The 50,918-nt window shown below is 31.9% G+C and overlaps 6 protein-coding genes and 1 non-coding gene across 15 annotated transcripts; 2 read left to right on the top strand and 5 right to left on the bottom strand.

The window, feature by feature from the left end:
• Positions 1-889: 889 nt before the first annotated feature.
• On the bottom strand, positions 890-961 carry TRNAD-GUC (transfer RNA aspartic acid (anticodon GUC)). The gene has a single exon. It is a non-coding gene; the product is annotated as a tRNA-Asp (tRNA).
• A 3,066-nt stretch (positions 962-4,027) lies between these two features.
• Positions 4,028-7,668, top strand: LOC109801336 (uncharacterized). Its single transcript, XM_020362382.3, has 2 exons — positions 4,028-4,444; positions 5,559-7,668. The coding sequence occupies exons 1-2, from the start codon at positions 4,361-4,363 to the stop codon at positions 6,753-6,755; spliced, it is 1,281 nt and encodes a 426-aa protein (XP_020217971.1). The 5' UTR covers positions 4,028-4,360; the 3' UTR covers positions 6,756-7,668.
• Positions 7,669-14,191: 6,523 nt separating this feature from the next.
• On the top strand, positions 14,192-22,276 carry LOC109799773 (mitogen-activated protein kinase kinase kinase YODA). Of its 2 annotated transcripts, none has more exons than XM_083067569.1 (12): positions 14,192-14,382; positions 16,206-16,959; positions 17,068-17,781; positions 18,871-18,958; positions 19,259-19,321; positions 19,590-19,750; positions 19,844-19,919; positions 20,090-20,149; positions 20,241-20,411; positions 20,493-20,729; positions 20,977-21,068; positions 21,472-22,276. In XM_083067569.1, exons 2-12 carry the CDS (start codon positions 16,412-16,414, stop codon positions 21,914-21,916), a joined length of 2,655 nt encoding a protein of 884 aa, XP_082923695.1. In that variant the 5' UTR covers positions 14,192-14,382; positions 16,206-16,411; the 3' UTR covers positions 21,917-22,276. The 2 variants fall into 2 exon arrangements, with proteins under 2 accessions (XP_082923695.1, XP_020215984.1); XM_020360395.3 differs by having other exon boundaries at positions 14,193-14,382; positions 20,225-20,332.
• Positions 22,277-23,902: 1,626 nt separating this feature from the next.
• On the bottom strand, positions 23,903-25,449 carry LOC109800096 (aquaporin PIP1-3). Its single transcript, XM_020360787.3, has 4 exons — positions 24,896-25,449; positions 24,527-24,825; positions 24,282-24,422; positions 23,903-24,191 (listed from the first exon to the last, which is right to left on the bottom strand). The coding sequence occupies exons 1-4, from the start codon at positions 25,218-25,220 to the stop codon at positions 24,096-24,098; spliced, it is 861 nt and encodes a 286-aa protein (XP_020216376.1). The 5' UTR covers positions 25,221-25,449; the 3' UTR covers positions 23,903-24,095.
• A 3,286-nt stretch (positions 25,450-28,735) lies between these two features.
• Positions 28,736-36,693, bottom strand: LOC109801654 (signal peptide peptidase-like 2). The gene is made up of 14 exons (XM_020362773.3): positions 36,404-36,693; positions 36,041-36,199; positions 35,820-35,931; positions 35,505-35,624; positions 35,175-35,326; positions 34,889-35,071; positions 34,605-34,639; positions 31,633-31,789; positions 31,180-31,233; positions 29,960-30,052; positions 29,728-29,870; positions 29,391-29,461; positions 29,153-29,236; positions 28,736-29,029 (listed from the first exon to the last, which is right to left on the bottom strand). Exons 1-14 carry the CDS (start codon positions 36,548-36,550, stop codon positions 28,908-28,910), a joined length of 1,632 nt encoding a protein of 543 aa, XP_020218362.1. The 5' UTR covers positions 36,551-36,693; the 3' UTR covers positions 28,736-28,907.
• A 74-nt stretch (positions 36,694-36,767) lies between these two features.
• On the bottom strand, positions 36,768-41,392 carry LOC109801652 (uncharacterized). Of its 6 annotated transcripts, XM_083066088.1 has the most exons (5): positions 41,178-41,392; positions 40,968-41,079; positions 38,372-40,243; positions 37,852-38,043; positions 36,768-36,902 (listed from the first exon to the last, which is right to left on the bottom strand). In XM_083066088.1, exons 1-5 carry the CDS (start codon positions 41,261-41,263, stop codon positions 36,897-36,899), a joined length of 2,268 nt encoding a protein of 755 aa, XP_082922214.1. In that variant the 5' UTR covers positions 41,264-41,392; the 3' UTR covers positions 36,768-36,896. The 6 variants fall into 6 exon arrangements, with proteins under 6 accessions (XP_082922214.1, XP_020218358.2, XP_082922215.1 ...); XM_020362769.3 differs by lacking the exon at positions 36,768-36,902 and having other exon boundaries at positions 37,541-38,043; positions 41,178-41,386; XM_083066089.1 differs by lacking the exon at positions 36,768-36,902 and having other exon boundaries at positions 37,541-38,043; positions 38,372-40,251; positions 41,178-41,195.
• Positions 41,393-44,596: 3,204 nt separating this feature from the next.
• Positions 44,597-50,532, bottom strand: LOC109800228 (ASI1-immunoprecipitated protein 3). Of its 3 annotated transcripts, XM_029271845.2 has the most exons (8): positions 50,213-50,531; positions 50,065-50,127; positions 49,134-49,895; positions 48,887-49,021; positions 46,922-47,005; positions 45,353-45,409; positions 45,174-45,260; positions 44,597-45,069 (listed from the first exon to the last, which is right to left on the bottom strand). In XM_029271845.2, the coding sequence occupies exons 1-8, from the start codon at positions 50,468-50,470 to the stop codon at positions 44,962-44,964; spliced, it is 1,554 nt and encodes a 517-aa protein (XP_029127678.2). In that variant the 5' UTR covers positions 50,471-50,531; the 3' UTR covers positions 44,597-44,961. The 3 variants fall into 3 exon arrangements, 2 of the variants coding, with proteins under 2 accessions (XP_029127678.2, XP_082922978.1); XM_083066852.1 differs by lacking the exon at positions 46,922-47,005; XR_014430699.1 differs by lacking the exons at positions 44,597-45,069; positions 45,174-45,260 and adding an exon at positions 45,499-45,603 and having other exon boundaries at positions 45,368-45,409; positions 50,213-50,532.
• Between the last annotated feature and the right edge of the window lie 386 nt (positions 50,533-50,918).

The following is a 50,918-nucleotide window of genomic DNA, read 5'->3' as shown; positions in this document are numbered from 1 at the left end:
GAATATCATAATAAATAAGTATCTTAAAATTTTATGATTAAAATTTAAAATATCATAAAGATATTTAAAATGAAAATAAAATTATTTAAAGTATGAACAACTAATAACGATAATAATAAGACATTTCTCTCTTAAAAAATACTCTTGATTTCCAATAAAAAAATTATAATTTTTTTTCTATCTTATATTAGAACTAATACTATTAAAATAACGTTTTCCAAAATATTAATGAAAATAAACTCAATAAAAGTACACATAAGAATAATCTTAAACTTCAAATTTTATAGAATAGAAAAAATATCTTAATGATTAATGTAAATTAATATTATAATAAATATTGAAAATATATAATTATATTATGAAATGTTAATTAATATTTATAATATAAAATTTATATTTAGATGTTCAAAATCATAATGTTAAAAAATATAAAATAAATTAAAACAACTCTAATAATAAATATAAAAAGCACTAATGTAATATAAAACGAATAAGAGCAAATTAATATTATAATTTAAAGAAAAAAAATAATACTATGATAATAGTATAATAGTCTAAATTTTAAAATAATAAAATAATATTATAAAAATTTATATAATAATCGTATATAGTAATAGATATAAATAATCATTTTAATAATGACATTATAAAATAAATATATAAAATAAAAAAAAGTTAAAATATCATAAAAATAAGAGATATTTTTTTTATCTTCAAAAAAACAAGATCTGTTACCAGAAAAAACTTCAAAAAATTAAGAGATGTTTATGCACCCGTATAAAATAATTTTAATAAATAAAAAGTGCAACGCGTTCAACACATGAATTTAATTTAAACTGTCTATAGCTAAAATCTTAAATACAAGAAACTAAAAATTGATACACAACATCGCCGTTGCCGGGGATCGAACCCGGGTCACCCGCGTGACAGGCGGGAATACTTACCACTATACTACAACGACTGCATATGAAGGTGGTGAAATTTATCTTATATAAAGTCAGAAAACCTGACGTTGGCTTTTGAAATCCAGTAAATGGAAGCCATCCTTCTCTTGAATAACAGATATTGAAATAAGGCACGTTCTTAATTCAAAGTAGGTGATTGGTTTAGGCTTTGTATCACTGGTTGTGTTCAGATCCTAACTTTAAAGAAGTTAAAAAATAAAGAATGGAATGACTGAACTTAATGCAGAACAATTTTTGGCAAATGAAATCATCTGACACTAGTTTAATGGTGCTCTTTATGTGATGAACCGGGTTGTTGAAGGCATGGAGGTGCTCCAACCTAGTATTCTATTTTGAGCTGTTCATAAAACTATTTTGAAAATTAAATTAAATTATTAAAAAAATTGAATTATTTTCTATAAAAATTAAATTAAACTATATTTTAAGTTCGGTTCAAAAAATTAAACTACTATAAAATATAGTTTAGTGTAATATATATATATATATATATATATATATATAATTTGCTATAATGATTTTTATATAATTGTTGTATTTAAAATGTACAAGTAATGATTTTTATTATAAACACAATTATATATTTTAAAGATTTTTTGAAATATTTTTATTCATTTACACATTAACATGAATAATTAAAATATTATCTTTTTAATAGTTATTTGATAGATTATATTTACGATAATTTTTAATTAATTTGACTATATAAACAATTTATTACAAATGAACTTTTGTTTTAAAATACACAAACTATAAATCAAATCATCTAACATTTAAAAACATTCTTACGATGATTTTAAATCATGTTTTTTGGTTTTAATTTATTTTATCTATGTATGATTTTTCTTTGTTGACATTTTTAGTGTTTTTAATTAAATGTAAAGGGAAAAATTATGTTTTTCATGAATATTTAATACAACTACAAATCTATATATAACTCAAATTCAAGATGATTGATATATTGAAACAAATTTTTAATTGATAAGGTTGTTCAAAAATTATTTCAAACAAAATAATTAGAAAATTAAATTTAACTAGACTATAAAAATACTAAACTATTTTTTATAAGATTTAAATTGAACTTAAGTTTAATTTTAAAAACTAAATTACTATTAAAAAAAATTAATTTCATTTAGTTCAAATCAAGAAAAGGTTTGATTAAAAGTACAAAAATAATTTAATTTAGTACAATGTATAGTTAAAATAGATAGAATATCGACTAGTTATAAATTCATAGTTATTTCTTTTATAAACTTGAACTATTTTACCTTAATTTTTTGCAAGTAATTTTTGATAAACGATTTTGATTGACTTACCACTTAGAAGATTTTAGTTTTTCCAAATTAAACCATGTTGGACACAATTTAGTTTATTAATATAAGTTTGAGAATAAGAGTTAATTTTTAAAAAATTATAATATACCTTAGTTAAATTTATAATAAAAAGTTAATTTAGTTTAAATTTTAAAATATTCCAAACTATTAGAACTATAGTTCATTAAACTAGAAAATAATTTAATTTTTTAAAAAACTATTTTATAGTAATTACTTTGATTCAAGTAAACTACTTTTATAATTCAGTGTAACTAACATATAGTTTAATTTAATTTAACCTTTTTGAATTTCCCAACTATATAACCAATAAATAAAAATGGGAAAATGAAGAGGGCAATAAGTCACTAGTGAAATATTCCGATAGGAGGAAATTAAATCATCTTTTACAAATGAACTGCATTAAAAAAAAAAAAAAGACGATTGCCTCCCAGGGGCCAAAACAACAAGAAAAAAAATATAAAAAAAATTCACGCATACCTAAAGCACTACGTTAATTGAACTCAGATAGATAAAGAAAAAAAAGTGTAAATACAATAAGTCACATTATGTGATAGGAAGAAAAAATAATTAACCATAGATGCTAATAAAGTGTAGAGTCTGGTAATACATTATCTAATACACCATGACATGAAATAATAAGAATAAAAAAACAACAAATAATACATGTTAGTGTATGAAAGATAATAATATGTGAGGGAAGAGAAATGAAGCGAAATCAGAGATGTCAATTTATTATCTAATACACTATTTTTTTTTATCACATGATATTAACTTTCATGCGTATATATTTTCCTTTTTATGTCCATTTCTTTTAAGTATTGGATAGCATTTCCGTTTTAAATTTAAAAAAAAATGATTTCTCTAACCGCATTGGGTCAGTTTATTTTAATTTTTTTTTCTTATAAAAGTATTTAACTACTTTTTTTTAATCTTTTTGAAGTATTTGTTTAAACTTATTTTTTTTTTCAAAAAAGAAATTTTTTAAGGAAAAGTTCCTATCTAATTCTTAAATAATTATTTTTAAAAAAATATTTATTTAGAATCATTTTTTTAAGTTTAAATATATATATATATTATCTTTTTGGCGAAAAAAAAACTACAATTAAGAAAATAACAAATTAATATTCTAAAAAGAGTTAAAGAATCAAAGTTAAGGGGAAAAAACTTTTTCTTTTCAGATACAGACATAAATAAGAGTTAATCACCTTGTCAGTGTAAAGTTTTTTTATACTGACAATTAATTAGATCTTTTAATTGTGTCATGTTATTATAAACACATTTATTTTTAACAGTAACATGACACAATTAAAAGATCTAATTGGTTGTTGGTGTAAAAAACTTTACACTGACAAGGTGATTAATTCCATAAATAATATGTGTATGGGAAACAAAGCAGAAGAAGAAAGAAGTCTGTTTATGAAGATAATATCCCACGAGAAAATCTGCTAAATGACACACATTGCAACACTAAGGTGGCCTTAATTATAAAGGTCCAGAAAAGCTGCTTAGTTGATTTTCCAATTTGGCATGCTTGGTTGGTTTCCAAAATTCCAAAAGCTATTTTGATGCGTTGTTTTTTCCAAAATGAAGTTGAACAAGGGAAAAAGGGAAGAAAGTTTTGGCATAAATAATAGTATTATTTTATACAGTAGTTAGATAATTGTAAAAGGAAAAAGCAAGTGTGGGTGCGGAGGTAGTGCATGAATTAAGGTTGGGAGAAATGGGTATGCGCACGTGCAGATATGTTTTGTTTTGTGTGGCGGCCAATAACATTAGTTTACTAGGATGATGCAAACGTAAGGTAACATAAATACGAAGGTAGCCTCGAAGTCGAAGGGGACGCAATAGGATAGGAGAGTGAAAGGGGCAGTTGAGTAAGTTTAATCATCTCACGACTCACAAGCAGTGAGCAGCAAGTCTTTGCCGTGTTTTGACCTCTTCATCACACTGTCTCTCTTCTCACTTCTCACCCCCAAACCACACCACAGTGTATACAAACCTTTTATTTCATGCCTCTATCATTTCAACCCTTCCGTCCTCTGCTTCATAAACAAAGAGCTAGACATGAGAGGTGATGCTTTCGACACTATCAACGCTGCTGCCACTGCGATTGCTTCCGTCCAAAATCGCCTCCATCCTCACGTCCAGGTATACTGATTAATACCTTAATCACTTTTTATCAATTTTCCATACTTTCTTTCACCTATTATCAACATGTGGATTTCATCTATTTAATGCTTCACACCTCTCGCTTCTCTGTTTTTCCCCTCTAATTCTGTTTTTCTTGCTCAGATTTTTATTATGCATGCTCTTTATTTCTTGTTCAATGTTGCTCTGTTAGCTTCGGTTGTTATAATCAATATCTTGTCCAAAACAGATTGCTTTTTTCATTATTTTTTTTCCTTTTTGGTTGAACTGATGAATTTAACAAACATTACTTTTTCAAAAGTTTTAATTAATGATATATTAAGTTCGTGAAAAGTTTTTTTTTATCCATGTAAATTATAATGATGGCATGAGAGTTTAAACTTATCATCTTCTACATACTACTCCATTTCCACCTATTGACCGACATTAGTGTTTCAGGTGAAAAGTTAACATAAGTAAAACTTCACTTTATATTATTTGATAAAGTCGATAATATTAACAGCGATGAGATGTAATGGAGAGATATTACATTTATGTATCGTCATTTTCTTCTTCTTCTTCTTCTAAATTTCGATATTTATCGATAATCTGATCTCTGAAGACGTATGAAGTTGAACTCTACATTTTGTATCACTGCAAAACTTGTTAAAGCCAACTTCTCCGTAAGTATAAGTATCCATATAATAAGGAAAAATCAGTTTTTTGAGAGGTAAATGGTTTTTTGTAGAAGCCAATGTCAAATGATTTGGAGTCTAACCTTTTTCAGTGAATACAAATTATTCACCTGAATGAGACTCCACATTCTTTCCCTGGATCTTTTGCGCACAGGATTAATTTTCTAGTTACACGCTAATAGCACATTCATTGAATTCTTACTATATTCATCCTGCAAGCAATCATAAACTTTTGCAAGGAACACATGATAATTTTCAGCCTACGCGTGTATGTTTCTCACACATTTCATCATGCTCAAATTACAGTCTTAGTTAGCTATATTCCATGATCTTTAGTTTATAACTATTACCATCTGTAATTGGTACTTTCTGAACTGATCAAGAGAACTCTTGTGATGTCTTGTATGACCGAAACATGACTCAGTTTTTACTGCTTGCAGAAGAAAAGCTGGGGAAGCTGGTTGAGCACATATTGGTGTTTTGGACACCACAAAAACCGAAAGCGCATTGGACATGCAGTCCATGTTCCCGATAGTTCAACAACACAAGCACCTAGTATTCCACTCCCCTTCGCTGCACCTCCCTCTTCTCCCGCATCTTTCCTTCACCCAGAACCTTCTTCAGTTGCACAATCACCAGGTGGCATACTACCTCTCACTTCCGTTTCTGCCAGCATGTACTCTCCTAGTCCTAGTGGTCCTTTCTCTATCTTTGCCATTGGACCATACACACATGAAACACAACTAGTGTCACCGCCAGTTTTCTCAACATTCACCACTGAGCCATCAACCGCTCCATTCACTCCACCTCCTGAATCTGTCCACTTGACTACACCTTCTTCACCTGAAGTGCCATTTGCTCAGCTTCTTGACCCCAAAAACAGGAATGGTGAGACATATCACTATCACTATGACTTCCACTCTTATCAGCTTCATCCTGGAAGCCCCATTGGTCAACTCATATCACCAAGATCAGCTTTCTCAGCTTCTGGCACCTCATCTCCTTTCCCTGACACCGAGTTCACTTCTCGTGCTTCCTTCCTCCTTGACCCTCCCAAGCTTCTAAACTTGGATAAACTCTCAACTTATGAAAACCAAAAGTCACGTCAAGGTTCTTCTGGCTCTCTAACCCCAGATTCTGTAAGATCCACAACTCAACCTGGTTTTCTCCAAAGCCACTGGGTTTCTGAGATCACAATGTCCCCACATCCAAGAAAGAATCGCCCCAATGAGATTAGTGTAAATCATAGGGTCTCAATTGAAGTATCTGCACAAGAAGCATTGAGATGTGTGGAAAACAAGCCAGTGGCATGTACTATAGCACCTTCAAAGTTCAAAACTGATGCACCCGGAGCAGATAAAGAAGATAATTCAGGAGAAGCCCTTGTAACTGAAACTCCCAATGATGCACCACAGCAGATCACGGACGGTGGAGATGGGGAAATAGTTCACCAAAAGGAAGATTGTATAACATTTTCATCTGCTAAAGAATTCAACTTTGATAACGCTGAAGGAGGGGATTCTCCTGCTCCCAATATAGTTGCTGAGTGGTGGGCTAATGAGAAAGTTGCAAGTAAGGAAGGAGGATCCTCCAACAATTGGTCTTTCTTCCCAATGATTCAACCTGGTGCTGGATAATCGACAATAAGGACTCACTTAGTTTGGTTTTACTTAGCCTTGCTGGAATTTGGCATGGGTTTTTATTTGTGTGCCATTCTAAGGCATCAGCCAACACTACCTCTGCTAAATTGAATCATAGGCAACTAGGAATTTTACATCGGTAGATCTAACTAATAATTTTTTTTTTTTTTGTTTTTTTTTTTTTTAACTTGGCCCAAAATATGAAGTTAAGTTTTGCAGAATAGTGATAATTAATTTTGCAGTAAGCTTACTTTGGACTAGGAATGGCTTTACATTTATAGTTGACATCGAGAAAGTGGTTTCCTATCACCATTGATGATATAGATTTTTGACTATGACGTGTTTTGGGAGCAAAGGCCACTCCACGACAAGTATGAGAGCTTTCGCCTGCAGCAAAGAACGAGTTATTACACTTGAGTTCATGAATTGTTAAGAAAATAATCTATAACTATTGTTTACACGTACATATTTTAGTTTTAATTTTATTTTTAAATTATAAATCACTCATATCTTTTAAATAATTATCTCATTTTATATTATTTTTTGTTTTAATTTTTTTAAATGAGAGACACAATTTCAAATAACTATCATTTTTTATTTTGTATTTTTTAACAAGAGAAGCACATAATGCCTTTTTCTGCATGCCCGGAAAAGTTCCTTAACTATCCCTTTTTTGAATGATGTATTAATTTGAGTTTATGCTTAATCAAAGGCAATTAGTATGTATAGCATACTTATACTTCATCTACATCCGTAACACTTTTAGGTTGCAGTAACAATTTGGTTACTTAGCTATATATTTAATTGTCTTTTCTTTTGACTTGGATATAATTGGGGAGTTTTCTTAGACTATAGGGGATAGGATATAATATTGTCATATTCTTTCACAGATTTATATGGATTGGATATCTCTTGTAACTTGTATCCTCTTTCTTGATATGATATACTTCGTTGTTTAAAACAAAAATTCTTAAAGTAAATTGATCTCTTATCTTTATATATATTAATTATGTTTTTGAATTTTTATTATAAATTGTGGAGTTGGAAAGTGTGACTATAACAACTTATTTATCTAATTTTATAATTTTTTTTACAATTAAGATTTTTTATATGAAAAGTAAGTCTGCATTTTGTTCATCAAGGTACAAACGCAAGCCTTTTTATTAAGACTAAGTAAGTGTTGCTTCTTTGTAACTTCATATCTCTTTAGGGGGTGTATTGGATTAGGATTTTAAAGGATTTTTTTAGTTAAAAAAAATCCTGCGGATTTTAAAAGACTTTGCAACATTTTCATGACTTTTAAGATTTTGCAGGATTCTACAAGACTTTTAAATCAGGATTTTAATGGATTCTGTGGGATTTTGTAGAATTTTTGTGGATTTTCATTTGATAAGATTTCAAAAACAAAATTTCATACATTTAAATTTAAAAAGAGTCAAAGGCAAAAATAATAAAAAAAAACAATAATGTCTAGATAAATAATAATAATAATAATAATTCTCCATAATATTCTATCCTCTTAAATAGCATTCACCCAAATATCTATATCTTTACTAGTCCTCCAAGCATTAACGTATTTTCGCTCTTGCTCCTGGGTTTGAATAATAGGCTTGAAAGTATGATCTTATTAACTGTTAACATTGAAGATGAAGGTTCATCCACCGCTTCAATTGGAAATTCATCGGAACGACATTCTTTACGTAGAAAGTTATGTAGTGCTGCACATACTAACACAAGTTCTATTTGTGTCTTAAATAAAAATGGAACTGCTGACTTAAAAATTGTGAACCTTGATTTAAAAATACTAAATATTCTCTCGATCACATTCCTTAAAGACGCATGACAAAGATTGAACAATTCTTTCTCATTTTCAGGGTCATTACCCTAACCTGCAAAATCTTGTAGATGATATCTTACACCTCGAAATGGAGCTAAAAATTAGCGTCGATTAGGAAATCCACAATCCACCAAAAAATATTTATCTAATTACATATGCAATATATATAATATTAGTATAATAATAATTATAATTATAATTATAATTATTATTTAAAGAATAAGAATTTAGATATAGAGAATATATATATATTATTTTAGTTATATATTTTTAACGATATTTATAAATATAAATTATTCTAACAAATATTTTAACAATATTTCTTTTTTTTTATAAAAAATAAGCTAATGAAGGAATAATTCCTAAATTCTAAAAAATTAGATATTGCAATGTCTTATGTTAATTTTCTTTTTTTAAAATATAAAAAAGTTCTAATTTCACAATATAAAAATAAAAAGAAAAATTCATAGTAAAAAAATAAAATAATTGTTGAGTCATAAAAGGAAGAGGGATAAGAGTAACAAACTTAAGAGAATGAGAGAGATCGCAATTTTTATGCTGAGAGGGTTCTTTCCCCAAACTAAGATCCATTTTCATCTCATTCTACTCACAAAAACCCTAACAAATTCATCTTTTATATATATATATATATATATATATATATATATTGTAGAGATTATGATATCAATTTCATCTTTCACCTTTTTCTTTTCTTGACGGGTGTTATAAAAAAAATTACAACTTAAAAGTTAAAATTTCAAGCATTTTTTATATTATATAAAGGAACAAATTCAACTACATAGAATAAAATAAAGCAAGTCAATTAAAAAAAACGAACAGAAAAATAGAGCAAGCCAATGACATTATCATTTACATATCGGAGTTTCACAAAATAGGGGAATGAGATGAGAACAGTATTACAATATTATATATGAGCAATGAACAATAGTGCAGTATTATTAGCAGAGACAAAATGGAGAAAACAAAAGCATAGAAAAAAAAAAGATGAAAAACTCACTTGAAAATTCTTGAAAAGTCACTTCAAACAATCCTTCAAAATCCGATGGGTTTGGATGAGATTGTTTTATGAATTTGGTATTTATAGATAACACTAGAAAGTCCTTCAAAATCCCTCTCACACAACAATCCTTTAAAATCCTTATATTTTTGAATACCAATGGATTGTTTTTAAGTTATAAAAAATCTTAAATGAATACCAATGGATTTTAATGGACTCTTTAAAAAATCTTGAAAATCCAGATTGAATACCACTGGATTGTTTTTAAGTGACATAAAATCCTGATTGAATACCAATAGAGTTTTTTACTAAAAAAAAGTCTTTTAAAATCTTACGAAATTCTAAACCAATACACCCCCTTAGTATACTTAGGACTCTTGGGCAGAGGAGGTAAAGAATGGGTTCGCCAAAAAAAATATTGAGGATAAATTTTTATCGATATATAATGATTCATATAAAAGAAACATATTTCGTTTATAAAGAAACAAATTAAATTATCTTAATTTTTAGAAAAAAAAAACTTTTTTTTAATATTTTCTATTATAGTGATTTTTTTTTATTTCTCAATCTAATATAATAACGTCAATAATAACCTTTCAATATCTTGATTTATTATTCTCCAACAAGATTGTGTGTCAAGTAAAATTAATCTTAGATCACTTTAATTAGATTGACAATCAAATCTAATGATCAATTTGATTGTTATGGTAATGTGTATCTTGAAAACATAGATTCATTTATAGATAAAATATTTTCATTTACTTTTTCTTGTGTTGTTTAACAAAATTGCTAACTCTAAATCTTCTTAATTATAATTATTAGATCTATATGTGAGGTACGTTCATAATTTGTGTTGAGTAAACCAATTTGATACCCCATTGTAAATAGTCACGCATTCAACAATCACCTTAAACAAATTGTCATCATCAACCAACAACACAATTTAATTTCAAGTTTCACAAATTATAAAAACTTTCAAAGTGCACAAATAAAAATCACACGATAAAAATGCTTAACATTCTAGTAACCACTTTTCTCTTGATAAAAAGGGGAAGACAAGTGAATGGGGGACAAACAAATGTCGTGAAAATTAAAGTTGGTGTTGTAAATAAAGATAAAGATATGGTCAAGACCCAAAATAAGGTAAAGAATAGGGATTATGGTAATAAATTGCATCCTATGAGCCTTTCTTGATGAAAAATTTGATATTTTATAAATTATTAGGGATATATATACAATGTTAGTTTGAGAGATTCTCAAAATCAAGTGTGAATAAGATATATGTTTGTCTTTTGTTAAACCTCAAAATTATAATTATTATTTAACATTTGTCATATTTTTCTGACTTTCTATGATAATAGATCTATAAAGTTAATATCACAAATTAATTTTGATTTTGAACATGCCAAAAAATATATATAAAGGAATCATACTTGTTATTGAAAAAGAAATCTAACTAGAATGAGAAAAGTAAGTTACATTGAGAGTTAGTTGAGTAGTCTATAAATCTAAAATTATTCTAAGAGGTAACCTACAACATCTTGAAGAACTAAAGAAGCTTATATACATGCATGGATTAGTGAAGTTAAAGGTTAAGGGGACAATAATGAGACTAGAAAAGCTAAATCGGTTTATGACATGGAGGTTGAGAAAATCAACCATCATAATCTTTTGACTTCAATGCATTGCACTAACTTAGTCAATGTTAACAATATTGGTGTTGTGGTCGATACTACATTTTTTTTATGCTATTATGTTTCTTATAATGTTATTTAACATATTTTAACAAAAATATTAGTATATAAATTAAAAGTAATTAAATATTATTCATTGAAAATATTGTTTTAATTTTTTTCTTAAATATGAATGACATGTTAAATATCAATTGCTTATTAGTGTTTATGCGAGCGCATATTAATCATCAATTGTCAGTTAATTTGAGAAATTACATAGACCACGTCTATGAAAAAAATGCTTATTAATGTGAATCTTTTGGTTTACCATTAAGTTAACTTTATTTTCTAATTAATAAGATAATATTATACAATGGGATGAGAAACTGATAAGATAACTATCTTATTTATTTGTTTGTCTATCATCTTCATCATTTCAAAAGTCATCATTAGGGAAAACAATGAGTTATGATAGAAAAAAATAATATCTTTTTAACTATTATTACTACCACATTCACCATCACTAGTACCATTGTCATTGTTTCTACCATCATAATTATGATTGACATCACCTCCTCCATTAGCATCACCACCACCATCATTGTCACCATAATATTGTTGTTACTACCATATTTATTACCACCACTATTATCATTACTACTAGCTTTATCATATTGTTATCTCTATTATTGTTGTTATGACCACCATTGTTATTATTGTTGCTATCATCATTATCACACTTTTCATTATTATTTTTGTCATTACTATCAAAATCACCATGAATATCACAACTTGTTAAAGTTGTAACTTTATCCGTTACATATATAATTTGTATTGCTAATATCTACTAGATTATTCGGTACATTTCAAGCATAAAAAGAAATAAAACTTGTCTTATCCATATAATTTTTTATTCTTATTTTATTATGTTATTGTATCATCCTTATACTTTGCATGAACTAAGTCTTTACATTTTATAATTCATAAGGTCTCTAGATCATTATATGTGTAATTAAAGTCACGTGATTCTTAATTCCCCTTACTTTCTTATAGGAGAAATATACGATACAAAAATATTGAGATCAGATTATAATAATAGTTTGGTGACATGAATTGTTTGTGTATGTCCAATCTTTGATTTGTTTGAGATTGACACATGAGGATAACATAGAATTAATGAGTTAATGCCACTTTATGTATGTCAAAAGAGGTATCCACATGCTTATGTACCATTGAAAAGTTCATTTTTCGAAAGATCCAAAAAAGGTAAAGATAGTAGCTATAGGTGAAAATCACAAATAATTAAATGTAACAACCCGTGAGACAATATAAAAAAGTCACAATCCTAATAAACATAAAATGTTTAAGATCTGATGATCCCTAAAATTTTTACATACGATGTTCAAGTCATTTGAAATTTAATATATTCATCTCAATTATAAATGAGATAGATAAAATGAATAACAAATAAAAATGATTTAAACACATAACTACAAGAAAAAAAATAATTATCCAATGCAATTACATAACATTTGACATTAACACTTACGTGAAAAAAATATTTTTAATTTTTTTTTCTTCTATACCAAGTGTTTAAGTAGTAGATTCTTTAATTTAATAATTTTTAAGATAACTAAAGAAAATAAAAAAAATGTATATCTATTAAAAACAATAATAATAAACAAAAGCTTTCTGTCATAGCCACATTAATTTTATTTTTTATTTTTTATTTTTATCGTGGAACACCTTTGACCTTTTTTCCTGAAAGATCAAGCAAGTCCAAGACTGCTGTCCTAGTCAATACCCGAGATCAAGATTGCGAGAATATTACATATTACATATGCCGTATATAAGCAACGAAGCTTTGACATTTTAAGATTCTTGAGAATATCTTAGGTTGCGAGGCCAATACGCGCGCAATTCGTATCTACCAAAGTTACTACTTTCAAATATCAACATCTTATATATGGTCCCGAAAATATCACAAAAAAGTAAGAATGAAATCATATCTGAGCTAAAATTTGGGACAACTATTAGTTTTTTTAGATTTTATGTATTAATTAAATGCATTGTAAAAGAAAAACAAGGTAATTGCTGCATTCTTCTTTAAATAATTATCGTTAATTTATTGAATTATTAATTACTTCATACCTTTTAAGATAATTATATTAATATATCTACATATAAATATATTATCAATGAAAGAAATCTAGTTATGTAATAAGTTTATTTGTTTTATGGTCATAGTTATTGCTATTTTTTTTACGATGTATAAGTTTTATTTTTTTAAAATAAAATTATAGGTATTTTTTGTGAAAAATAATTTTGTTTGAGTCAAGTATGATTAATTTAGATAACACTTTTATCAAGTAATTTTGGTATATTTTTTTTCTTTTTAGCCAATCAAATATTATTATTTTAAGAATAAGTAAATATAGTAATTTACATATTTATTTAATCCTTATAGTATAATAAACTTTACTCTTTAGTTTATACAATTAAAAGTATTCCATTTTTATTTTAATACATACTATTTTTATTTTTTCTTTTTAGTTATAAATTTTATGACAGATAAAGAAAAATGAAAAGATTTTGCTGGATTTGAATTTAAGGTTTAAAGAGGATGAAATTAGAGAAGAAAGTTGAAAACAATTTAATCAACTCAAATTATCTATGAAAGAGTTTAGGTAAAAGAAAAAAGGTGTGTGTGGAATTTGATGTTGAAGGATACACCGGAATCCCATGTTCCCTCTAGGAGTGGCTAATCGAAATGACACGATAGAAACTTATCGGCAACACGAATTTCAATTGACGGCCACGATGTTGTGTGCTACCTGTTACCCGACACAGCATCGCACCGAGTTCTTTTATTTCCGTTTATTGATATAATATTAGTTTAGTTAGTATTCAAAAGTAACGCAGAGAGAGTGAGAGTGTGTTTGTTGCTTAAGGTGTCTGTCTCGTTGTTCTTCTCTATCTGTCTGTCCCTTTCCGTTCCTTTGCTCGGTGTCTTTTCTGCTTCATGTCGCTGTGTCTGCGCCGAAGAGACACCGCACCTTCTGCTTCCAATCTTCACCCAACCCTCGACGTTTATCAGTGAGTCATTTCTCGTAGGGTTACCGCTCTTTCTTTTACTCAATTGAACACTGCATGCTCATTACTGAACCGTCATGGTTGGATCCTTCTCTTGGAATCTGAACTTTGTTCTGTGTTATCTCGTGTCTTTACTTACCACTTAAGTCAGTAATCACAACTATTCTGTTGAATTTGAAGCTGGTTCATAGTTTTTCGTAATTTCTTTATTTAAATTTTGTTGATTATGCGTTTCGGTCTAAGAATTGATTGAACTAGTAGATCTGACTTTATGGCGTTTATCTATGGGTTCTTTAACTTCTCATCTTTAAATTTCATGCATGTATATAATGCTGTGTGTTGCTTGTCCTAGCTCCACGAATGAGAGAACAAGGAAGAAGATAATTGAGAGGAATAATTTAGTTGATTCCTTTTTCTCCACACTGACAAATTTTTTTTCAACAATTGAGATTATTTTGCAATTTGCATCAGTTTTCCTTTACTAGTTAGGAAAAAAGGCAGGAAGAAATTTGGATTGTCATGCTTCTAACTGCCATTCGCAGAAAACATAATTGCCTCTGTTAAATTACGAAGTGTGCGGAATGTAGTGTTATGCAATGTGACTTCTGTATCATCCAACTCCACATGTGCTTCTACCACTTGAATTGAAATGCAAGTCTTGCCTAAGTGTTTTTTGGTACATTATGAGTCTGTGTGGATACAAATTATAATTATTTTTGAAAGCTTCTCTACTGGAAAAGCTCTTTATTGTCGATAGAGAAGCTCTCAAAAGCTGTTTTAAGCTTGTATCCAAACAAACTCTATATCTTTTAATACCTGTTTTCCTAAATTATATTCTTATCATTTTTTAAGAAAGAATTGGATAGTATAGAACTTACTTCTTTGCATGGGTTTGCTTTTTTTTCATTCCCAATATATATTGAATAAATATGTGCTTGGAAATCATTGAGTTGAATGTAATGTCAATCCATCCTTGGGGTTCATTCCATGTTTGGTGCGTCGAAATGTGGAAACCTCCATTGAATGTTGTTTAAATAGGTTTCCGAACATACTCTAAGGCGTTACTGAAATTCAATTTTGGTCTGTATAAACGTGTTCATTGGAAGGACGAGTTAGGTGTCTAGGTGTGTAAATGACATTTTGGCATTAATTACTAAATCAATAAAACTTCCATGGTATTTTGTCTTTAGTTATGACATCATCAGCGTGCCTACTTATTTTGAATTAGAGAAATTGTAATGGTTTTTATGAACTTATCTTTAGGGTCTGAAAACATTTAACATACATCGGCCTGCATTAGGAATTAGGATCCAATAATTGCCATAGACTAGGACACTTGATGTGTTATTATCTAAGTAGTTAAATATTTTAATGCTTTCTGTGCTTTTCTCAGTAATTCTGGTCAAGATACCATTTGGAAGAGCTTTTACTACTTAGTAATCATGTTTAGCTGCAAGTGCGTGATAATCTTCCTCCTGTTGCATAAATTTTCTGTTATGGATATTTTTCCCCTTACCGTAACTTAATATATATTTTCTTCTTTATTGGAATTTTTAATATCCTTACCATATTTCTACCAAAGGCTCCAGTGTTTCATTTGATATCATACTTATCCTAAAAATGATCATTGAAGTTGATCTTACACTTCATGCATGCATTACTCCTAAATCTGAATTTCTAACCAATAAAAAGGTTTCTATGTACATTGTTGATCAATTATCTGATCTCAGTCAGTTTTATGCAACCTTGGACCCCTTATATGTTAAACATATTAAATGTTTATTTTGGGTAAGAACTAAGCTAACATTGGAACTTTCTGTTTTTAGGTTCTTTTGGGGTGATGCATTCCTCTTGTATGGTTTATAAAGTGGAATGGAATATAGTTATTCAGTGGAGATTTAGATGGCATGTAATGAATTAGCCATTATACAGATACAAGTCGTAGATTTGGTTCTGTAGTGCAGATCACCAGAAGTTGGAAGATATTTTCTGCCATTTCTGTGTGTATTTTTTGCAAGATTCCTTCAAAGACATGCCATTATGGTGGGGAAAGTCTTCATCCAAAGAGGTAAAGAGGAAAGAAAACAGGCACTGTATTATGGATGCAATACAGAGGAAATTAAATAAATCAAGATGGTCTAGGAGACATCGTAGTGAAACTATCTCAGAGAAGGGATCTATATCCCTTGCGCCTTCAAGATCACCATCACCCACAGCACATGTTTATCGCTGTCAAAGTTTTGGAGAAAGGCCTCTTGCTCAGCCACTCCCGCTCCCGCTCCCACCCCCAAAGACGCACCTTCCTGCTGCCAATCATGCAAATTATGGAACTAGAATAACAGCAAAACTAGAAAGCAGTAGCACCAGAGGCTCAAAGTCATCTCTATATTTACCCCTACCAAAACCTGGTTGTGTTTCCAACAGGGGAGAACCTACGTATGCTGAGGAAGATATAGCCACTGCATCAGTTTCTAGTGGCAGCTCAATTGATAGCGATGACCAATGTGACTCACGTTTCCTTAGTCCTTTGGCATCTGACTGTGAAAATGGAAACCAAGCAATCATTAACAGTTCCGTCAGGTGAGTTTACTTCCATATAAATGCATATTTTTCTTTTGAATCCTTTCCATGCAAATTCATTATTTTTCTGTTCTTTCTCATATTGAATTTATTTCTATTCCCCTGAAGTGTGGTGCACAAGGATCAGTCACCCATTACTATCCAGAAAAACTTGAGTGTATCCTCAAAACCAGCTCCTCAATTGTACAATCATCAACTTCCATCTAACACACCCAAAGGAGCTTCTTTGCAACTTCCAAATCTGCAAATTGCTAGTTCAGGTGGTTTATGGAGTGCTCCAGGCAGTTCAATGTCAAGTCCTTCTAGAAGTCCACTGAGAAGATTTGGTTCCGAGCAAGTTTTGAACTCTGGATTCTGTACAGAAAAGCCATATCCAGATTTAACTTCTGGGCACTGCTCTAGTCCAGGTTCGGGCCATAATTCAGTTGTTGGGGATCTGACAGGGCAGATGTTCTGGCCACAGAGCAGGTGTAGCCCTGAGTGTTCTCCAATACCCAGTCCTGGAATGACAAGTCCTGGTTTCGGTTCCAGGATACACAGTGGGGCTGTCACTCCTCTTCATCCACGTGCTGGAGGCACCACAACAGAATCATCCACAAGACGTCCTGATGATGTAAAACAACAGACTTGCCGATTACGTCTTCCTTCAATAACAATCCCTAATCCCTCTCTGTTTTCTACAACCTATTCTGCAAATACTACTCCTTCAGCACCTCGTAGTCCTGGCATTGCAGAAAATCTAACAAGCCCAGGTTCATGCTGGAAAAAGGGGCAACTGCTTGGAAGGGGGACATTTGGGCATGTATATATTGGTTTTAACAGGTATTTAGTTATTGTTATTCATTCCAAGTGCATATCTATGTATATTTTCTACAGTTTGGCCTATTATCATATTAGGATTTTTTTTTATGTGTGATTTATAATTCTGAGCTTAGAGCATCTCCAAAAGATGCTTAACCAGTTCTTCAAAATAAGAACTCATCTTTGCAAAGTTCACAATTTGAGCGGGTTGAATTGGAAAGACAAGTGTTAGAACCATTCTTCTGTAAGCAACAGTTTCTTAGGATTAAAAAACAAAATTTCAGCTATGTTAATGGAAGAAATGAAATCCGGAATCAAAGAATGGCTCTGCATGTGAGTCAACTAGAAGAAATGAAACTCAGAATCAGAGAAAGAACTTGCCTCTGCTTGTGTGTTGCCATTGGTGGATTTCCCCTTTTGTTTCCTCCCTCTTTCCCGTTCTTCCTCTTCTTTCCTCTCTCTTTTTGGAGAGTGAAGGTTCCTTATTTTACAGAACCTGAAATCTGTAAGTGAAGGAGGACACAATGGGACTCTTCCTATATATGGCATGGATGGTCAGAAAGCAGAGCTTGTAGATTCGAGGGAGGGAAACCTTGGAACTTGGGAGATAAATGTGAGTGCACTTCAAGGTGGTGAGAAGAAAATGGCTCGGAATCACAAAAGAAGAGGGGGCTAATCAGAATGTGCATCTGGGAAGAAAGGGGCAAGAAAGATGGTAAATATTCTGGAAAGGAAAGTGATGAGATATTAATTTACTGCCGAGGTTTAAGAAGGGAAGGTTTTTTTAATAAATAATTTTAATATAAAATAACAACTAGGACCTGTTTTAATAGTTGCACTGTTGGAGGAAAAAATGATTGAAGTTCTTATAAAATGGCATATAGAACCAATCAAATTTTAATTAAGCAACTCGATTGGAGTTGCTCTTAGCTGATTATGTTGTATTATTTGACTTTTCCTCAATCAATTAATGTCACACTGACCATGATTCTAATTTGATATTTGTAATTGTTCTGTTGTTTGTGTCTCAAGGTGTGGGTTATCTATAATTTTCTTGCATCAAATAGTTTCTACTTTTACATCTGATTTAGTTTAACTTCTGATCCGTAGTGATAGTGGCGAGATGTGTGCAATGAAGGAGGTAACCCTTTTTGCAGATGATGCTAAATCAAGGGAAAGTGCTAAACAACTTGGCCAAGTAAGCTTGATTTTGTCGATTAACACACTTCCTCCATTATGTCTCATTTTCAATGTGGAAAGATGACCTAATTTTCCTAATTGCCGTTACCCCCCACCATTCCCCCCTTTAATAAAATAATAAGGATAATTTTGGAAATGGAATAATTCATTTTGTTGTTACAAGAGTCTCTTGCTCCCTCAATCTATCTATCTACATCCATATATAGATAGGAAGAGGAGGGGAGGGAGAGAAAGAGAATCACGGATTCCTAATATGCACTGATGATGCGTAGTCACTCATACTAGTTGCATCTTGCAGGAAATTGCATTGCTAAGTCACCTGCGGCATCCAAATATAGTTCAATATTATGGATCTGAGACGGTATATCTATTGGACTCTGCTTTATTCTAATAATGGTGTAACAATTTTGTGCTTCATTTTCCAAATTTATTCAAACAATTGGAAAGTTGCCAACTATAACTAAGCAAAACTGAATTACTCATTACAAATAAGGCAGCAGCTATAACTTATACTCTATTATGAGAAATGCACAACTATTTTAGAAATTTGCCACACTACTATAAATTTAGGAAAAGGCATTGACACTTCAAATTGTTTTAACTGATTTATGGTTCTTCATACTGAACAGGTAGATGACAAACTTTATATATACTTAGAGTATGTCTCTGGTGGGTCAATCTATAAGTTGCTTCAACAATATGGTCAGCTTGGTGAAATTGCTATTCGTAATTATACTCGGCAAATTGTGTTGGGTCTAGCTTATTTACATGCTAAAAACACTGTCCATAGGTGAGTCTTGGTGATGATTATAACTACATGATTATCTTCAAGTTCTGTTTCAATTATCTTATTTTCCTCGTCTAATTGCTGGATTTTGCTCAGAGACATTAAAGGAGCAAACATATTGGTGGATCCAAATGGGAGGGTAAAATTGGCGGATTTTGGTATGGCAAAGCATGTAAGAGCTCCTGAAAGATATTTTTATGTTTATGCCATGTAACTTTTATCTTTCTATTGATAATGGAAGTGCCTCTAGGGCATCAGATAATTTAACTTAAGTTAAATATACACTCTGCGCCTCCGCATAGGGCCATTGTTTATAACATTATCTGTTGGAACTAATTGCAGATAGGCGGGCAGTCCTGTCCATTATCTTCCAAAGGAAGTCCTTACTGGATGGCACCTGAGGTCATAACTTGCACTTTTTATTATGGATGTTTTTCATGTAATATTCTTGTTTGTGACACTGCTTTGATTGTCTAGGTAATAAAAAATTCAGGTGGTTGTAATCTTGCTGTTGATATATGGAGCCTGGGCTGCACTGTTTTGGAGATGGCTACAACAAAACCACCTTGGAGCCAATATGAAGGGGTTAGGGAATTTTGACAACAAACTGAAAAAGACTGAATATTTTTTCATATTCATTTCAAATCTATTTTCTGATAAAAATGTATGAATCTCTTAGTTGGAGTACATGTTTGTATATACAATGTTGATTGCTTATCTTTGTTTCTTCTGTTGCACATGTTAGGTTGCAGCTATGTTTAAGATTGGAAACAGCAAGGAACTTCCTGCAATACCAGATCATCTATCAGAAGATGGGAAAGATTTTGTCAGGCAATGCTTGCAAAGGAATCCACAGCGTCGTCCCTCCGCTGCTCAACTTCTTCTGCATCCATTTGTTAAAAGAGTCACACTGGAAAGACCTATTTTGTCTGCTGATCCTTTAGAATCAAATCCTGCTTTTGTAAATGCTATGAGATCTCTGGTAAAAGCAATTAGAAGTCTTCATGATACTGTTTCCCTGAAGTTCTTACTCTTATATGAAATTTGTGCAAGTATATGAAATAAGTGAAGAAAGGAGTTTTTTAGCACAAGGGTTTGAATGCCTGAATTTGATTAAAAACTGTTAGAACTTAGAACCTCAAGATGGTTGATTCATGTGAAGCACATGAATACTTGTTTTGTTTGCCTTCCTTTTTATTTTGATTTTCACCGTTCTACCATTCTTTCAGGATATTGAACCTGCAAAACATAATTTAGGCTCAGTTTCAGAAGCAGCTGGCACACATCTGTCTAGAATCTCGAGAACCGGTTCAGGGCTAAGGTTTTCTCTCTCTCTCTCTCTCTCTCTCTCTCTCTCAAATGCACACACTCAAGCATGAGAAAATTCACGTGCATAGATGAGACAAATATGTGGGTATACACATTCATGTGCATAGTTGTGCTAACTCACGCGTGGCTGATGATTGTTGTATCAATTGGATTTTTCGAAATTGCCCACTTGTTCCCTTTTCTTAAAGGAAACTTGAGTGTAAGCTTTAGGAACCTGCAGTGCTTTTAATACTTGCCTGATAAATATTTTCATAATCAAGCTCCAATGGTATGATAGTGATGTCATGGTGATGGAGGAAAATTGGTCTCAAATTATTTGTTTATACAAGGGCATGAGAATTGTCTCTTTTGTCAAAGAAAATGAACCAACATTTTTTTCCATCCTATATTTCCAGTGATGCCCATACACCAAGGAACATATCACATCCCGTGTCTCCTACTGGAAGCCCACTTTTGCTATCTAGTTCAAGGCATGCGAGTGGAAGGCTGTCCCCATCTCCCATATCTAGTCCTCGTACTGCATCTGGCTCATCTACACCGCTGACTAGTGGCATTGGTGCAGTCCCTTTTCATCAAACAAGACAGCCGGCAATCTCCTATGAAGGTGTCAATGTGATCCAAAGGCCTCAAAATGCTCGTTATCAGGAGCCAAAGCACGATCCACTTTGGGGGATTCCGCGAAGTACTTATGCTTGCCCGGATATAGTTTCATCTAATAATGATGCTCTAGGAAACTATAACAGGAGGGTTATCCAGGGATTACCTAGAGAATTTTGTGATGGGGATTTGCAGCAGCTGTTAAATGATCGTGTAAGACTAAATTTCGGTCATAGATCTTAACCACAGTGCTCCAATGCTAATGGAGTGGAAAGTGGTCATATATATATACCTCCTTGAATGACTTTAAGGTGGCAAACTAATTTTGGATTCTATAGGGTCCACAAAGATGGTGCAAAATCCGCAATTTTAGAGTGGATGCCCTACGATATGCAACGTTAACCTCAGTCTTATGATTAACATTTTCTTCTTCTTCATTTTAGGGAAATGTACATTAACAACTTTGTCTTTGGTGCGGTCATTATGTTGTACTGATCATTCTAGCTGAAAATAGTGGTGACGCCAAAAGCCCAAGTGTAGAAAGAATAAAATATATATTGTACAAATGCTTAGGAACTAAATTGAAGATGAATTTATGCAACATTTTCCTCCCGTACGTGCTTGGTTATTCTAGTTAACTTGCTTTTCTGCTGGTTGCAGACTTGAGTTGTTTTATCAATTTTTTTTTTTGGTTATTGTTATTAATTACTATGCGAATGCTACAACAGCTTTGCAGGGAACAATTACTCTCTTTTTTGGCTGTTTCTGGACATTTATTTAAGACACTGAATTAGAGTCATGGCTATCAGATGACTTGCAGAATCGTCAGAATTGCAGCTTTTTCATTTTGACCCTCTTTCTTTGCCTCCCTCTCACTCAGGTCGTACAACGTGGCCTCTATTTAGAGCGAGATACAGGGTGAGCAGGTGCAGTTCATATTACATTTAAATTAAATTTTAGGATAAAATGTTTTTAATCTCTCTAAAATTTATTAAGCTCGGTTTTAGTTTTTCAATTTTTTTAACATTAGTCTTTAATTTAAAATTGCTCCAATTTTGATCTTTAAAATGTTTATATAATGTATTTTTAAATTAGAGATAAAAATAGTTCAAAGAAAAAATATAAGAGACTAAAAATATTTTTTTCTATATTTTATTTTGGTCCTTCGTATACATCCAAATAGTTCTTTACTATTAATTTCTTTTACTTGTATTTTTTTTCATTTTACTTGAATTTGATATTAAGATTTGACATCTGAAATTATATTTTATATAAAATAACTTACATTAAACTAATTGAAATTTATTTTGGAAAAAAAATAACTAGCGAGTGAAATTTTGAGAATATATGATTAAACCAAACAAGTTTAACAAGCTTTGGTTGCCAGTTGATGGTTTGTGTTTTGACACAGATTGAAGACACATCTTTTTTCTTGGTAAAATTACATTAAACAGAAAAGAAAAAATGCATAAACTATATTTGTTATGATCTGTTGTGCATCGACTGGTCCAAATCTGAAAACACGCGTTGAAGTAACAACTTTCAGTAAATTGAGGAACAAATATAGAAAATTTTAACGGTTAGTTTTCACAAATTTCTATACACAACAATAGCTACTACGATGCAACGTTATAAAAACAACTATCTCATTTGTGCAATATTTCCTCTTCAAGGCTTGGAAGTAACAACAACTTTAGATGTTTGCTGAAGTAACAAGAAGTTTCAAATTGCTCTATTGGCAGGTCATCTTTCTCCATTGACAGTTCAAAAGAAAACGCCATTCTTAATTAAGATTCCTTGTTCGAATTTTGTGAAGGAAAATAAAAAAAGCATAGTTATTCAATTCTTATCCAATTAATTAAGGGACTAAAACACGATGTATTTGATGTTGCCCGTTGTTTTACAATTAGAATTTCGTAAGAAAATGGAGGCACGAGCGTTTTCGTAAACCAATATCGTAAACAATGAAAAATATACAACATTATTCAATTTAATCTCAGTAAGTATAAAAAATTCTTCGAATCTTTAAAAATTATTAAAATCGGAGAAATATAATTACTTAAAAATGTAAGAAATTAAAATAATTTCCATTTACTAATTTCAAATTTTAAAATAATATTTCTATATTTTCAAAGATTAATAGATGGTTATTATTTTAATATTCTGTTCCTCGACATAAATAATTAAATACTGTATAGTGTGGTTTTGAGGGTAAAAAGAAGAGGAAAGGAAAAAAAATTAATAAGCACTAGGCATAACAGCACGAAAAAATGTCCAGAATGAATCGAGTTCACAAAGAAAGAGAAAAAGAGGTAGATAATTTACACACATGATAGATCTGAATTTAAAGAAATAGATAGTCCATATTAATTGGGCAAATAGAGAAAGACATGACAGCGGGTAGTAACTGAAACTGAGATAATTAACCCCTTGTCTTGAAAGGAATTGCTCGTATGACTATCTGGTGATATAAAGCAGCAAGAGCAGCTCCAGTGAAAGGTCCAACCCAGAAAATCCACTGTAATTAGCCATAATAAGAAGTAAATTAAGGCATAAGTGAGTATAAAGCAAAAGAAAAAAGAAAAAAGTGAAAGGACACAACACATACATGGTGATCCCAAGCATGGTCTCGGTTGTATACTATAGCAGCACCAAGACTCCTAGCAGGGTTAATGCCGGTTCCTGTGATGGGAATGGTTGCCAAGTGGACCAAAAACACAGCAAACCCTATTGGCAGAGGGGCCAAAATCTGGAATTTTATGACACATTATTACATAGTCCACACAAAAAGTATTCCAATACTTATAGTCATATAATTAATGACCAAGTCCAACATTGGGAAATGGAAATTACCGGAACGTGAGAGTCTCTAGCGTTTCTCTTGGCATCAGTGGCGGAGAAAACAGTGTAAACAAGGAGAAAGGTGCCAACAATCTCAGCACCAAGACCATCCCCTTTGGTGTATCCATGACTCACAAAATTGGCTCCACCTTTGAACAACTGGTACCTTGCATTACCCTCAAACCCCTTCACCACAGCAGCACCACAGATAGCTCCAAGGCACTGCATCACAATGTAGAACACAGCTCTTGTCAGCGACAGCTTCCTAGCCAAGAACAAACCGAACGTCACTGCCGGATTTATGTGTCCACCTGTCCCAACACCCAACAAACATATAAATATTTTGTTAGAAAAGAAAGGATTGTGTTATGTTATGTTAACCTGATATTCCAGCTGTGCAGTAGACAAGGGCAAAGATCATGCCGCCAAAAGCCCATGCAATTCCTTGAATGCCAACAGAGGAGCACTTGTTGGGTGACCTGTTGACACCCATGACAGTCAAGATAGTGATGTAGAGGAACAAGAATGTGGCCACAAACTCAGCAATCCCAGCTCTGTAAAAAGACCATGACTTGAGCTCCCCTCCCTCAAACAAGGGTGCTGCTGGTGCCTCTCTGTAGTCCTTGTCACCCCCAGCTCCTGTTCCCAACGCATGCCTCTCTGAGAATTTCTGTGCTCCAACCTTAACATCTTCCTCCCTCTCCATCTCTTCTTATCTCTTTACTTTCACTTTCACTTCCTTAACTCATTCTTACTTCTTTTATAGTCACTGGAGCATTCCCTTTCCTGCCAAATCATGGGAATAACCTTTTGCTTTTCCTTTTGCTTTTTCTTCTTTCCCTTGTTCTTATCTTGTTCCTCAGACAAACAGGCTGTTATAAATGATTTTCTTTTTCATTTTTATATGCCTCCTCATTAGCTGTTTCGTGCATCAATAAAGTTAACCAAGTCACGCATAAATAAACAATGCAAGTTCTTCATTTTTATATGCCTCCTCAATCAGCATTTTCTCTTTCCATTTCTTCCCTCATATAAATAATATAAAGACCATGCATAATTAATGGAGAGTTATTTATTTTCTCAAAAACATAGAATAAATGAAAAAGGAAAGCCCCATCAATAATAAGTAGAGTACTAAACTCTAGTCTCATAATTGCCACAAACACTTGTTATAGACTATATAGTCTTCACTAATTAAGACATAAAGATCATTCCATGTGTACTAGAGAGACGCTTAATGTGCCAAGTAAGATGCTTCATTAAAGATAACAAAAATAGGGTAATATGATATATGACATGTAAAATCTAAGGACTAATTTTAATTTTACCAAATTCAGACCAATAAGACAGATGCCAAATTTCAAGAGTAATATGCCAGAGAATGGTTGGTTAAGGTTAATAAAAAATACATAATGAAATAATTAGCTTGAATGAAATATTACAATTTCAATGAATATAAATTTAAAGACTACAATTACAATGTTTAACCACATTTAAAAATCAAATTAGGAGTTTTGCAGTGATACACTAATTAACCTAGCTAGGTATCTGATACATTTTTTTTTTCCTTCTTCTTTTTCATAGCATTGTTAGTTGTATGGCGATATATATTAGTAAAGAAATAGTGTGGCAAATGCAAAATGGAAAATGCAAAATGCAAAATGCAAAATGGGATTCTAATTTAACGGTTAGGTGGCGGCAAGCAACGGATTGTTTGACGAAGTCAGAATTGACCGTTTGGTGACCGTTGGGTAAGTGACAGTCATCATGCCCATGACATGCCTAACTGCCATCAACCATCCTAGTCACTTTACGACGTCGTTGCGTTACAAAACTACACACTCTAAACAATTTTACAAAATTCTGCGGAGAATTTAGTATTGTTTTATCAATTTTATTAATTAAAACTGATACAATTATAATATTGTATATACTTATTTATTTTTATCTTTTAGAATTCAATTTTAGGAAGAAATTAAATATACATTCACAGTGTAAAATTTTATATCGTCATTCAATTATACATTAGTTAATTTATATCACAATTATTTAAAAAATTGAACTAATAGTATTTTCAATTAGTTAATTATATAAAAAATTTAAGAAAATGCATAATCATTAAATTGGAATATTTATACATTATTAATTAAATTAAATATTTTTAATTAATTATTATATAAATTAATTATTTTACTATACATGGTAATATATTATTAAATATCAATTTAAAATATCTTTATATATTATAAAAACATAATGTCACTTTTATTTTTTTTAAAAATTATTGTAAAAAAATATTGAAAACAAAGTCAATATAATCTAAATAAGAGGTTGGAAAATATCCTTTAAAAAATGGGAGGATTTGAGTTGAGCCATATTTAATGTGCTTCTACAACAACTACTCTAAAATCTGTTTAGTGTGTATTTCAATTTGAACAAGTATAGATAGAATTGATTTTGGAATAATGTAATTTTGTATAATTGTCTAAACTCTAAAGTGGCTTTTGAATTAATTTTTTAATTATTTACATGATAAACCATGAATTGTAAAGAATCTCGTGTGAATAATATTGTAACTTTGGGTGGGCCTAATCCGCCACCTAAGACAGAAATTAATGGTTTGTTTGGGTGAAGGGAGATTAAAAAAAAAATAGAGAGAATAAGTGAGAATTATTTTGATAAAAAAAATAAGTAAGAAATTAAGTAAAATTTGTAATTATTTGGTAGAATAAAATTAGATAAAAAAGATAGAGAAAAATTAATATTTATAATTAATATTTTATTCTTTCTTTATAATATAGTCTGGATTTCTTTTTATATGTTGTAATTTTATATATCTTTCAAATTTCACAACAATTCTCTTAATAGAGAGAATATAAAAATTAATGTGGGATTTTTTTCTAATATCTCATAATTCTTCTTAAATATCATTCACAGAACATAAATATTTTTTAAAAAAATTCACTATAATTCACTTAATCCATCATTTTTCATGTTAAATCACCTCCACCAAATAAAGACTTGACAGTTGGATAAGATCGTCTACAATGAAGACGGTGCAGTTAGACATTTCAGCATTAGATTTAGTCATATAAATTGTGCCTTACAGCTCACCCCCATAGCCCATAGCCCATAGGATACCATTCTTATTCATATTTCATGACACAGTTCTAATTTCTAAACCTTTCCTTGACCCGTCAATTGCAATTATGCACATGAAACACATTTCTAAAACGGAGTGTTATTCATTGTCTTTAATTAATAAAATGAAAATTTATTATGAAACATAGTAATAATATTTCATGATATATTTAATACTTTTAATCATTATCATAAAAATAATGTTTAAGAAAATGGGTCGTTAACAAGAAATTTGTATAAACAATTTTCAAAAAGTTCTTAGCTAAACCTTTGATTAAAGAAAGATTAAACAATAAAATAATTTTTCAAATATACTAGTAATAAGAAAATGTTAACGTAACGATATGTATTAAATAATTCTCCATTTCCTTGCATTCTTTTAATTGCTTAAAATAAAAAAATTAAAATATTTATATCTTTGAAATAATAAACCCTTAATTTTTTTCAAGTATTAAAAATAAAATTATCCATTTCATCCATTTTCACAAATTATCTTAATAATGCTATTATTTTCAAAAACAATATTATTAATGGAATTTAAGCTTTCAAAACATTAAATACTAATATTTTTTAATTAAAAATTAAAAGAATTTTAAAAAAATATAGCATCTTTTTCTTTGCTACATACAGTGCATTGTTTTCTAATGATTTAACAGTGTTGTACAATTTTTCCTTCCATATAAAGGAAAAGAAAGATGAGAAGCAACGAAAAGCTCTAGGCCAGCCAAACTTAGGCCTACCAAGCAAACTTTTTGTATGCAGCGTGGGGATGGCATTTGTAGAAAAGAAATTACACTGTTACTAAAATATTGTGAAAAATAAAAGAAGAAAGAGTTATATGAAAAAGAAAAGTAAGATGAGGAGAAAGAATGTTTAAAAAATAAGATGTTAGCGGGATGGAAAGAAATAAAAGAAAATGTTTTATGAAATTATTATAAAAATAAGTGGTCTGAAAAAAAAAAAGACGGAGTGTCAATGAAGTACTAAAAAGATGGTTTGCATTTTAGACTTTCATGAACTCTTGTGGGTTATTTATTACATTAACTCATTAAGCATCATATAATCTAGAAGGATGCCAGATGAATAAAATTGCACGTATTATAATCATTGGGATTTGGTAGTATCACAGATAAGAACTATTTGAACAAACTCTACATTAAATATAAACTATTTCTATAAATGGGAGCCCCTCGTGCTTTGTTTAAAGGGGATTGGTTATCATGAAACTATGGTGCTAAGGTTGGTTTTGGTCCTAATGGCATTCAGGGCTTAATTGTTGATCAAGTCTTATATGTGGGCACGGTATTTCAGGTTCTCCACTTGTCCACAATACCCTCAAATCTCCTCGCTTCCGCCCCAATGTCATCAAGGTCCCTGCACCATTAATGTATCAAACCTTCAGCACCTAACTATATATAACTACTAAGCTGTTCATTTATTTTTTTTCTAGATAGAAAATGATAACAAAATAATAATTTCCATCAAAAGCAAAAGTACCAAGGGTAAATGGAACGATGTATAGTAGTGCTGGTTGGCCATGCCCGTCCATCAAGTTTAGTGCCACGTACGTAACTAAAAGACCTATCAACATTAGCAAAAAGTCAGGTCATGTCTATGTACTCTCAATCAATCATGTAACTTTTGAATCAACAATAAAAAGATTTTTTTTTCAGCCATGAATATTAACGACTTTTCGGTAACACAAGGTGATTGGTAGTTGATATTTGATTCTTACCAAAGCCATATGCAAACATTGCCCACAAGAAATATCCACCTCTAAGGCTCTTATTTGCCAGCCAATCGTACCTGCAAAAAACGTAACATTGATCAGAAAAGCTTTTTCACCAACTATAAACTTTCCATACTGCAACTAGGAAATTGCAGTTTTAAGAACTCAAAATTCCTTCATTCTTTTCTACCTTCCCAGGTTATTATTGTGAAAGAAAAATTCCTGAAAAGAGACTGAAGCAATTCCAATCCATAAAATTTGGACATTCTTGTTATTAAAATCAAATTTTGGGTTGACATAAGTCATGCAAGGGATAAAGGGTAGAAAGCGGGAGGAAATAAACCTGAGTGAGAATGCCACCAGCATTCCTGGTAAAAGGATGTCTCCAAAACCTATGATGCTGTACCCACCCCATGGATCAAAAATGCGTGGGAACTTCAGTAACATGGGAATTCCATCTTCTCCACTTCGATCACCTCGGGCTACCTATGGTGAGTAAAAAGTAAGTAAAATTAAAATTAGTAAGTACATAGTGTTAGTGATTGTCATGAATTAGAATGGAACATAATACTAACCACAATCATGACGCTTTCCTTGAAAAACTTCTTTGAGACAAACACCCAAAAGATGTCGTAAATGAAGGCACAACCAAGAAGAACTGTACCAACCTGATTCAGAAAACAAACATATCATATAACATGTGAATCTTAGGGACTATTCAGGATGGTTGCCGGTTATAAGTTTTAAAAGTAAAAAAAATTAAAACATTTTTAGTTTTTTTGTGGTGATGACGGGTGGTGGTGGAGGTCATGGCAATAATAGTCAATAGTAGTATTAATAGCAATGGTGACAACATCATTGACAATCATGCTGATGATGATTGCCTAGTGAAGATGACAGTGACAATGGTTATAATAGGAAGTCATGATGGTAATAATGTTGATAGTGATGATAACAGTGATCATAATAAGGACAACAATGACCATGGCAGCAGTGACAGTTGGTGGAGGTGGCACTGAGAGAACATTGGTTGACTAGCCTTGATGGGATGGTGGCAGTAACAACGACAATGATAATCATGGTGGTAAATGAGTGGGAAGGGGGGCAATGGAAGCAGAGATAACAGGCAAAGGAAATGATGACCAGGGTCCAGTGGTAATGGTCGAAATGACAGTCCTGATGACAGTGGCAAACAATGGTGGTGGGTCGGGTTGTGGCAGCTGCAGTTGAATAGTGGCGATGGTGATACTTTTGGCTTTCATAGTGATGGTTGTGTATGGATCTTTCGGGAGAGATGGGAGATTTGGACAGGTTATTTTTACAACTAAACCGAAAAAAAAAACGTAGTTTTAAAAATTAAGATAAAAGTGTTTTGAAACATGGTAAACAATCATTTAAACCCTATTTTAGCCGGTCATATTTTGTTTCGAAAATAAAAAATCGAAAACTTACAATCACCCAGAACAAGCCCTTGATTTTGATAAAGAAACATTTAACGTAGCATAAATATATCAAGACAGACTGTAACTTGACAAATTACAGATGAGAGTGTTTGCTGACACAAACAGGAGTAAAAAATAGAAGCAATACAGCGCCAGATCAGATAAACATAACAAAAAAAAATATGTTGTTAGTTCATTTCTTTCCCAATAAAAGACATATCAAAATATTGTCAAAGTAAATATCGAATTGCCCATTCAATGGCTTCTACTAAAAGGTAACAGAATTCAAGAATAATTTTATAATGGTTAACATAAAGCACAGCACAAACATAATGTAAGCTCAAAGTAAATACCTTGAGATTTGGTACATGTACAATCTGTAGAACTGTGATAATCAGTGCAATTCCCTGTGAGAATAACCAATGAAAAATAAATTATGATTAAATGGACAGTGACTACAAGCTTATCCGGAAGTATAAAAATTAAACAGAATTTTCATATATTGTATCTAATAATAGCAAAGTTTAATAGTTCATTATTATTTGTACAGTGCAAAGAAATTTTATGAAATAGTTGCACCCGCTTGACATTCCTGACAGGCGGTGGAATTTCCTTAACAAAGGCAAGTGGATGCCAGGACACATTTTAGAACATATAAAGTAAAACTGAATTAAAAGATATGTACCCTCTTCCACTTTGAAAATAACAAAGAAAAAGACAAACTTCCTTTAGACCTTGACTGTCTACATGATATGTTCGAAGAAGAGAGGAAAAGCATTCAAGACTGAAGAATATTTTATCCTTACAAGTATATCTTGACCAATCCAGGCAAAGGATTGGTTGCGATAAACTGCCCAGAGAACGGCAAATGCTGTACAGAATGGAGAAACAGCCAAAGTCAAGTATGAGATAGCTCCTAAGAAAGGTATTTTGATGCATGGCTCTCCAGCATTCTTGAACCACCTGCACAGGAAAACAAAATAAGTTTCTTCTACAAGTTAACATTGTTGAGGAACCAAGGAAGTGAGGAACTTATTGACAACTGCAACTAAAACATTTTAGAACACAAACTTTCTAGAACATTCTATACATGAAAGGATGCAACGGTGGAAACTCAAACATTCTAGAACACAAAATCCCCAATTTTTGAAAATTACTTTCTCAAAAATGAGGAAAGAAGAGACTAATTTACCTTTTGACATGATTTTCAAGAGTACAAGGTACTAAAGCAACCTGATTCTACATCAATTGAAACATTTATATGATACATATATTAGAAGTGACAAATGAATCCATTTATCAATCATTCATCAAAGTCATTCACAAGTAAATCCATCCAATCCATCATCCATTACAATAAAAATAAATAATGGATTAGATCCAATTCATCCACTACTCTTTCAAAATTCATTGGTGATAAGAGTCCATTTTACGTAGAAATTATAACATTTTTGACACTTATCTAAATAGGTTTAAGAAAAACTAAAAATTTAACCCCTAAAATATTATGAAAATCAAAAGGATGTGTAAATAAGTTACTTATAAAGAGTTTATGGATTTTTACTTATGAACCCTTGTTTCTTCTTGTAGATTTAATGTAGTTCTAAGACCTAAAGAATCTCTCAAATCCACTCGACCAATATACAAGGGCTCAGCGGATCAAAAGCATAGAGCAAAGTTGGTAGCAGAGCCAAATCCGCTCAGCCGTTTGGAAAGGATTGAGCAGATTTGGTCCAAAGAGTGGTGAAAATTTGGATCCTCAAGACTCAACAAATTGGAATTGACTTAGCATATGGAGTTTTCTTCATCTTGAAGAATTCAAAAATCTGCTTAGCCGTTTGGAAAGGGATAAGTGGATTGATCTCTTTCCTGCCTACTCTATTTTCTTTCCTAGACATATTTAAGAGAGTAGGAGAGAGAAACTCACCATCAGACAAAGGAGAACAGACCAAGAAATAGAGCTAAAGAGAAGGAAACTTGAAGAATCATTTGGAGACAAGGATTCTGGGTTCATCTTCTTCTTCTATGTTTTCTTTGTATACATTTTCTAAGTCTGTTTTGAATGACATCACCTAATGATTCTTAAGGCTAAAAATAGATTTATAGTCGCTAGTTGAACAAATTCTTGAACTTAATTTCAGGACTTTGTTTGGTAAACTGAGAAATCGTTTATTAAATTAGAATCCTTAAAATTTTCCAAAGCAAAGAATTGATTTGGAATGATCTTAGAGAATTCAATAACATTAAGTGATAGAAATCATATATAGATAATCTTAGGAAAACAGAAGAGTGAGATTGATGAAACTCAATCCCAACAACTTCTTGCATTGTTATCTTTCAACTTTACACTTGCTTTTGATTGTTATTTTCTTTACAACTTCGATATTGAAATGGACAACAATATGTTTATATTTAGTGTATATCTTTCTTTTGCAAGTTTTAGCTAGGATAATATAAATTATAAAATATCTTTCAAGTTCCTGAGGATTGATAACCTGTACTCCAATTTATACTATAGCAGACTTTGTTTGCTTGCACAAAATCCTGACAATTGGATTACAATATGAGGTGTTTATTGGATTGAGATTTTAAAAAACTATTTTGATATTAAAAAAAGTATTGTAAATTTTGAAAGATTATATAAAAATATAGACATAAAGAAAAGAGAGAGAAATAAAATATTTCAAAAATAAAAATTATTTAATTTTTAAAACATTACTTTTATGGATGGACTTTTAGCTTTAAATGGATTGGATGGACCTTTTGCTTTAAATGGATTGGATTTTCATGTGAATTTTTAATGGATCTGAATGGATTATTTTTATCCAATTCATTATAATCCACCTAAAAAATTATCCGATCCATCCACATTTGACACCCCTGATATATACTATTTGTAAACATCAAAATGAAATAAAATTATCAACATCTCATCATTCAAACATACAATGATTAAGTTCATCACATAATGTTATACCCAATTCTCAAAAATTGATGAAAGATCAAATTAAGTTCAATGAAGTCTTGAATACTAACAATGCAAGTTACACCTAGAAAATCCATTTCTCAATCATTTAGTCAGCTTTGAGGGAGAGTATGTGCACATTCATGCGCATGTGAGGGTGCAAGTCCTTTGGTTTTTCAAGCTAAAATCATCTTAGAATTATAAACGAACAGTACAAAATCCCAGAGGGCTATGGAAGAAGTAATGGGAAACAAATGCACCATCAGCATCGCTCCATATAAATGTAAATAAATGTAGGGACGGAAAAAGCTTAGCCTTTGTTTTATTGAGAACCACTGACTATACAGCTCATTTCTTCTATCAAACCAGCCATGAGTTTCACCCATCTACACTTTGTTACAGATTACATATTACATGGATAAAAAACATATTAGAAGGTTACAGCTGCTAATTTTTCTATATTGATAACAACTTTGGATAATGAAAAAAAAATATCAGGCTCATATTATAGAATTTATGAATTTCTAGTCTAAGATTTGAAAAAAATCAATGAAATATGCATTTAAACAATAAGGCAATATATTTTATTTAATGCTTAAGGTATCAAGCTGATCATGTAAGAAAGGCAACCATCCAAATTCTCACATGGTTTATTATTTTGTCATAAAATATGTCAACACTCCCGGGATCCAATTTGAGCTTCTAAATAATAAAACGTGAATTTAAAAAAAAATAATAATAAATGGCAATCTTAATAGAGGGATACGAAGACCAAAATTTCTTGATGACATTCATTAAAGTTATACACCGCACCTGGACAAAAGAGCAACCAGGCAAGTTTGCAAGCCCTGCAGATACAAGAAAAAATTGTTTACTAATGACTTTGCAGAGGATAACATGGCAATAGCAGGAGAGACCCAAAATTTGAATTTGGCAATGACAACAAATAGTTTTTATAATGTGCACTCATGCAATATCATAGATGGTAATCTGTTGCCTTCCTTTTTCAGCATAGACATAATGTGCAAGTAGATATTGTTTTTCCTTGCTCAGAGCAAAAACAGGGAATTTTAGACTAATTTAGTGGAAGTTAATACCTCAATTCCACCAATACAGAAGAGAACAACCAAAACGTCAATGAACCATGACGACATCAGTTTGTAAAGCATAAACAGGAAACATGAAGCAAATACAACAAAAAGGACTGCAGCTTTCACATTCATATTTACAACTCCACTAACACCAGCATATTTTGTGTTTGGGATATCATCTGAAGCATCCTATAAAAAAATAATTGACAGTGAGTATTAGGATCAACAACATATTAAGAAAATAAATGAGAATCAAACTTGTGGAAATACCAAAAGAATAGGAAAAACAAACCTTTAGTAGCTTATCCTGTTCAATAGCTGCTTCTCTGGCAGTCCAAGCAGACCAATATGATGCACACAATATAGTAAGAACTGCCATCATCCAAAGAAATACTTCAGCTATGTCAACAGCTGGTCGAAGTGGTGAGTATAGCTGCACAGACACTGCAAAAAGGCAAAATATTTCAGAATGCTCCCCTCCTCTTTAGGAATAACAAAACAGTACTTACATTACAATTAAAGAATCTGCACATAAGCATTAAAGATGTTGTGACAACCACTTGGCTAACTGCATTAAATAGAAACTATTACAAGTCCACAAAACATGCACAACGAAGCTCACCAGATGAAGTACTCGTCAGCATTTTTTCCAGCCTTGTACCTGCATCTAGCGGAAGCATGACAGCCGGTATGTGTATGTTCAAATCAGTTTCATCAGGTTCACAAACCATCTTGTAAAGTTCTGCAAACAACAAAAACAAATTTGATATGAAAAGAAAAATAAAAGTGTACGTACTAGATATGACCCACTCAACAGTCAACACAACAGCATAGCAACTCATCCAAGTCCAACTACCAAAGTAAAGAACCCCTTAACACACCAAAAAAAAAAAAAAAAAAAGATTAAAAAGAAAGAAGATTTTACTAATTTTTATACCTTTTTGGTTATTTATAATGAGGATGGCTGAAGCATTAGCATTCTGTGCAATATTTGCCTTTTTTGTGAATGTGCAGTTGCCTCGATCCACCATGATGACATCTCCCACAATCTGACAGTTTTCATAACACAATTGTACTACCAACATTTAGTACTTAGTTAGCTAGTTGCTACACTCGTGAGCAAATTACACTACAACATGTCACATATGAAGAAAGAACCTTATTCTTTGGTGGATTGCAACAATCACGAGGATCTGAAAGAACAAGGCGCGTGTGCCGTGCATTTCTCTCTTTAGACACAATCGCTCTGCCAAATCTTGCACCGACACCAACAAATTCAACATCCTCTACACCATTGACCCAAGTTTGCACTTTTACCTGACAAATATAATGAGTTAATCACCACTTGAATTGAACTTGATACTTATTACTTAATCGAGAACTAAACTTTGATCTCAAATTTTTAATTCTGGACAAGTAAGACAACACAATTTTGATGAGCATGCTTCTAGTATGAGAAAAAAAGCAAGAAACCCAGAAATGGAAAGGGAAAAAGAAGTGAACTTTATAAAGTGGGTATACCAGAACGAACTGGTTCTCGCAACCGGGTTTCTTGGGAGTTGAATCATCGTCGTGAACTATGTCCCCAGCTATAACAGAAGGAGCATGACGGAGAAGAAAAATAACAACAGAAAAGAAAAGAATCCAGCAAGTCTTCTCCGAAGGCATGGATGCACTCTGAACAAGATTCACGAAACCATTACCAACTCAGAGTTGAAAGGAAGAACTTTCGCTACCGCGTCTAGGAAAAATCAACTTTCAATTTTGATCCATTCCATAAAATAAAGAAATCAAATATTACAACAATACAGTAATTATGTTTGCAAAGGAAACTGATGATACAGTCAAATTAGTCATATTATAATTTATCCAAGTCCAGACAAAAGTAGCGTAAAAATTTATTATAATTATGAAAAAGGAAAAAGAAGTCACAGGCGCAACTGAGTGCTGTTGTAGTCTTGTAGAGCTCCACGGCACGCTATCCAGACTTTAGTAGATCGGATTCAATACACTCTCAAACCTATATTTACAACATAAAATTAGAAGATAAAAACCATTAAATAATAAATAAGATTCATAATTTTTTTTTATCATTTTTTTAAATTTCAATAGATTATAAGTATTTTTTTTTTACAACTATAGATTATTAAGTATTAAAAAATAATTAAAATATATTATTAATATATAATGATATGAATTGTTTTATAATTTTTAAAAAATTTAATCAATAAGTCAAATATACTAGAGTTAATTGTGTTTTTAATCCTTATTTCATTCTGTTTTAATTTTTTTTTAATTTTCACTTCTTGTCCCTCAAAAACATGTTAGAATATTTTTAAATGAAATTAATTGTGAGTAACACATTATATGATAATTTAATCTTTTAATAAATAAGTACTTAAAATTATCACTTAATAATTAGAACTAAAAATAATAGTTCTAAATTTTAGAAGAATAAAAAGTAATATATATATATATATATATATATATATATATATATATATATATATATATATTGGTTATGAAGTCCTTAATTCGTTGTTTTCCTTTTTAAATAAAAATATTATTGAAGGTAATTACACCCATTTCCACTCCAAAAGAATTATAGGATTCTTTGAAAAATACGAATAATATATAATGGCCAAAAATGTAAAAGAATAGAAAAGAAATATAGGGTTCTTTTTAATGGACATCCAATATCATATTTTAATGTTTACATACAGAAAGGACTGGAATTCAGAATAAAATCATTTCCTATAATCTCTTTTGTCCCTTTCCCTAAGATTATCCAATTACAATATAGACAAAATTCTGTTCTATTTGGTGTTACAAAGTATGGACACTACACTTTATACTCGTGCAATAGGAGAAAAAGGTGGGTTTAGCACATAGGGTAGATTAATTCCCTTCTGAATCTTTGGCACAGTCCTATTCTCTTCTTTCGTGACTGAGTTGATAAATAACTGTACCTCCTCCTCAAGAAGCATTTTCAATGAATTGCATCGAGATATCTGTTGTTTTTTCTCCTGCCCCGCACCATGTAAAATGGCCACACAAATGGAGAAAGCTTGTAATGGGCATAATTGTGCATGGAAATCAACTGCATATTGCCCCTCTTCAACCATAGTCATGCCAAAGGTTGGAGTTCTCTCCTTGGCACCCTATGCATCCAGAATGAGATATAAGTACTAGAAAAAGACAATCAAAATCTCATAAATGAAGAATGCTATAACTGCAGTACTCAATGCAACAGAAAGCTCCAATTGGAATGGCAACATTTATTTGACATCTTATGGAGATGCATGTCTCATGAAATTAGTTCGATGTGCAATGTAGAGTCAGTATCTTTTTTCTTTTTATCCTATTGTAGATGCATATATCTTCATTATACAAAGATTAAATCACCAAAATAAATAGTACATAAAAGGAAAACTAAATGTATGACTATTTTTCCTATATACATCCATTTGTGTGAAATTCAAGGTTTACCTGAGTGAAAAGTTCCAGCGTTTGACATTCCTCCATAAGAGGTCGATCTTCAGTAAATTGAACACTGGGATTGCCTAAAAGAATAAGGGGACAGGCCATGTCCCAGCCACCACAATCACAACCTCCACCATGTTTCCATCTATCTAGTAATGATGAGGGACCCTGGCTTTCAGCACCTGGCAAAACATGGTTGCCAGTTGGTAGTACCACCTTCACCTGTTCTACTGCTGAAGAGAGTTCACTTAGTTTGGAATATGCTTCAGCATTTATTCCACCCCTTCTTTTGTATTTCAAGCTCTCTCTCTTGTGAAATGGAATTTGTAAAACAACTGCAGCAATTTCAGGGTTTGAATGCAATTCTGTGGAAGCCAAAGGATAAGAATTAGAATTATCAAAATCTGTATTGCCTGATGGAAGCTTGTTTTTAGTTGTCAAAGACTCTTCATCTGGCCTGAAAGTTTCTCCCTTCATTCCTACACGGGAAGCATTTAGAGTTTTAGAACAATGTTGCTCGCTGCAAGACTTTTTTTCAGGTGAAACACTTTTTCTTGAGTGTCTAAGATCATACAACACAAATGTTGTCACCATAGAGTTGGCAAACACTCCACCTTCTAATTTGGAACATAAATTAGAGGAAACTAGCATTTGTGCTACCATTGATGAGTCTTTGTCACTATAACGTGATGCCAAGTCAGTGGCAGTAGAAGTACTTTTCTTTCTGTTATCCATTGAGTGAAAGGTATACATCCAATTGAAAGCATTGCCTGATTTCCATGTCTTTGCCACAAAGACATCTTCAGGACACTTTACCTTAAACTCAAAAAATAGATGTCCTTGTTGCTTTTTCAACTTGAGATTGCCATGAAGATGAACTGGTGTACATGATAGACCTGAAAACTGGATATCTCTATTGATAAACTCAGAAATAATCTCAGAATGCTTCCTCGTGTTAGAGAAGTCATTCAGCAAAGATCTCTGATAAGTCCTGTTTCTTGTGCCATTTCTAGTTCCAGTTAATTTGACCTCAGTAGTTTCCAGCACACAACTCACAGGGCTTGTCACAGATTTTGAGTTTGTGAACGGATTTAACTTTTTCCTGATAGAGGTGAATGAGACTCTTGGACTTGATCTTGGTGAGCAGTAACTCTCTGATGGAGATTGTAGGTGAGAGATTTCAACCATAGCAGAGAGTGACTTTTGTAATCCATGAACTGTGTCTTTCTGAAGAAGACAATTACCATCAGTTAGTGAACCAGCAACCTTGTCATTTCTGATCTCAGTATTTATAGAACCAAACCCTTTTACTGCACCATATTTTTCATCCCAAACATCTGAATTAATGCAAAATTCAATATAGCCATTTGAATTGTCATGCTCCATACAAGGCCAGGAACCAGAAACAGATGGAGATGAACCTAAATTTGAGTCCTGAGATACTACTGAAGGTCTCTCATCATCATCCGAACAACATAGAGAATCAACAACACTACCTGAAAAAGAGGCATCACTACTCCTAGATGAAATTTCTATTTTTTTCCTTCCCCTCATGGTTCCCATTTTCTTTATATTTATTACTTGCTCTGAACTCTGATACATGGAACTTCGTTTCATTTCTACATTACCTTCCAGTCCATGAGATCTACAGGGAAGGCTCTTCCATGAAGAATTGAGCAATCTACCAAATTTGATATCAGCAAAATTCTCCTTCAGTTTCAAAAAATCATCTTTCCCAGAGGGCTTCCCATTTTTACATATTTTCTTCTCATTCAAACAATATTGATGAGATGGAAGAACAGTATCTGGACTTAGAACCACAAAAAACTTGTCATTCAGATCCAACTCCAATTCTTGCCCCATCGACAAACTAGAGCCCTGCAATACTATTAAAAGGAAAATTAGAAGAAACTACAAAAATAGTTACTTTGCAAGAGAGATATCCAATAATCCAACTGCATTTGACAATTAATCTGCGTATAATTATTAATAAGCTCAGCTTCCCAATCAGCACAGAAATATAAATAATATTATTACAATGATTTTAATGGTCACACTATATTCAATATTAATGGTTAGCTCCTAACACGCGAGATAAACAGATGAAAACACAATTCACAATTGAAGCAGAATGTGGTAATAATTGAAAGAACAAATTGCTAATTGCGTGAAAGAAATGACACCTACACTATATAACAAATATCTATAACTTTCTAAAACTTCAAATTTTGCAATGCTAATTACAAACTTGCGCGATTGCAAACAATTATTATTGTAAAGGAAGGAAGCGTCCCACCAGCGATCTCAAAAGTTTGAAACTGGATCCCAAGAAAACTTGAAAGTAACAATTTTTATTCCCAGCACCCCATCGGCCCACCCAAAAAAATCCTATATGATCTATAGCCCAACAAATTACAAAAGGAAAAGGTAAAATCTGAAGAACAACCAGAATTTGAGTAAATGGTAATTGCTGCGTGAATGTTAAGCATAATATTCTAAAAATAATACTAAAGTTCACCTTAAAACCAAACCATAACCATTACGGTAGAAAATTGAAAAATAAATAAATAAAATGAAAAGTAGTAAAAGGAAAGGGCCATACTGAAGTAGTGAAGTGAAGAAAAGAAAACCCAAGGAAGAGCGTCAACACACAATCATTGTCTCCAAACTTGAACAAAAAGTCCCCAAGAGTATAACCCAAGAAAAGAGCAATCCTTTCAAAATTTCGAAACAAAGAAGGGAGGGAGTGTGAAGAAGAAGAAGTAGAAGTGGAACATGATAAATGGTGACAGAAGGTGAAGTTAGAACTTACAAGGGTAACAGAGAGAAACACTGAACTCTCTCACACACGAAAAAGAGGGAAAAGAAGAAACAGGAAGCAGATAATCTTCTGCGCATGTCTCTGCTTAAAAAAAGAGTTATGTCCTTCGATCAAGCACCATCATTATCATATGCTGAATGTTCTCTTTTCTCTTTTATTATTATTACTATTGTTATTATTATTGGTCGGTAAGTAACATTCCGTGGTTCTTTGTATTTTATTTAAATAAGAAAAAAAGTTATGTAAACAGTGTTGAGTGTAAAATAACCATTGATAAAAACTGTATAAAAATGGAAGAAAAAAAAGTAAAACTTTCTTAATAAAGTGGAGACTAAGATGGTTCGAGATATTTACCTTTATGTGTCTCCCTCAGCCACCAGCATGTGGGACCGAGAGAGAGAGCATGCACCCGCGGTAAAAAGATCAATAACTCCAAAAAGGAACAACCTCTGTACTGTGAAATGTTGAATAAAGGACAAGGATGTATTGTGAATCTTACCTGTTACTATTTGACAAACGTAGACCGCAATCCCATGAAATTAATAATTAATCACTGTGCATGTGATGATAAGATAATAAGAGGCGTTTTGAGTATAGGATAGGTCATAGTTCGTGTGATAATGATAATGATGATGTTTTTTTTTTTGGGCATATTATGTTGACAGTGGTACCCCTTTGGTATTTCATAATGGGGATAGGGACAGTGAGTGTTGTGTCAAGAAGTGTTATGATGAAATGGTATGAACTAAAAGGAAATTTGGTTGCATGTGTTTAGTTTGGCGTGGCGACAAACCAAATTCAATGTCTGTTGGTCGGTCACATTCTCTTTTGGTGGATCATGATTTATGTTACGTCATCTTCTTAATACTACTTTGATTGATTTATAGAAAATGATTTTAAAATTATTCATCCGAGTGAATTGGGAAAACTACAAGAAACTAGTTTATATTACAAGAAAATGTCTTTGACAAACTACATCAGCAAATAAATATGTCTGCATTTTGGATGTTATTAGAAAATATGTATGCATTCTGGAATGATAGCGAATAATACACTTTCAAACAAAATTTTCTTAATATATTTTATTCTATTAATTAAAATGTATTGAAAATGATAAAATTTATAAAAGAAATTAAGTTTTATCTTTCTTTTTTATGTGTGTTAGGTTATATCTAGTTATAAGTATAATTAAGAGGATTTTATTTATTTTTTAAAATATTTTTCTTTTATCATTTATATTTATCAGTTTATTAAATTAGAGACTAATCTCATTCACAATAAAATATACGAGAATTTTTGGAAAGTATTATTATCTATTGCATTAATTTGAAAATGAATGTCGATTGATAACACGTTAAGTATTGACAATGAGATCATGATTATGTTCGTTAAATTTTCAACATGCTTTCACTTTGGTTCTTGAATGAGAATAAATTATATATAAAAAATTCTCAAAAGTTACTATCACTTTAAAGTTGGACAGAATGGATGTCAATTGATAATATCGTTAAGTACTTATGTGTATATTAAATACTAAATAATGTCTAATGTTTGTTGAAATGGTAGATAATATATGATACATGTATTAAAACTAAAGTAATATCAACTGGATTGTAAAATAATCTTGGCAAGTTCTTGTATGACATGATCTAAGTAAGTTGGTGAAAATTCAATGTATTTGGACAAACTATCTATTTAAAAAATATTTAATAATGAACAAATAATAACATAATATGCATTAACTTGCAACATCATGATCGTTAATTAGTGTGATAAAAATAAGTCATGATAAATTTCAATTTTTCATCAACTAAATTTTAGAGGTTGAAGAAAACCGCCTTTATGACATATATTGTCACTTAGAAGGAGCAATTGCTTGAAATATTGTACATAATTTTGAGCATAGGTGAAAAAGGTAAGATAATGTTTACCTATTGAACTTGAGAAACATGTTGACATTTTTGTACTATCATCACTAGTAACGGTTACTAAAGAAAAAAAGAAAAAGAAAAAATGGAATGTTCGACACTTCTCTCATAAGTGAATGTTGTGTTCAAGACATTGAGACTCTATGATAACTTCAATTATATTTTATTCATGGTGACAATGATTACCAAAGTATTTTGAATAACTTCAAGCGTGTGATTCAGTGGTAGGAGTTGATCCACGCTTAAGTCAGGGGTTCGAATCTTGCCTTGTGTATGCAGCCGTGTTAAATTTTGGGTTCAAATCTTGCCTTGTGTATGCAACCGCGTTAAATCTTGGGACCAGCTATCCCGCCCCGGATATTCCAGAGACTAACCAAAAAAGTATTTTGAATAATTTATTTACATAACAATGGAAGATTTTTAATGGTTTATTATTTTAACATACTTTAGCCATTTCTATTTTGTTTTTCTTATTACAAGAAATAGAGTTTGTTAGTTACATATTAAAAAATGATTTTGATATAAAATACTAATTATGTTTTAGTATTTTTTTTTAAAAAAAAGCTACTTTCAATTGAGTCATATTGATCCTATATAAATTATTCTTATTATATAATTTATATTAAACTCAAATATTACATCAACTAAGTTCCTAAAAATACAATCCATCAATTTTTAATCCCCAAAACTGGAAAGAAAAAAAAGTCCTTAAAGTTATTAAACAATATTATTTTAATCCCTATTATTAATATATGTTCGTTTTAGTTCTTAAAATTAAAGCAATATAGTTTTTTAACAGATTACTAATTGAAAATACCTAAAAACACTTACACGAGCAGTCAAAATCAAACACACTCGAAACTAAGCATTATTAGGTATCTGCAAACACAGTAGAAAAGAATATTCACATTCTCCTGTTACAAAGAAACCAGAATAAAGCAACGAACTTTCTTCAGTTTTTTTTTTCTTCCCTTTTCTTTTTGTACTGATCGGCACACGTCCAACTACTCAAAGTCAAATACAACTCGCAAATAATATGCATTGAGTAAAGAGCTCACAAATAAACAAATGATTCGAGTAGAGAGCATTATCGCTAAAAGTAACTCTATCAGTTCTATAGAATTAAGAATTAAAGGAACCTATATTTAATAACTCAGAGTGTAAAATGACATTTTTTTTCTTCAATTTAAAGACTAGATTGATTAAAACTTGATATTTCAAGATCCAATAAATGTTTTACTCAATTAAATTTCTATTGACTAGCAATTTTTTTTACTTTGATATGGAAATAGAGCAAAGAGTATACAAAAATGGTATGAGTTTTTTATTATTTTTTATTTTTCTTATTAATGATCGGAAAAAAAAAATGATGAAAATCATATAATAGTAAATGATTAATTGAAGAACGTGAATGGTTCATTCAGAAAAATAGTGGTTTATAGAATAATTAGTTATGAGAGTAAAATTGGGGGCACAAAAATGTGTATACTAAAAATATATATTTCCTCCATATATAGTAAGTATATAGATTTAAACAAATAATCAAAGTCAATTTTTTGTATACTAAAAATATATATTTCCTCCATATACAGTAAGTATAGATATAGATTCAAACAAATAATCAAAGAAAACTCTGAAATTTACAGCTATTACTAACACTACCCTAATGATTGACAACAGTTTATGTGTAGTACTACACAAAACCAACCGCTTGATCTATGCTATGCGCAGAATCAAACAGGACAGATATTTTCATCATTCCTGGATTCAAAAGATGCCATTGGCTGACTTTTCGGATCCACGGGGCACACCAGCTTCATCTGAACATCTTCAAATTTTGCAGAGGCCTATGGCGTTGGGCCTGTGTTTCCCTTTGACGTCGACGCATCTAAGGTCGGCATAGACACCTCATCTCGGGAGGCATACCAGGTATGGCCACAAGAAACACATTCAAGCTGTAATGACAACAAAGCAGCAAGAAATCAAATCAAGCCATAAAAATGCAGGAGCAGGACACAGTTTTGGAACTCTGGACTAATAAATTAAAAAAAATGCATACCTGATAACGTTCATTATTTCCAGCTTGGATAATATCTTTCAAACCCACCTTACAATTCATGCATTTTGAGCAGCGGGCATCTGTCATCTGTTTCAAGGGAAGGAAACCTGAAGTCAGCATATATCTTCACGCAACATTACAGATAATGAGATAATAAAATTGGAGGGAGGGAAATTTACTTGCAAGTGCTGAGTCTCATCACGCTCCTTGGTTCTTTCCTCAGCAACCAAACCCTCCTGAAGACCATAAGAAACTATGCATCAACAAGTAGTTTAATCTTTTACCAAACCAGCTAATAGAAATTGATGACAAAAGTTACCAGTACTTTAATTCATAGTTGCTTTATGATGTGTCGAAGTATTTTTTTGCTGTTTCAATAAAAGGCAGTGCAAATTGCTTTTCTGAACATCAACCATTAGTTTAGAGTACCCTTGAAAAGCATGAGCTATTTTTAGAAGAAAGTTCTCAGAAATTTTATATGATATATTTACCAAACCTATGCCTTTAGTAAGTAGACTCAATTCCAACAAAGCAATTCCAAACAACACAAGTACTAAATTGAGAACTAAAGCTCTTATACGAGTGGTCACAAAGGTTGAATGTTCATCTACAATAAATTATATAATATATTGGAAAGCTCTTATACGAGTGGTCACAAAGTGAAGTGCCGTAGTACACAGCTGCCGGACATCAGCTCTTACAGAATTGAGATTTTCATATCGACTAAAGATAAGACTTAAGTAGTGTTCATAAAGTTTGGATAACTCTCATCACACAAACCAATTTTGTAAGATTAAGTTAATTGGTTTGCTTACATTGGCACACTACAATCCCATAGCCTTAGGTGTGAGGGTGTTGAAAAGTTGCCTTAATGGCAATCACTCCTAGCCTACCTTAATTGTGGCTTACTAGAGTTGGTTGCCAATGTCTCGGAGACTACCTATGTAGAGGGCTAGGGACAGAGCAAAAAGGCTGAGTGAACCATTATGATATTTGAGAGACTAAAATTGTTCAATTAAAAATTGAAGGACCAAAATCGTGCAATTGCAATTCTTTAAGGACTAAAATTACCCAATTAAAATCTTGGGGATCAAAACTGCACAATTGTATCAAAACTGCATCCACGTGGCCAAAAGTTAACTCTGTTTAAATAATTTGGACGGAAGTCCCAAATTGAAACCAATTAGTATATTTGGGACCAAATTGAAACCAATTAATTAGTTTAGGACCAAATTGAAACCAAAAATAAAATTGGGACTAAATTGAAACAAACAATTATTATAAGGGACCAAAATAGGTTTTTAGCCAAAAATTGTCTTCCACGTGGCATCCACGTATGCATCTATGTGGCATCCACGTGGCCAAAAATTAACTCCGTTTAAATAATTTGGACGGAAGTCCCACATTGAAACCAATTAATTAATTTGGGACTAAATTGAAACCAATTAATTAGTTTAGGACCAAATTGAAACCAAAAATAAAAGTGGGACTAAATTGAAACAAACAATTAATATAAGGGACCAAAATAGGGTTTTAGCCTTTTAAGAATTATGTTCTTTTCTTTTATTAAGCTAAAAAGTTTCAGCCGATAGATAATTGACGGGTGGGGAAAAAAGAAAAGATGCTTCAGGCTGAAATAAGAAAATAGTAGAAAATCTAGGAAACAAGTTCATCATTTCATCACAAGCAGACAACTTAACAGTTCAATTGAACCTTTTGTAAAAGATTCAAGCTTGTAGATATCATACCTTTAATTCATTGGGTGTCATATTTAATATTTTTGAAGGTTCCAACTCTCCATTTAATAGATGGCGTGCTAACACTGCATTTTTCTGAAGAGGACAAAAAAAGAACAATATAGTCAATTCATTATCATTGCAAGAGAGAAACATATACAGAAGTTGGAAAGCCACTTTTTTTGTGGTCACCCCTAAGCCGCATAAATTGCAGCCTTAGAAAGGGCTACCTACAAAAAGGCTAACCATAAAGGCTAAGTGAAGTGTTATAGGGTGCAACTACCACTGCAAGAACTAGAGATAAGACCTAAGTAGTGTTTCTAAAACTTGGACAATCCATTCTAGTTTTGTGGGGTTAAATTAGGCTCTAAACCCAAATTCTAATATGGTATCAACCATTGTTTGTCTACCTGCATTGCCATGCTCCAAACCCATAGCCCTTTGAATGAAAGGGGGCATTGGAAAGCCACCTTAATTGCAACCTATCAAAGTTGGTTGTAAATGTTTCGGAAAGGACTACCCCAAAGGGGTTGAACAAAATGGACAAGTGAAGCATAGTAGTATGCAACCATTGAGACATTGGCTCTTATGGAGTTGAGATCCTATATTGACCGAAAATAAGGCCTAAGTGGTTCTTATAAATTTTGGGCAATCCTTATTGTACAAGTCGGTTTTGTGAAGTTTAGTTAGGTCACAAGCTCAAACTTCAAGATAGTATCCAAATCTATCTTAGATTAGTTGTTATGCTTATGTCACTTACATTGCCATGCTTCAAGCCCTTAGAGCCGGGCACGAGAGAGTGTTGGGAAGTTGCCTTAATTATGCCAAACCTAACCCGCTTTAATTGCAACCTATTAGAATTAGTTGCTAATGTCTGGGAAATGGCTACTTATTACAAAGGGACTAACCAGGAAGGCTAAGTGAAGTGCTGTACTGTGCACAACCATTAGGACATCAGCTCTTAGGGGGTTGAGATCGCACATCGATTTAAAAAATACCAAAGTAGTGCTTATAAAGCTTGGGCAATCATCACCATACAAATTGGTTTTACAAATTGGTTTTATAGGATTGAGTTATACTCTAAGCCCAAATTCTACAAATACATATTCATATTGATTTCTCAAGCCAAAAATATCTCAAGTATTGGTTGTGGTGATGATGAAAATACGGATAAGTATTGGAATATATAATTATTGTCGCATCTAATTGATTTTTCCCATTTATTCCAATCATAAGAGGAGAATTGCACATAGATATACACTATGTTATATACATATATAAATTACTTGGTGTGTAATAGCATGATCATCCAACTTTCCAATTTATCATTTCTTTAATTTGAATAAAAATATAATGCATTTTTTTCAGAATTGTAACCTCTTAATTAGACAATAATTTTAATAGATAATAAGAACAAAGATCAATACAAGTTTAAAAGTACCATCTCATAATTTAGCAACAACATTGTTTTCTGTTTTTGATTTTCCAATGCAATTTTCAAAACAAGTCGTGTTTGGTTAAAATAGATTTGAAATAATTTTTATCTCAATTTCAAAATATTTTTGCATTCATATCAAAACCAAGTAAAAAGAATTTATGAACCTGATTTTTAATTTTTAAAAAATCCACTCTCATTATATTTGACAATGATCGTTGACCATCACAACTTTCCCCACCATTAACATTGTCGTCGTCACTATTACTACCACTATCACCACCAACACCTCTACCATCACCACCACCATAATATAAACAAACTCTTAAATTAATTTTAAGAAAACTTTTGGTTGTATATTTTCTTGAAACTAAAAATTATAAAAGAAAAAAAATAAAACTAAAAATTGGAAACTAGTTGTAGTTGTTTAAATTTTTTAAGCTTGCAACTAAAAACCACCCCCAAATTGGCCCTTAGTCTTTTCTATGCCTCAAATGCAATAGTTAAAAATATCTCAAGATATGCAGAAGCCAGCTTCTGACCTGGAGATTAAAAGCTAGTTGCCGCAACTTTTGGTTGTACTTCGTAGAATCTGATGAGAGAGCACCGTATGAAGCTTTTTCAAGAGCAACTACGGCTGAAACAACAGCATCTGGCCAAATAAAAGAGTTGGAACTCTGTAGGCGGAGGGGGGATGAGAGAGACACCAAATTAGGAAATGGAAATCGATAAGAACAAAAAAAGAAAATGATTAGTAGCTAATGGCCTAATAAAACAGATTAGCCATACCTTTTGACCCTTGTCTTGACAGTCATTTGCTGATTCTGAACTTCTACTCTTGCTTCCAACGTTAATTTCATCAGAAGAATTAACATTTCCTAATCCATTGTCCTTTTCTTTTCTATCATTAGAATCACACATGTACTGCATGCGTTGAAGCAACCTCTCCAACCATTTGTCACGATGGCTATCTCCAGTTAGAGCATTGAATTCTACCAATATGCGATAATACTCTGAGGCATTAGGTACACAACTCGCTGGTGTTTCAGACTTAGAATGCAGTCCACTTTCAAGAGTTTCTTCCTCCTCCCTTGAAACATCAAGAGATGAAACACTCTTTCTCCTTAAGGTTTTTCCAACTTTCAGTTGGTCCTCATCATCAGCAGGGGCCTCCTCAGGCTCAATGTCAAGTAGTTCACCAATCCGCCTCAGAGTCTTCTGAACAAGCTCATCAATCTCACTCTGTTTAATATCCTCATAGTCCTTATCACTCAGCCTCCAGAGTTTTCTTTCAACAGTGTCATACACTTTCTGTACAATGAACCCGGGATGATCCTTACGTTTCGGAAGTTGTTTATGCAAGGGAATAAAATGTACTGCACACTTATGCATAACAGCCTCCGCAGGAACATTGTCACGGTGGAAGCTATAAAACAGCTCCCTCGTATCACACGACTTCCAGTTTCCACCACTTTTTTTCTCAGCTTCTTCAGGGCGATAAAACCACTGCCCCGTCACTATCACGTTACCATTGTTGCCCTGCGTAATGTCCTGACAGCAGAACAAAGTCAACAAACCATGTCCCTTGAAAAATGGGCAGAAAACACTTCATAACATGAATGCAGCCACAAAAAAAGTATTTATAGGGGGAAAATAATAATTATATATCATGCTTCGTGCATGAATCAATAGCAATTGACAAGGGAAATAGATAGTGCACCTTAATAATGGCGACATATGGTTTTTGGCCTTTTTCCTCGGGGACGAGAAGAACAGGGTCCTCCTGCACAAATAAAACGAAATTGGGAACGATTTTGTTCACTTAAAATCCCTAAATTGTGAAGAGTTGACCAGAAAAAGGAACTTACGAGACTATATTGGATGCCGTCGAATTCAAAGGATTCATAGTGCTTCTTCCTGCCTCTTCCTTTTCCCGAAAACCTAACGGGCTCGCCAATGGGCTTAGCGTCCTCCAAAGGCTGAGGCCCTTCTTCCTTAATCTCGTCATCGTTATCGTTATCTTCCTCCAGAAGCCTCATCCGCTTCCGCGTGCGTTGTGGACGCGCTTCCACTGATTCGTCTTCATCGTCGCTCGTCGCAACCCGACTGAAACGTCGATTCCCCATTGATATTATGCTCACTGCCTCGCCTGAAACTCCCCAAACAAGCACACTCAATGTATTATAAAATATTTTTTAAATGATATTTATTTATATACGATACAGTTTAGACATATTCAAAAAATTACAAAAATGTGATATCATATAAAATTATAAAATAAATACTTGTAAGATTTTGTTGAAATTATACGCAAAAAAATTATTTTTTAAAATTTATATAAACTAAGCAAATTGTAATTTAATATAATATTTTTAATTAAAACTAAAAACTTAAACTTTAATAAAAACATTGATAAATCCTAATTAAAACTAATTGATACAAGCAAAATAAAGAACTTAATAAAACACTTGATAAAAACGGTAGTCTATGTAATTAAGAAATATTAGAGGATCATTTCTAATAATATTACGATTTTTAATTATTTTTAATTAAGAAACATTATTATATTTGCAC

The sequence above is a fragment of the Cajanus cajan genome, chromosome 11, assembly GCF_000230855.2.
Source record: "Cajanus cajan strain Asha chromosome 11, NIPB_CcT2T_4, whole genome shotgun sequence".
Taxonomy (NCBI): Eukaryota; Viridiplantae; Streptophyta; class Magnoliopsida; order Fabales; family Fabaceae; genus Cajanus; species Cajanus cajan.
This window is presented reverse-complemented; position numbering and strand designations above follow the sequence as displayed.

Excerpts from the sequence above, each read along its gene's own strand:
- LOC109801336 (XM_020362382.3), top strand. The coding sequence starts at position 4,361 with ATGAGAGGTGATGCTTTCGACACTATCAACGCTGCTGCCACTGCGATT. Across the intron at positions 4,445-5,558 it reads GCCTCCATCCTCACGTCCAG|AAGAAAAGCTGGGGAAGCTG; the intron begins GTATACTGATTA and ends TACTGCTTGCAG.
- LOC109799773 (XM_083067569.1), top strand. The coding sequence starts at position 16,412 with ATGCCATTATGGTGGGGAAAGTCTTCATCCAAAGAGGTAAAGAGGAAA. Across the intron at positions 16,960-17,067 it reads ATCATTAACAGTTCCGTCAG|TGTGGTGCACAAGGATCAGT; the intron begins GTGAGTTTACTT and ends ATTCCCCTGAAG. Across the intron at positions 18,959-19,258 it reads GTGCTAAACAACTTGGCCAA|GAAATTGCATTGCTAAGTCA; the intron begins GTAAGCTTGATT and ends TGCATCTTGCAG.
- LOC109800096 (XM_020360787.3), bottom strand. The coding sequence starts at position 25,220 with ATGGAGAGGGAGGAAGATGTTAAGGTTGGAGCACAGAAATTCTCAGAG. Across the intron at positions 24,423-24,526 it reads CTAGAGACTCTCACGTTCCG|ATTTTGGCCCCTCTGCCAAT; the intron begins GTAATTTCCATT and ends ATAAAATTCCAG. Across the intron at positions 24,192-24,281 it reads ACCATGCTTGGGATCACCAT|TGGATTTTCTGGGTTGGACC; the intron begins GTATGTGTTGTG and ends GGCTAATTACAG.
- LOC109801654 (XM_020362773.3), bottom strand. The coding sequence starts at position 36,550 with ATGCCTTCGGAGAAGACTTGCTGGATTCTTTTCTTTTCTGTTGTTATT. Across the intron at positions 36,200-36,403 it reads GCGAGAACCAGTTCGTTCTG|GTAAAAGTGCAAACTTGGGT; the intron begins GTATACCCACTT and ends TATATTTGTCAG. Across the intron at positions 29,871-29,959 it reads AGGAAAGCGTCATGATTGTG|GTAGCCCGAGGTGATCGAAG; the intron begins GTTAGTATTATG and ends TACTCACCATAG.
- LOC109801652 (XM_020362769.3), bottom strand. The coding sequence starts at position 41,263 with ATGCGCAGAAGATTATCTGCTTCCTGTTTCTTCTTTTCCCTCTTTTTC. Across the intron at positions 41,080-41,177 it reads TGTTTCTCTCTGTTACCCTT|GATTGCTCTTTTCTTGGGTT; the intron begins GTAAGTTCTAAC and ends AAATTTTGAAAG. Across the intron at positions 38,044-38,371 it reads CGCTGGAACTTTTCACTCAG|GGTGCCAAGGAGAGAACTCC; the intron begins GTAAACCTTGAA and ends CTGGATGCATAG.
- LOC109800228 (XM_029271845.2), bottom strand. The coding sequence starts at position 50,470 with ATGGGGAATCGACGTTTCAGTCGGGTTGCGACGAGCGACGATGAAGAC. Across the intron at positions 50,128-50,212 it reads ACGGCATCCAATATAGTCTC|GAGGACCCTGTTCTTCTCGT; the intron begins GTAAGTTCCTTT and ends TTATTTGTGCAG. Across the intron at positions 47,006-48,886 it reads AACTAGCTTTTAATCTCCAG|AAAAATGCAGTGTTAGCACG; the intron begins GTCAGAAGCTGG and ends TGTCCTCTTCAG.